Below are 72,089 nucleotides of genomic sequence, written 5' to 3'. Positions count from 1 at the left end.
GTGTGCCAATGAAACATTGTGAATATAATTCCATGTAAGAGTGCTGAAGCAATGGCAGTGTTTCTATAAGTGAATACATTGCTTTGCTTTAAGTGAGTATATCTCTGAACATTTGAAATTCAATGTGAATTTTCCTCTGTGTCAAAATCTTTTGTGTGACGTTTGTTTTGCAGCCTGTCCATATGTGAATTAGGTTTGTACCGCATTGTGACATTTTTGACTTTTTGTTTGTGCCAATATTCTTTACCTATAACCGATTTTGTCTCTTTGTTGGTGTTTTTTATACGTCAAGAGGTCTCTGCGCCAGTGTGGCTTTATGCGACAATATGGGTGTGCTGGTGTAATTATGCATATGAATGTACCTGTGGGGCAGTATTTCAGTTTGTGAATCTGTCTCTATAAGAATATGTCTCTAAAGCAGTGTGATTTAATGAAAAACCCTTCTCTGTCAGTGTGAAACTGTCTGTGTTGGTGTAAATATATGTGAAAGCCACAGTGTTGAAACACATGTCAGTTTCCTAGTCTGTCTTTATACGAATATGCATCAGTGCCAGTGTTCCTCCATGCCGATTTGCAGCTATGTGCCAATAATTCTCCATACAAATATGTTTCTCTGTTTTAGTGTTGTTCTGTGTGAATTTGTCTGCATTCCAGTGTTTTTCTATGTCAATATGCCTCCATGCCAGTATGCTTTTATGTGAATGTGACTGTGCCAGTGTGAATATTTGAGAGAATATCTGCACTGCCTCTGTGCCAGCATGGCTTATGTGGATTTTTTTTTCTTATGTAAACCTCTGTCTATCTATTTTGGTCAATTCATCTTCATGTTTATGAATCATGCCCTGTATTGATTTTGACAATGTGAATTCCTCTAATGTCCCTTAGTTTGAGTGCTTTAGATGTTCCTGATTACATAATTGCTGAGGTACTACATACAATTGATGTTGCTGTGGGATTCTGCGTATACACTAGATTACATAGTTATGTACTGTATATTGCACATTTGATTTTATATAAATGTACATGGCCTCACTACAATTTGCATGCATGTAAACATTATATTATAGGCCAAGTGAATTTATTTAGGCAAATTTAGGCATGTGTACATGTCAACATATACTCAAATATGTTAATGTAAGCTTATTTCCGTGTGTGAGCAAAGGGCAGCAGGAGGAGCAAGTTCACGTGCCTGCACGTGGCCTACCTTTAAACAAAGTGTCACTTTGCTGCAGGATATTACACTATATTTTCTTTGCCAACAGGAGCCAAATGATTGTAATTTCATCTGCACTCCTTCACACTATGCACAAATGAAATCTAAGCGCTTATATCTCAAAGATTATTAACATAATGCCATGCATCACAGATAAGAAATATATATTACAAGAACAGCAGGCAGAGCAAAACAAGGAACACTGCAAGGAAATCCTCAGTTAAATACAGTGTACTGGTTTCACGTCTGCAGCCTCCTGATTGGTGAAAGTTATAATTAGTCGTTGCCTGTGGTTGCTGGGAAATGAAGGTGCGGGATTTCTCATTACCTGACAAGTTGCAACCCGAAAGGCTACACTTAGCCCATTAAAGATTTTTCACTGTGACATTTTAGCGGAGCTGCTGAGACGTGCATCACCTTGGCATTTACCATTTGCAGGGCATCAATTTAAAAACGAGGGCTACTTGGAAGAGCCAAATACAAATGGATTTCATTCATGGAGGTGAACCTTACGGAGCCGATAAATGCACTTCCTTGAATGTCAGCAAATGTCACTTGAGAAGCCATTTGCAGCTGTTTTAATAGCTTCCCCAACGAACAAAAGAAATGTGGAAACTGGGCTCAAAAAAGAAAGAAGGGGAGGAGTAAAGAGACAGAGAGAGAGAGAGAGAGAGAGAGAGAGAGAGAGAGAGGCATAGGTGGGGCCGTTTTCATTTCCACGTGAATGGGCAATAAAACACCTAAGATACTTCAGCTAAAAAGTGGTTAAACTTGATAGGATGGATTTGTGCAAACTGTACGTGACAAATAGTGGGGTAAGGTTCAATACTCTCAACATGGTGGGTGAGGAATGGGTTAGAAGTAGGGGACAAAGAAACTGAAAGAAATAGAATGAGAGAAAAAGAACAGACAGGATGAGGAGAAAGGTAGACAGGCAGCATAAATAAGAATGAGGGACAAAAGACCAAAAAAAAAAAACCGACGAGACTGGGATTGAAAGCATGTTAGCACAGATGGGAATGCAAAAGAGAGAGAGACAGACAGACAGACAGACAGATGTGGAGATGCAATCTAGTCCAAGAGTTCACCTGACTGGTGAGGAGGTCTCATTTTAACTCCATTGCAGATCTCCTAACACTGTCCTTTCTTGATTCAGTGCACGTCTATCACTGTGGAACTGCTTGACTGCTGAGTATTACTTATATCCACTTTGTACAAAAGAAAGAAGAGAAAAACAGAGGAGAAAGCTTAACAAGATTCATTAGTTTCATGTACATCAATGTGAAGATGAAGAACTATTCCAAATGTAGATCAATAACAATCCTTTCTTCAATCTTCTGAAACAGCCTACACCAATTCAGGGTCTCAGAGAACCACCTGTAAATTTTGGGCAGAAAGCACGAACCAACAAACAATGTCTTCATCACAGGGAGCACTCACCCCCATTTATATGTTCATAACCTAAGCGACACATCTTTGGGGATGTTTAAGAAAACTGGACTACTCAGAGGAGATCTTACTTGGACACAGAAGAAACAAGCTAATTTCATATAGATGAGATTTGACCTGTGAGGTAGAAATACAGACTACTGTGTCACCTCACAATGACGAAAAGGCCCATAATAAAAATAATGCATTACTATACAAGGGATCAAAACCTTACAATGCCTCAGCTACTTACTCATTATTGTTTGTGTTAGGAATGAAATGGAGCACACTTGTATATACTTATTTTAAAGAAATTCTCACTTACATGTCTTGCTTAGACTAGTGACAATAGTACAATACCACCAACAAAAACGATAATACAGCATCATGCATTATTTGCAACATATACTCTGAAAATAAACTATATAACATGAATAACCATGCTATTTTCAGTTAGAGCGGTTGCTGAGTGACCATTTGATCAGTGGATAAAAGTGTTATGAGTGCTGGTTTTGTGTACTGTTTGCAAATATGGAGGAACCTGAAAAGTGATTCTTCAGGATGGCTGTGTTCTTTAATAATACTGTATTGATTTAGTTGAATCTTTAATCCAACTTAGTCCATATTAAAATTAGTTCCTGTTTCTGTAGTGTAGTGAGTCAGTGTTAAGGGGATGAGCTGGTAACCTCTGATCCAACATGGAAATGTCTCTAAAGCCAGCTTGAGGGACAGAGTTTCTAATCCTCCACCTCAATGCTGAACCAGGAAAGGTTTGTCTGAGATAATGATGATGATAATATTTGAGTCTAGCTTTGAATTGTTTTTAGTTTCACTAGAATGCTTTATTTCAACCTCATAGCTTGATCATTTCTTACGTATAAAGATATGATTCAAAAGTTGGCCCTTTTCAGTTACTTATATTACCATTTATCTCAAATTGCAATGAACTATCAGTATGCAAAGGGAAGAAATTCCAAATAAGGGCTTATGCCTTTCTGTTTAGTTGTTCAAGTCAAACTTATTTACCATATATACTCGCGTTTAAGTTCTATCGCGGATAAGTCGGGGCTTGATTTTACAGTATAATTTCTGGTATTTTATAATGCCAGACGTATAAGTCAAATGCGGAAAACTCACGCTATTGGTCCAAGAGATCACGATATGCTAATGCCCACCTGAGAGAGTAACCACAGAGTACTCTGCCTTTTTTTCTATGTATTGTGCCTACATGACCATACGGTAATACCTGAATTATTCCGAAGCGACGTTTGCACTGATCTGTGTTTTGTGTATCTCACACCTTCATACATCTTTATCGTGAAAGCATCCCTTATCTACGATGGACCATTCGATCAGAAGAAAATATGAAGCTGGTTTTAAATTAAAAGTCACTGAAGTGGCGAAAGAAATTGGTGACTGCACTGCTGCAACAAAATTCGATGTGTCTGAGAAACTGATGCAGATTGGAGGAAGGAGGAAGATGTAAAAAAAAAAAAATATTGAAGTGTTGTATTTTTGAACGGGCGTATAAGTAGGGGTCTGATTTTATGATCGATTTTTCGGGTTTCAAGACCCGACTTATACGCAAGTATACACGGTAATTACCCTAGATCTTATTAGAAGTCTGTATATTCACTCCTGAATGACAACATTTAAAAAAAGAAGGATTTACATATTTGTAAATGAGCAAATATGTCAAGAAGTCACCTTGGGAAGTTTAGCGAGTGTAAAAGGAAGGAGAAACTTCAGTGTCAGGTACATTACAGGACTGCATCTGGCTTCACCCACTTAAAGATGAAATGTACAGTTTTGAATTAGTTCTCTACATGAGTTTTAGTTAGTGCCGATTATAATTATTATATATACAAGCTTGTAAGTGTATTTTTATGTAGATTTTATAATTTTCTTAAGACACTGTAACAGACTCTGTCCAGCTGACAAAAGGATGCCAGAAGCAAAAGGGTCAGGGATGTAGCCTCTGACAGGTGATGGGCTCAAAGATCAACTCATGTTGGGGATTGGTAAGTCACTCCAAGTGTCAGCATGGAAGAACAAGCTGCCCTGTTTGTTTAATTGGTGCTCTGGAAGTAATTACTCTGAGACCACCAGAATGAAAGAGAGGTCATGGAGAACTATAGAAGAGGAGAGTGCCTCCTGAACAATAGGTGGCAGCAGGACAGGGTTCCTTTTTGGGACAGTTGGGGTCCTGCTGTCTACTGCCTGTTATATTAATTGATATTGCTAACTGCAAAAATTGTTGTATTTTTGGGTAGGCTTATGAGTTTTCCTAACCACAGAGAAAGCTAAATGGCTCTAGTGATAGTGGATTCTTTTTGGAATAATGTTGTAATGTCTGCTTTTGTAAAGGCAATGAGAAAAGATGGCAGAATTTTTCTTAAAGGAATCTTAAAGGAAAATTGTGGTGAGAATATGTGAAGGTTGTCCATTGCCAAGAGCATAGAAGGTCTGCTTTTGGCTTCTGCAGTGTGTGTTTCAATGCAACCTGTAAGACCGCAACTAAGGGGGAATTTCAGAAATGAACGGATGGATGGAAAACCTTTTTGTGCATTTAATAAAAAAGTAAATGGACATTTTTGCTGTTATTCATATGCAGCGGTTTACATTTGTGTGGGTGCACATAACAGAATAGCCCAGTTATGATTATGATTGTAAAAAAAGTTGTTTCAATGATTTTCAGAATGTTTATTAGGTTAAAAACTGAATCCAAAATGAGTTATCTATGGTGTTGAACAGAGTGAATTCGTAGGCCTCATCCTGCATTAATAAAGTCAAATTGTGAACCTGCCAAATGGCGATGATGAACTTCTACTTTTGCTTCAAACAGCGCCGGCTGCAGTACCGTTCGTTCCCTAATCGATACTTGAGTAATGTATCACCTACATTAACTGCATTAAACAGGCTGGGGTGGTAGAGGGAACTCTTTCAACATTTTACTGTAAAAATGGACATGCTGTTCTGGACCACTTGATGTAGATGTGCATCCCTATAGGAAAGACTCCTCCATATACTGATTGTAAGACAAGTTAACTGTCTTTTCCTTGAGAGACACAGGTGCAGAAAAGATACAGCAGGTCTGACGGATCTGGACTTTACCAGAAAGAGTTGAAAAATGTTGTAAACTTTCCTAAAATGCTGTATCTCTGGGAGGCCAAGGTGCTTCACCCATTGGCTGCAGTATAAAATTATTGGCCTTTTAATTGGAGCATCAAGAGCTTCGGTCTGCCAATGCCCACACAACTTGTTCTATAATACAGTATGTCAATCATAATCAGACTTATCTGCAAGCCACTGGCATCCAAAGTAAACCTGACTCCTGGCAGCACAGAGAAAAATAAAGCGACATTCAAAAAACAGAAAAAAAATTAAACAATAATTTCTCAAAGGCTCATATCCCAAAAATCTCTAATATACAAGAACAAGCATTTTTTTTTCAAAACTTATGTTAACTCATTTTTTTAGTATTTCTTAATCTATATGACTGGACATTTCATGTGGTGGGTGCAGCAACACGCTGTATCAGCACATCCTCCTAACCCCTCTCCCTCTCTCTCTCTAGTCCTCCATTTCCAGACACTTCTTAATGCAAATGTAGGATCTCAAGGAGCCTGGGCCCATACTGACACTACTGGGTACAAGGCAGGATACAACCGTAAATGGGGCACAAATCCATTGCAGAGCACACACACACACCCACACAACCATGCTCACACACTTACTCAGTCTAGCAGCACAAATTTGATTTCACTAACTGGCTGAAAATGCACATCTGTGGGTGAAAGAGTTCAACCAGAATACCCATTCAAATCTGGTCCCTGGAGTGGTGAGACTGCAATGGTAACCATTATGTGACTGATCCACAGTCTTAGGCTGGGAGTTGATCTCTAAATTTTAACAGTATCAAGTAAATATTTATTTCTAGATGGCAATGTTCCTTATAAATAACAGAGGAGGACGTTGGCACCATACAACGAACCACCTACATTGGGACCCAAGTGCAGTGGATGAACAGTACTTAATTTTTTAATTTCAGTAACTAATTTAAGCTGGACATTCAATCCTGAAGTAAGTGTGATTATTTTCAGTTAACTATGGAGCTATGTAAGGAGACCAAGTTTACTTTTCAGACAGGAATGTTCCAAAATCAAGTTTAAAGAGGTGTAACCGAATATTTTCCAGAGCTAAGTGTCCCTCAATTCTTAACTCCAAAAAGTGATAATATTATAATTATTTTCAGTATAACAGTTCAAATCTGAAATTACAGATACACTTTTTACCACCTTTCTTTGCATTTTTAAAAATAGGTGTCTGAATTTACAAAGTTTATCTAATGGTCAAATGTTTTGCCTCTGATCTGCAAATACATAATTAAAAAAAAGAAAACAAATGTTCTCCACAGTGAAACAGTAAATGCATTTCCCATACAGGTTCAAGTTCAGCTCTTTTAACTTGTTGAATGACTAAAATATTCATCACCTCTTGAACAAAACCAGATTTTTTTCACATATGGAAAAGGTCAAGCATGTCTATCTATAGTAGGAGAAGAGTGGCAAAATTACCCATATTAAAAAATGTTCCCTGTCTCACCTCCTTAAGTGTTACTCCTGCAGAAGTAAGAAATTATTTTCCTTACTGGAAGCCACAAACTCAGGCTCAAAGGGCTCTGCGATTGCAGGAGCACCAACAGTAATCAATGCTTGCATTTCAGATATCAGGGTTAGATCTTAATGGCATATACAAGGAAAAGGGAGATGAAGCCTGCCCTGCCTTTACTTATATACCAGTCTTCCATCAGTGAAACAAAAATAAAGAAAATAAAAATTATATATGGAAGAAATATTTGGACAGAAACAAACATCCGGTAACCAAAGCAGCAAAGCAGTAAAATTTTCAAAAAAAGAAATGGAAACCAGACATGTAACAAATTAATTATAAAAAAAACAGGGCAACCATTAAACGTATACACACCAAATAAATTTGAAGCTCATAGTCTAAAAACCTTCCGTATGCAAAATAAAATTATCAGGAATGCCGGATCTCTTTAGTATCTTATCTACATTATAGCCAGAAATTTTTAAATATTTAAACTTGTGCAAAAATTCCAAAAAATTGCCTGGAGAAGGGGCCCGAGTGGTCTCATAAGCTTTTGTATTGTAATCGTTTTAATTAGCCAATAAAAGGTGTCATTTTTCTTAACTTTTCACCACATCCATAATGGCTAACACGGCACAACACGCTAGTGCTACAAAAAATGTTAAGGAACTCATGTTTTATCAAGCAATTTGAAGGCTTCATTTTAAAATGTATTTTAATATTACATTTCAATTATTTTATGTCATTTGAACTTTTGATAGTAAACAACTCCTGTCAAAGTACATTAAAATAACCACGTACTGTATGTTCACAGTAAAGAAACTAATATAAATAATAGCTTAAAAAAAGGTTAATGTTATTTGAACCCTAAATTGTAAAAAACTGCCAATTGATTAAACCATATACTGTATGTCCACAGTAAATAAACTTTAATGCAATTAAGATTTTTTGAAATACAAATGCAGACATTTAAGCAGTCTTTTGCCTACCAGTACCAATTCATTTTTTGAATGAGCAAGAATATTTATAGATAATTTTTTTTTAGTGCCATAAATTTGATTTTTGATTTGATATACTTTATTAAACCCAGAGGGGAAATTCACAATGATGGTGAATTTAAAAAACTGAATTTTTGTAAGACTGCATTTATTTCATACGAAAATATTGCAGTACTGGTGTTTTCACTAAAGTTTATTTTTCATCTTGTATAGTTTTCCTCTCACATTTTATTCAAAAAACACAAACTTGTGACACTAAACACTTTGCTATATTTTTAATGACTGGGTCTATAAATAAATGAACAATATTATACATTGTTTATTGATATTTTACATTTAGTTGAATAATTTAAATTAGTACTAAGCCAAACTGAATGGCTTAGCAAATACTGAGATTTAGTTTTGCTACTGAATGGTCAGATATGTTATCTCCTAGTGATGTACTGCCAACCAGTTACTTTAGCGGCTTTTGTACCTAGGTGGGTTACTGTTGGCTTGATACATTTTATACACAAGGAAATACTTTAATGGTCGTAATAATAGAATGTTCATTTTTACTGCATTAATTTATTGATATAAACAGTACGATTGGCTATGCTTCTGACCTTTTCTTTGACAAATAATTGGCAGCTCAGCTGGATGCCACTTAAATGTTAAATAATTTTTTATTTCTTTTACAATGTAACAAATCTGGCAACCCTACCGCCAACTGAAGCAACACCAAATATTTGGATCTTGGGAGGAAAACTTCTTTAACGCACTGCAAGCTCACAATTTAATCTTAAAATGATACCAGGTGCTGTGGTGGGCTGGCGCCCTGCCCAGGGTTTGTTTCCTGCTCTGATCCTTGTGTTGGCTGGGATTGGCTCCAGCCTACCCCCGTGACCCTGTAGTTAGGATATGGCGGGTTGGATAATACCAGGTGGAAAGGGAATTACAGGATGCAACCCCCGACAAGTTCTAAGGCTCCTTTGGTGCCAACATGCTGCACTCCCTAACTCCTAAACAACAGGACAGTACGATCTGAATATCCTGTACTGTTAACTATTTAATGGAAGTATCAGCAATGATCAAATTAATAATAATTCCAAATGCAATAGTTCTCACACCAGTACAAACAGGGACTTCTAACCACAAAGGTTCTTACCACGTTAGGCTGCGGATTAATCAGAAGAGTTCAAATAGTAACTTAACAAACAGTCTGCATAAATATATAATTGTTACAAATACATACCGTATAGATTGGATACGTTTTCACATATATGTTGCAGACCAAGTATTCTTTCATTTATTTATATTGTACTTTTCTTAGCTGTTATAAGGAGACATGCAATGACGAATTTCATTGTACTACGGACTTATGACAAGAAATTTGGCTTGACTGGAATTAAATAATAAAGAGTAATAATTACCACCTGGCGCCGAGGATAGGCGGGCTGGAACACCTCGGATTTCTCTTTGCCCGCGCAAAACTGAGCTAAACCATTTAGCCATAATTATAAAGCAGTCGCACATCCACTTTCAAATACGAAAATATTCGATTCATCATATATTTACAGGGCATTTGTGGCTAATTATGAACCGCAAATTTTATAAACAAAACATTTCTTTTAGAACCATTATTCGTGTCTCCCACCTATTACAGCCGCAGTTGGGCTCGCCCTCGGAATTGCGCGGCTGTCTGCCTGGGCTTCCGGTCTTGCTTTTGCTTGGGTGTGAATGGCGGGTAAGAGAAGGTCGAACTTCCACGGCGCTCACACAAAAGTATGTGGTATTTTCTTTGTTTGAATTTGTACTTTCTCGTATACGTCCAAAAATTCGATGTCGAGATTTTGATGAATCCCGACGTTTTAGACCTCCCTGACTTTCTCGTATATGAAGTATTGGGAAAAGGATCGGAATTGTCCAAAAAGTCCATTTTGAGATTTTGATGAATCTCGACGTTTTAGACCTCCCTGAGTCCGAAAATAACCGTTTTTGGAATTATGTCTATGTGTTTGTGTATGTAAACACGATAACTTGAGTACGCTTTCAATTAGTGCAACCACATCTTGCATATAAGTATTAGGTACAAAACGTAGATTTTTTATCAACTTTCGAGCAATTTCCGTTAACCGGAAGTAGTACTTTACCTTTTATTCATGCAGCCGCAGATTCCGATTTATTCAGCTTTTATAATAATTGTTCAGTATAGTATTAATTTTGATTTGTTGTTGATGGTTCTTAAATGTACGTAGTATAAAAATATTATTATCGTCCTGCGGTTTACTCCTCAAATATCCATTCCCATATCTGAGTATACGAGAAAGTCGAGGAGACCTGTTTATATTCTTACCTGGTGGCTACGTTTGTATGCCCTGTTGATCATTTAAATGAACATGTTAGAGTGTTACCGGCAGGAAGGGTCCATGTAGTCATTCACTTGCTGTAGCGTTTAAATTTGTTTCTCAAATTCCGCCGAGTTTGTGGTTTGCGGAAAAATAAAGTAATCAGAAACTTCAAAACATTACGTTATTCCCACCTTCTGCCTTGTCGCGGTTTGTTTAACAAGCTTTTTACGTTCATACACTTTCGGCATCAGTTATCTTATGAATTGTTTCAAGTTCTTCATAAGCATAATAACACATACTGTACAGTTGTGCTTGAAAGTTTGTGAATCCTTTAGAATTTTCTATATTTCTGCCTAAATATGACCTAAAACATCATCAGATTTTCACTCAAGTCCTAAAAGTAGATAAAGAGAAACCAGTTAAACAAATGAGACCAAAATATTATACTTGGTCATTTATTTATTGTGGAAAATGATTGAATATTACATATTTGTGAGTGTAAAAAGTATGTGAACCTCTAGGATGATCAGTTAGTTTGAAGGTGAAATTCGAGTCAGGTGTTTTCAATCAATGGGATGCCAATCAGGTGTGAGTGGGCACCCTGTGTTATTTAAAGAACAGGATCTATCAAAGTCTGTTCTTCACAACACATGCTTGTGGAAGTGTATCATGGCACGAACAAAGGAGTTTTCTGAGGACCTCAGAAAAAGAGTTGGTGCTCATCAGGCTGGAAAAGGTTACAAAACCATCTCTAAAGAGTTTGGACTCCACCAATCCACAGTCAGACAGATTGTGTACAAATGGAGGAAATTCAAGACCATTGTTACCATCTCCAAGAGTGGTCGACCAACAAAGATCACTCCAAGAGCAAGGCGTGTAATAGTCGGTGAGGTCACAAAGGACCCCAGGGTAACTTCTAAGCAACTGAAGGCCTCTCTCACATTGGCTAATGTTCATGTTCATGAGTCCACCATCAGGAGAACACTGAACAACAATGGTGTGCATGGCAGGGTTGCAAGGAGAAAGCCACTGCTCTCCAAAAAAACATTTCTGCTCGTCTGCAGTTTGCTAAAGATCACATGGACAAACCAGAAGGCTATTGGAAAAATGTTTTGTGGATGGATGAGACCAAAATAGAACTTTTTGGTTTAAATGAAAAGTGTTCTGTTTAAAGAAAGGAAAACGCTGCATTCCAGCATAAGAACCTCATCCCATCTGTGAAACATGGTGGTGGTAGTATCATGGTTTGGGTCTGTTTTTCTGCATCTGGGCCAGGACGGCTTGCCTTCATTAATGGAACAATGAATTCTGAATTATATCAGAGAATTCTAAAGGAAAATGTCAGGACATCTGAACTGAATCTCAAGAGAGGTGGGTCATGCAGCAAGACAACGACCCTAAGTACACAAGTCGTTCTACCAAAGAATTGTTAAAGAAGAATAAAGTTAATGTTTTGGAATGGCCAAGTCCAAAGTCCTGACCTTAATCCAATCGAAATATTGTGGAAGAACCTGAAGCGAGCAGTTAATGTGAGGAAACCCACCAACATCCCAGAGTTGAAGCTGTTCCGTACGGAGGAATGGGCGAAAATTCCTCCAAGCCGGTGTGCAGAAATGATCACAAGTTACCGAAAACGTTTAGTTGTAGTTATTGCTGCAAAGGGGGGGTCACACCAGATACTGAAAGCAAAGGTTCACATACTTTTGTCACTCACAAATATGTAATATTTGATAATTTTCCTTAATAAATGACCAAGTATAATATTTTTGTCTCATTTGTTTAACTGGTTTCTCTTTATCTACTTTTAGGACTTGAGTGAAAATCTGATGGTGTTTTAGGTCATATTTATGCAGAAATATAGAAAATTCTAAAGGGTTCACAAACTTCCAAGCACAACTGTATATCAGAAGCAGGAAAACTGCCTGGCTCCACGTGTTTTCGAACTCGGACAGGCAGCTTGTACCTTGATTACATAAAAAGTAAGGGACATCTGTTTCAGGGCTCACTGGGTAAATGTAGTTCTAATGATACTTTTTTCAGCTTTTTATATTTAAAACAATTTCCCAGCATTTATTCAAATGGGGTCCATTTTTTTTAATCATTGTCTGTACTCTCTGCTTTATTTGCAAGTTGTGTTGAACAGTTTAAACTTATGGTAGTTCCTCTGTTTTGCAGCATTAAAACAAGTCCATACTTACAAAGTATTTTAAATTGGCACAAATGAATAAATGCTGGCATACTGTTACCTGCAGAAAGAAAAAACTTATGTAAGGAATGAAGCCAATCCATGACTAAAATGTCACCACTCTGAGAGATTCCAAGTTTGGCACAGATGAGGAGGAACCCAATGAGTAGCAAAATTGTTACATTTGGTTCTTGAAACCTGCAGAAAAAAATTATATATATATATCTCTAATGAAAAAATTTGTAGCCTGGTCATCTTTTTTAGATTATATAGTTAGACATTTTTTATTGCCAAGTGGAAATTTAAATGCACACAACAGCAGAAACATAATAGAACAAATAATACATTCAATCAATAAATAAATGTGTTTTGTGCAGAGACTGCAAAATTAACAAAAAGATAATTAGCATTTAGTTTGGGACATTGGGAGTAAGCGCTGAGTTGCCTGATATCAGCAAGCAGAAAAGATCCCCAGAGGCCATTTTTAGCACCATGTGATGGAATGAGACTGTGGCTAAAAGTGCTTCAAGAGAGCCCCTCTTAGAGGTGATTTTTCATGATGGCATTCCATTTTGTCACCATCCTCTTTTCCACAACAGCATCCAGAGTTCGCCCTGTGAAGAAGCAGGCTTTACTGATAGGGAGCTCAAAAGACACACAGTACCTGAACACCTGAGTCCCCTTAGGAAGTACAGTCTGCTCTGGCCCTTCTTGTACAATGGCACTGAGCTGATAGACTCTCTTTATGTGAACCCCAGATACTTGTAGCTCTGAACCACTTCCACATCATCCACACTGAATGGTTACTGGTCTCAGAAGATCTTTGGCACACTGGAAGTCCACCACCAGCTCTTTTGTCTTGGTGATGTTGAGTTGCAGGTGGTTCTCTCGCTGGACCACAAGACAGTCTTCCACAAGCCTTTCTGTACTCCAGCTCAGCTCTATTATTAATGCAGCCTATAATGCTGGAGTCATCTGAAAATTTCTGTAGGTGGCAAGCGCTGGTATTGTACTGCGTCTGGTATATAGAAGATGGCACTGTTCCCTGCTGTATTACACAACCACCATTTTTGACACGCAGTCCCTGAGCTTCACAAAGTGGGGTCTGTGTCTCAGGTAGTTCATGATCCATGAGACTGAGGGGGGCATTAAGCATTGAGCTTTTTCTCCAGTCAATGAAGCAGAATGTTGTTAAAAGCACTGGAAAAATCAAAAAACAGTATTTTGACTGTTTTGCAGGCTCTGTAGAGCATGTAGGAAACTTCATGTGTGACGCTATTGTAGGGGAAGGTTGTGCAGAGTAGAGAGCACTTGGGATTCTGGAACCATCTCAACTTTCTGACATAGTCTAGCAGTGTTGAGGTAGAGCTGGGCTGACAAGATTGAGTTAAACCTGTTGAAGAACTTGTTCGGTTTATTAGCTGTGATCGTGTTACCTTCTTCTGCATATGTTACAGCCTGCTTGAAGCCGTGATAGTCCCCTTCACATTTTTCTGCTCAAGCTTGTCTCTATATTGGACTTTCCCCTCATGGATCTGCTTCCTCAGTTCTGATTGTGCCCCTTTGATTTCCAACTTATCTCCAAACCTGAAAGGTCTCATCTTCTTATTCAGTAAGTCTTTCAGGTCTTTAATGATCTGTAGTTTGCTGTTGGGAAAACAGCACACAGTTGCCACAGAAATCTTGATTTAGTGTATGATAAAGTGGCTAAGTCCCTCAATGTGTTCACCGTGTAACTCAGAAAGTGTGTTCCACCTATTGTTTTCAAATGTATCATTCTGAGTCTCCTCAGCCTCCATTGTCCATTCCTGAATGGTCCTGTTGGTGACTGGTAGCCACTTGACAACGGTTTTATATGTGGGTGTGAGCTGCACCAAATTAAGGTTCGGAGCAACAAATCTGCCTCTTTAACATTAATTAGCATGTAACACGTTTATAGGGTCCAATTTTCCCTTGCTGTACGGTCCACAAACTGGGGAAAAAAGTGGTGATGTGGAAGAAAAGTAAAACATGGTTAAGGTCCCCAGAAGTTGTGATATAAGCGCTAGGATGGTCATTAATGAGTTTGCTTACCACAAACTACACTGTGTCTGTTATGATTGTCGCGTCTGCCTTACTGTATCATATATTACTGTAATACTTTTTCATATTAGGACTGATAAGCTGATAGACTAAACAGGAGTGCTGTCATTTTCTTCATCATTTGAAGGTGTTTTGTGTTTTTTTTTCCTCTCTCCAAAAAAAAGTTCATTTAGATAAATTACCCCTTCCAGGCACTATCAGTTTATTCCTTATCATCTTGAGACTGCAGCCATCCCTCCTTTTTTTTTTTTTTTTTACCTTACTGGGAACTGGGAGGCAGCTGGTGAGTTTGTATGTCTGCTGGCTGTAGAATCCATTCTCTTTAAAAACGTCATTGCACCTCTGTGGTTTGTCTTCAAGGAAAACGTCTGTTTCCATTAGCTGACACTGCTGACTATTTGGCATATTAATTTATAGTGTGGCACACAGCATTGCAAACAGTTTTGAATTGATTTTAAAATAGTTTTGCCTTCTGCACTTCTTTATTATTAATTTCAGTAGTTTTATTTTCTTTAGTATTTTTATGACGTGGGTGTATAACTTGAATTCATCAGCTGCTATTTCTTAGTTTTAAAACTTGTGACCATATTGACAGCGCCATCATAACTGGAAATGTTTATCTAAGCCCCTGACTGCAAAATGGCTAGGCCTTTTAAAACTTTTTCCAGGTACAGTAGTCTCTAATATAGCTATTCAATGATACAATCAGGGATCTTCCTTTTATGTCAATTTAATTCCTTATTTTACATCATTTATCAATTCCCACAAAGTGTTATTTTTATCCACACCAATTGTCAGCCTTGCAAGCAAGGCAGTTTTTAATATTTGATCCCAGTAATAAGTGTATTTTATTCCGAAATCATATATAATTTTGTTTAAAGGTGCATGATATAAGAGTCAATGTTACAGATAAAAACAGTTTTAAGAGCATAAACTCTTACTTGATAATACTTGAATTAACTTAGTTTTTCTGTATAAAGTTATGTAATTAAATTATTTGGAGACCGCTCCAGATCTTGTATAGTCTATTTGTTTAAGACAGATCAATTACTTACAGCACATCTCCATTATGAAGCCTTCAGGAATGTAGACATTTGCAAATATAGCTAATTAAAACACAGATTGTAAGAAAACGGCAACTTGCAGTATGTGCAAAAATACAAATGCACACGTATCTACACAGCCCTTTAACTGTCTGCCTGGAGTTGGGATATTGTCCTCATGTTCTAGTGTTTTTTTTTTTTTTTTTTTTTTTCTCCGGGAGTTCTGCATATCATTTCACCTTTCAAATGCTTGCGTGTTAGTTTAATTGGCAACGTTGTATGGAGTATGTACGAGTGTACTGTACACCATTTCAGACTGATTCCCGTCCTAAATATGTTGCTGTAAGGCTGCGTTGTGTGCTCTGCAGCCTTTAACTTCATAAAGTACTTCTGAAAATAGATATATTAATGGGTATATACTGTATTGGTAGAATGTTTAAAGAGTTACTTAATATGCCTACATAGTAATAATTAATTGATAATTGGAGTTGCGAAGAGGACCTGAAGGCTACCTTATGTCTACAACACCTAAAACAGTAAGAGACACTGAGAAAATGAAAGCGGGGTGTGTTAAATGCTCCCATAATTAGCTACTTGCACTGCGATTGCGAGTGCCTAAGCAGCTCAGTTGCACATTACTGTAGGAGCTGTCTGTTCACAAACGGAGAGGGTGACATGCCAGCATGAGAGTAAAAGCAAAACAAAAGGGTTTTAGAATTGGTCTACCATCTGTTGTAACGGGAAATGTTTGACTACTGTCAAATAAGATGGAGGAATTAACTGTCGGTGCTTATAGCTGGCCATGGAACATACAAGTACAGTGGCATTTTGTGCTTTAAAGAGAGCTGACTTAAACCTGATATACATGACACTGGTTTAATGCTGGCCATATTTAATGTTATTCGAGCAGCCAGAGACCCAGTGTGGTGTGAAATAAAGACAGGAAGGTTACTGGCCATTTATGTGAATGAGGAATGGTGTAAAAAGGAGCATATTACAATTAAATCTGCGGTTTTTAATTCAGATATTGAAATTCTGTCTGTTGAAATTCGTCCATGTTATTTGCCCAGGAAGGTAAAATGCATCATCCTTATTAATGTTTATATTCCTTCCTCCGCAAATTGGGACCTCGCAACGGAAATGATTCTTTTTGTCACTAACACTTTAATGATGAGTCACTGCGACCCTGCAGTTTTACTATGTGGTGATTTTGACCATGTGACTTTGGAGCAAGCAATGACAAATTTCTGTCATTTTGTAAGTGGTTCTGCTCAAGGAAATAAGAAGCTAGACCTGCTGTATTCAAATGTTAAATATGACTTTAAGTATAATCTACTTGCTCCTTTAGGCAAATATGACCCCAACCTGGTTCATCTTCTTCCCAGCTACAAGCCTCTTATTAGATGACAAATTTATACCACCAGAGTAGTGAGGAAATGAAGCATGGTGGCTGAAATGGCTCTGAATGACTGCTTCTAAATAACAGACTGGGAAATGATGTCTGATTCACGTAGTCCATATTGAGGGACTCTGTCACTGCATCACAGACAATATTAACTTCTGTGATGACACAGTGATACCCACAAAGACATTACAATGCTTTCTAAACAACATGTTGTAAAGAATCTCCTGAAGGAGAAAAAGAGATCATTCAAATCCAGTGATAGAGGCTCTGAAGGAAATTCAGCATGTGCTGAAGAAAAAGCTGAGTAAAGGAAGGAAGCTTATAAAGCTGAAACAGAAACCAAACTCACTCAGAATAACATGGTGGATGTCTGGAATGAACTGGGTATAATTACTAGCATCTAGCAATCTGGGGCTGAGGTGCTAGAAGGAGATGTGGACAAAGCTAATCCCCTGAACCAATTTTTTAATAGATTTTCCCTCCTACTGCAACTTTATTCCAATGACCTGTCTCCTCGCACCATCCCTGCTACACCAACAACATCAGCTGGAATGGCCAGTTGACAAGCCCACCTCTGACCATCAAGTAAGTGAGATGGCTGAGGAAGCTACACACAGGAAAGCTGTGGGACCAGATGGAGTCAGTCCTTGATTTCTTAAAGTCTGTGCTGACCAACTTTATGGTGTCCACTGTCACCTGTTCAGTCTGTCCGTAAGGCTTGAGAAAGTGCCAGTGCTGTAGAAAACATGCTGAATTGTTCATGTTCCAAAGAAGGTAGTGCTGCTAGCGTATCGGAAGCTGATTTCCCCAATTTGCACATGAACTTGATGTTAGCACGTTGTTCGAACTGCGACATTGTGCTGAATGACTATGCACATGTCTAACTTAAAAGAATACTACATGCCAAAACCAATCCAACCTGTTGTAACTGGTCTACAGATGTGCTGTGCTTCCCTCCACAACAATGTGTGTGTAATCTGATCTCTCACTCTCCCGCTATATTATAATTCTGGGAACTTTTTGACTGCCCCTTGTATGATTATTTTCTATTAAGAGCCAAAGAAAAAAAAAATCTGGTATGCAGGTAGCCTTTTACAACTAAATATTTTGACATGATAATTTACTTCTTTTCAGTTGTCTCCTCTAAAGTGGTGCTTTTATTTAAAGATATCAGTGTCTCGAGTATTTCATCCTCAGTGTTGTTTCTTTTTGTTTTGTATAATATGTCTAGCTTTTTAAGTACTAAAAAAGTTCTGCTGCTCTAATCATCCTCTAAAGGCATTGCTGTGATTTATGTGCGTTGTTCTGCTTATAGTTCTGGAAAGAGCAGCATTCCATGTGCTTTGATATAACTAGAAATCGCTATGCCTAATGCAGCTTGGACCTGAATTTCAACAAATAAAGATTTTGTTGCAAATAGTGGGAGAAGAAAGCACGAAATTATATGACATAGGTGTCTTTGGTTTCTGATGCATCAATGGTAATGTCTGTCTGGGTCAGATAAGATTCTCTGCAAGTTCTTAGTTTTTGTTGATTTGTTGCTTTGGGAGAAAGGCTCTCTCAGTAGATTACCATGACTGTGAATATGCACCAATCTTCCTCAAAAACAGCCTAAACTGCAGTACATGTTTGGCTATCCCTGCCTTTATTGCTTTACCTGTCATCTTGCTTTGGTGAATAGGGTATTTTATTTTATTATTTATTAAATTTTTCTTGACAAAAAAGTGGAATATTATAATAAGCATAAATATGCAAAACCCCATCCATCATGGAGTGATGAAAGAAAGATTGTTTCTCAGTCCAGAAGGCCACATAGAGGCTATCTCATGGTTTATGCTTCTGCTGTATGGCAATAAAAGAGGAGAATGAGAGAGGAAAAAAGAAAACAAAAAAGGTGTCAAGATAAGCCCCTTCCCAGCCCTTAACCAACTAGACTACATTGTTTTGTTACATTGTTGACCTAGATGAGCAATTGATACCCAAAGCAGAAAGTTCTAAAGATTATAGAAAAAGATTTCCAAGCAAAGAGAGAAAACCATTCAGGATTTTTTTATCCAGAGGAAGGTGTGATGGACAGCCGGGTCCCATACTGCATATGTTCCGGGGGAACCACCATGGGCAGCTCAATACCTCTCCCGGGATTCTTGGTGGCAGCCTCCCTGGCCGATGTTCGTTTCCCAGTCTCCCGCATGGCTCCATGGGACATGGAGTCCTCCACAACCTGGGAGGGAGCTGAGGTGGCCGCTAGGGGGTGCTGCAGAGACTCTAGAACCCGGCTGGACGAGTCATCAGCCCCACCCGGAGGTGCAATTGGGACCAGGTGGTCAAGCACCAGGATCACTTCCGGGTGGGCTATAAAACGGGCCAGCCTCCACCACTGAAGGGCCAGAATCGGGAGGAAGAGGACAAGGTTGCCTGAGAGGAGTGGTGGTACAAGGTGAAGAGTTGTTGTGTGGGACTAAAGTGATTTTGGGACTATGTATTGACTGTGGGTTACGGGGAAGGCGTGCGCCCACGGGTGAAGAAAAAATAAAAAGCCTGTATGTTTTGTACACGTGCCTCTGCGTAGTCTGTGCCGGGTTGGGCGCTATATAGCGTCTTTCACAAAGGTTAAAAGCAACTCTGCTGCAAGACACACCAACATATTAAGTCCCAACTGTAGAGAAAATAGAGGTTAAAACATTAAATGTCTTGTAATATCAATACTTAAGGGGACAGTGGGAAATGGAGATAAAGAATCAAGTAGATTAGCCAGCAACAAAGAACCAAAGAGATGCCCATGAGTCCCAGATCATGAACTACTCTTATATTATTAATGCCCAGAACTTAGTAAAGAGTAGATGCAACCCCTAGTATTGGACCCCTGCTTAGACAACCTCTGGTAGGAAAGCTGTTAAATTTGAACCTTGAATTGAAATTCAAGGAACCTTGAAATTGATATCATTTATGTTAGGTAGAATGCCTAGAGGAGGCTGGGTGGTCTCGTGGCCTGGAACCCCTTCAGATTTTGTTGTGTTTTTTTCTCCAGCCGTCTGGAGTTTTTTTCTTTGTTTGTTTGTTTTTTCTGTCCTCCCTGGCTATCAGACCTTACTTTTTACTCTGTGTTAATTAGTATGGCCTAATTTTATGTCTGTATTTTGCCTTTTTTCTCTTTCTTCAGCCTGTAAAGCACTTTGAGCTACATCTTTTGTGTGAAAAAGTGCATTATAAATAAATGTTGTTGAATGCAAGAACTTTCCTAACAGTAACATTAAAGTTGGTATTGAAAGATGGCAGTGGAAGTGTTTCATTTCTGTATTCATTTGTTCATTTTATGAAATGTATGTTTTGAAAGATATACATTAGATTTATTTACAGATAACTGCAAAAACGTGTTTTCTTTATAACATATTGTACAATAAAAAAACTACAATAATAAAGCGAGTCATAAAATCATAGGTGCAGATGATACTTTGGGAATTTAAAGTCCTTTATAATTTCCCCTTGTTCTGTTCTCTAGGTTGCACAGAATCATTTTCTCCTGCCTGCCCTTGGAAGTAAGCTTTTTGGTTACTTTCTTATATGTGTGTACATAGTGGTTCATAATGCACTTCACGTACCAGCTGAGTGTATCCTTCCTTCTAACCTTTGTTTATGATGTATAGACCTGCATGCCCTTCATCCTGTTAATGGTATCCCAGGTCCTTGACATAAAGGCAGGACTAGTACACCATCTCTGGCGAGAGCCTTCTCATTTGTGGTGGCTTCAGGTTCCAACTCTATGATTTTGTATTCTGCATGAATTTATGTAGTATATTTGCTTTTTTTTTGGCTTGTATACTACAGTGCCCAAATAAATATTTTAGCAGCAACATTTTTAGCTTTGCTACAGCTTCATGATTTGCATTAGCAATATTTGTCATCTGACATCCAGTATATCCCTCTGATTTATTTATATAAATAAGAACATTATATGACCTAACACTGAGACCCTAAGCAATGCCACTGTGGAGATCTCCATAGGACAAGATTTCCTTGCTCCATCTCGCATTAATAACTTGCTTTCTAGCTTTGAGGCACTTAGAGTTATGGATTATTTTGAGAGCTTAAGGATGTTATTCATAGTGAACGATGCTTTGTATTGTAAGCTAAAGAGTGACGACAATACATTCAGTAATATATAGTTTGTTAAAAGCTCACAGATATTGTATTAAGCGTATTTATTTTTCATGGCAACTGTATTATCTATATACCATTAGTATTCTTTTGATATGCTTCAATTCAAGCTGAAATATTTTTTTCATCTGGAGTATACTTACCTGTATATGGAAAATACTTCTAAATAGCACTAAAAATGTATTTGGATCCGCTTCAGTAATTTTATGTGTTATAATGGAGGGAAATTTGTAAGTGTGCCAGATGAATTGCTTGGTATACCAGTGGGAGCACTGCAACCAAGTATTTCATGAAAGAAGACCTAGAGTAGATGCTACCCTGAATAATGGATTTGAGAACAATAGGAGATATATTTCATGAAAGGCTGCCATCAAGATACTATTTAAAAACAAGATGACCAAATAAATGATAGCTGATGCTGCAACAGTTAAATGATATAAAGAGCCTGAAAGCTACTTACCAGGCAGAATAATGAGCCCAGCTACATGACAATTACACTGGAGAGTGTGTGCTATTCTAAAATTGGAGTCTAACTCTCAAAACAGAGATTATTGTAAATGTATTATATCAGTACACAAACAGCCATTGTTGAGCCTCCAAGGACAGGCTCAGTTTTTCCCTTGTTGCTGTCATGTAAAGAGTCACTTTTTACAATTGAACCAGAGAAGCTCTGATGAATTGGGATATGTAATATGTTGCACAATAAAATGGGTGTGCGTAAGGGTGATATTTGTGGAACAGACCACATCAGATAATCTCAAATGCACACAGAGAAGACATGTACAAATCTAAATGTACTGTAAATAAGTTTTAAAATGGCGAAATGATTGGAGTCATATTGCAACATACATGTTTCTGTTACAGATTAATAGAAATCACCCACAAATCCTTCCCATCTATGCAAAGCACAACTGTGCATTTCTTCATACCTTCTGGGCAGTATGGAGAAAACTGGGTTTGACACGCCACAAAACTCAGATGGCTTAAAATCGAAGCTTGTAGGATTGTGATTCTGTAGCTTCCTGTCGCAAGATTTTCTAATCATTTCCTTCACAGAATGAAGCATTCACGGTATTACATTTGTTGTGGATGATGCATTTATGCAAAGCAATGTAGAAACCTATGGAGGAAAATTTCGGACAAAATAAATAAATAAAAGTGTTGTGAAATGTGAGCATAAATAAATAAGTAAATATGTCATGAATGTGAGCGTAAATAAATAAGTTTGTCACAAAATTTTTTTGTTGCTTATTTATTAATATAATTTTATTCGTAATCTTCCTCCAAATGCATCATAAAGTACACCTTGAAATAAAACTGTCATTTTCACTCGTCCGAGTTGAGAGGGTGGGCTCTAGCACAGGTGTTTCGATTAGTGAGTCGCCCTCTGTAGATTGCTTCTGCATAATTCAATACGTATGTGGTGGGAGATAGAAGTTAACAAAATAGCACAAGAATTAGAAAAATGCTTACTTCTTCCGATGAAATGGATTCTGCTAAAGTTATTGCGTATTTCAGAGAGAAAATTGAGGATTTATCAGAAGAAATTACAATGTTGGCTTCCCTTTGATATTGAGTAAACTTTTTGAGAACATCATAGAACTGGTGCAACGGACAAGGCTTACACGCCAGTTCAGATGAAGAGGTTACCTGCCCTGGGTGTCCATTCTTTGACAGGCCAACTGATTCAACAGAACACTCTTTCTTTTATGCAGATTGCAGACCTATATGGTGTCTCGGAGAAGATGATCATAAGGCCAAATGAGTCACTGTGAGATACGGTGAGCTGCACCAGTATCCGTTCAGGCACTTTGACATTGATAGCCCAAAGCAACACCAACTAATATTTTGTCACCGATCATGTTTGCCACTGATCAAAGCTGTAAAGTTGTTTGAAAAAGTAACTGTGAACACGCAAATGACTTTAGATTCGTAAAACAGCGGTCAAAAATTCAGTTCAAAATATTAGTTGGTGCTGCTTTGGGCTTTCTGTGTCAAGTGTCTAAACTGATACAGGTGCAGCACCCTGTATCTCACCCTGACTTATTCAGCTTGTGATTGTCTTCTCTGATACATCATATAGGTCAGCAATCTGTTGTACTTTTAAACTGCATAAAAGTGTTCTGCTGACTCAGCTGGACAGTCGAAGAATGGGCGTCCAGGGCAGATAACTTCATCAAGTGAACTGGCGTGTAGCCTAGTCTGTTGAGTAGTTGTTTTAAAAAAATTTCATTGATAGCCTAGTCTTAAAGGGTGCCAACATTGTAATTTCTTCTGATACACTTTCAATCTTCTGTCTGAAATACGTAATAACGTTGGCAGAACCCATTTCATCGGCAGTAGTATGCATTTTTCTAATTCTTGTAAGCAGGAGATAGAGGTTAATAAAATAGCACATTTCATTACACATTTATTTATTCTCGCATTTCACAGTACTTTTATTTGCGTTTTTAATCTAATTTTTTCCAAAATATCCCTCCGTATAATCCATCATGATCAATATCAAAATGGTTGCACAAGACTGGAGCAATAACAGGTTAACTGACTTGTTCAGGGACTGTTTAAGATTTCAGCTGGCTAATTCCCAAATTTAGCATCATTTTGATTTTTATTTTCTTGACCTAGTCTGTATGTTTTTAGGGTTTATTAATCATGCCAAGCCCTCTTCAGTCTGATGATGGTCCAGTTGACCATGCCAGACTGATGGTGGGCATGATGTGTTAAACAGGATAAGCTGATATAGTGGATGAAGGGACCTCTTCCTTTACTGTGGGGAGGTCATTCTGATTTGCTTTCCCCCAGTGAGCTATGCTACTTGAAGAAAATAAACAGAATGATCTTTACAGAGTCACATATGAAGATGTAAAATCTCAGGGAGGCCTTGAGAATAATGGTCAGCATTAGGATTGAAGTTTGAAAGAGGTAAAGGGTAAAATAAATTGCCCAGAGGCAGGACCTCCTGACTTATTTTGCTGATCTCTCTAGACCACCAAGTACCACATGGCAGTTAATTTCACATTTTTCACAGTTTGGCATATCATTTTCCAGTTGCTCGATCCGCCTCTGACTAATTGAGGTAAAATTAAAAAGTTAGAGTCATTTCACAAAACTCGGCTGTGTGCTTTCCATACTACTTGTGAAGCCTGCAGCCAAATGAATGAGGACAGCTGACATCATTGTTCTAATCCTTATTTTCAATAGTTGCTAAGGTTACAAATTCCTGTTGGTGTTTGTAGCCGCCTCTTCTGTATTGCACTGTTAATCCTGTTACAGAATATATATTTCATTAAGGATTATTGTACCAGATACTGGATTCCAGATTGTTTTGAGCATGTTTGGATAAAGGTTAAGAGAACCTACTGATCAAATTGCAAAACTTACTTAACACAGAAACATACTTATTGTTTCTAGACAAGCAGAACAAGCTACAAAATTACACATAATTGTTTGGAAATGTTACACACCTTTCTGTGCTTTGAATTAAGTTTCAATAGATGAAAGGGAAAGACTAAAGCTATAATTGAAAAAGATCAGTTTGAAGGTTTAATAATTTATCTTTTTTAGCTTATGATATTGTTATGGCATGCATATTTATCCTTAAATGTATTCATAATCAACTATTTATTCTGGATAAAATTACCACTATGCTGTGCTTTGGTTCAAGGTTCAATTTGTTTTTTTTTGTTTTTTTGGGTGGAGTTTCTCTTTCCCCTAGTGACTCTGGTCTCTTCTTAAAACCCAAAGAGTTCAGTGCAGTGCTTTCTCTTTTCCTACCTCCCTCTATTTTTATTAATGCCATGCAACATTTCTGTGCTAACCTCTCAGACTCTCCAGTTAATTTGTGAGTGGAGAGCTGACCAGTTCGAAGGTTAAATGTGTTTGTTTTTAACAGAGTCTTGTTTGCTGTGCTGGAAGGTGCATTACATAACTCCTCTCGGTGGAATTTTGCTGTTTCTGTTTATTGCCTTTTTTATTTGTACTATCTGTTCCTTAAAGCACCATGTGCATCTTTTCTTTCTAATTCTTCATTCAGGTTTGTGAGTTTCCATGTCTTTCACAAAGTATTGTGTGAACTAACTTGTATTTTTCTTCTTAGTGTAATACTTTGTCCACCACATCTTAGACAATAAACCAGGATTGGCAAAATGGAATGTATTTGCCCTTGATATGCAGTGATGGACATTATGACTCACTGTACTGATTTGATTAGTTTTATCTACCTGTTTAAACTAGATGATTAATTTAATTTGCCACTAGAATCTAGGGCTAGAACCATTAAATCTTTCAGCCTTGTCCCCCTTGGTTGAATTGCAACAATATATACCCGCCTTAGCGAATGTTTAATTCCATATTACATACATGAGAGGCATAATTTGATCAAACTGAATGACATCCTCCTTTTTGCCCATCCTATGGCGACGTCCAAGGGCTACACTTTTGTCCCAGGAAAGAAGTTACATTTTTGTGAACATACAGTGCATCCGGAATGTATTCACAGCAAATCACTTTTTCCATATTTTGTTATGTTACAGCTTTGTTCCAAAATGGATTAAATTCACTTTTTTACTCAGAATTCTACACACCACACCCCATAACAACAACGTGAAAAAAGTCGTCTTGAGGTTTTTGCAAATTTATTAAAAATAAAAAAACTGAGAAATCACATGTACATAAGTATTCACAGCCTTTGCTCAATACTTTGTTGATGCACCTTTGGCAGCAATTACAGCCTTTTTGAATATGATGCCACAAGCTTGACACACCTATCCTTGGCCAGTTTCACCAATTCCTCTTTGCAGCACATCTCAAGCTCCATCAGGTTGAATGGGAAACGTCGGTGCACAGCCATTTTAAGATCTCTCCAGAGATGTTCAATCATCGGATTCAAGTCTGGGCTCTGGCTGGGCCACTCGGAGACATTCACAGAGTTGTCCTGAAGCCACTCCTTTGATATCTTGGCTGTGTGCTTAGGGTCGTTGTCCTGCTGAAAGATGAACCGTCGCCCCAGTCTGAGGTCAAGAGCGCTCCGGAGCAGGTTTTCATCCAGGATGTCTCTGTACATTGCTGCAGTCATCTTTCCCTTTTATCCTGACTAGTCTCCCAGTTCCTGCCGCTGAAAAACATCCCCACAGCATGATGCTGCCACCACCATGCTTCACTGTAGGGATGGTATTGGACTGGTGATGAGAGTTCAATCTTTGTCTCATCAGACCAGAGAATTTTATTTCTCATGGTCTGAGAGTCCTTCAGGTGCCTTTTGGCAAACTCCAGGCTGGCTGCCATGTGCCTTTTACTAAGGAGTGCCTTCCGTCTGGCCACTCTACCATACAGGCCTGATTGATGGATTGCTGCAGAGATGGTTGTCCTTCTAGAAGGTTCTCCTCTCTCCACAGAGGACCTCTGGAGCTCTGACAGAGTGACCATCGGGATCTTGGTCACCTCCCTCACTAAGGCCCTTCTCCCCCGATCGCTCAGTTTAGATGGCTGGCCAGCTCTAGGAAGAGTCCTGGTGGTTTCGAACTTCTTCCACTTACGGATGATGGAGGCCACTGTGCTCATTGGGACCTTCAAAGCAGCAGAAATGTTTCTGTAACCTTCCCCAGATTTGTGCCTCGAGACAATCCTGTCTCGATGGTCTACAGACAATTCCTTTGACTTCATGCTTAGTTTGTGCTCTGACATGAACTGTCAACTGTGTGACCTTCTATAGACAGGTGTGTGCCTTTCCAAATCATTTCCAATCAACTGAATTGACCACAGGTGGACTCCAATGAAGCTGCAGAAACATCTCAAGGATGATCAGGGGAAACAGGATGAACCTGAGCTCAATTTGAAGCTTCATGGCAAAGGCTGTGAATACTTATGTACACGTGCTTTCTCAGTTTTTAAATTTTTAATAAATTTGCAAAAACCTCAAGTAAACTTTTTTCACGTTGTCATTATGGGGTGTTGTGTGTAGAATTCTGAGGAAAAAAATGAATTTAATCCATTTTGGAATAAGGCTGTAACATAACAAAATGTGGAAAAAGTGATGTGCTGTGAATACTTTCCGGATGCCCTGTATTAAATTACATAGACTACAAATCACAATACCATTAAAAACTCGTCATGCATAATCACATTTTGATGGCACTCTATTCTAAGTATTAACTCTTTGAGGGCTGAATATCAGTCAGTCAGTGAGTCATTGTCCAACCCACTGTATCCTAACACAGGGTCACGGGGGGACTGATGGAGCTAATCCTAGCCAAAACGGGGTGCAAGGCAGGAACAAACTCCAGGCAGGGCAGGCGCACACACTCTCCCACACCAAGCACACACTAGGGACAGTTTAGGATTGGCAATGCACCTAACCTGCATGTCTTTGGACTCTGGGAGGAAACCCACGCAGACACGGAGAGAACATGCAAACTCCACGCAGGGAGGACCCGGGAAGCGAACCCAGGTCTCCTCACTGCGAGGCAGCAGCACTACCACTGCGCCACCATGCCGCCAGTGCTAAATATTTTTTCCAAAAAACTGTTTTCTGAAAAGCACATAACAATGGTTTTACACAGAAATCGAAACAAAACGTCTGTTGCTGTGTGCCGTGACCACCAGTTCGCAGTCTCGAGCAGCAAGTTAGCTGGCAGGAATGCATGGCAGGCTGGCTTCACGAGGTTGAGGGCAGCAGCAGAGGTCGCAGTCCAAGGGCATCACAATCTGGTTTATACCTCTTGTCATTGTAAGTGGAGGTCTTCCCAGGCGAATGTTGCTCCATCAGCTACACAACAGGGTTCAGCACCACGATCATCTGGGGACTGATCAGCTGATGTGGTACCTCATGTTTGTTTTCGATTACTTACATAAAAATCAAGAGTCTGAAAAATCAAGAGTCCAATTCATTGATAATATGCAAAACTTCGTACATGGAGTATTTAGCTTTATGCATTCGCTTCAATCTCTCAACAGATGTTGATGCCATTTTTGCAGTTTTTTGCCCTTCTCTACTCACGCGTGTGTAGGGCGACTCGGTCAAACCAATGAAGTTAACTTTCTTTCTAGCAAAGACAGTCCAACTATAACACAACGGTGGGTTTGGGCACCGTTTACAGTTGACTACCACCGTCAACCCCTCCTTTTGACAAAAGTCAACATCCACCCTGTAAGAGTTAATGGGACAACATAGGCAAAAATGCAAACTTAAAATATTGAGGCAGCTTTGCCAAACAGTTACAATTAATTTCATCGTGTTAAACAAATTGCTGTGTAATTTCTTTTTTGTTTTTAGTAAAACATTTGCAAAACACAGCTAAAAACACAATGATTTTTGAGATTTGCTTCTCTGTTTGATAACTACCCAAATGTCAAAGTTTTCATTCAGGTTGACAATAATAAGTGCACTCATACATGATCTGAACTCAAAAGAATGAGTGAACAATATGTACCAGGTGCAGCCAGTTAGCCATAAAAGTCAGTGCTACAGTACATATAAACTATGTAATGTTGTAATATAAACCTCAAATAATTGTTAGGAATTAGATTAATAATTTTTAAGATTCAGTTTTGTGTGACTGTCATTTAATCTGTTTGTTGTATTTCTGAAAATGTCCATCTGGAGATTGCAGTGTGTTTGAAATTGTGTTGCTACCAAACACACATGAACAATAATCCCACATTTGCATAGTTTATTTTCTTTGCGCTGGGTGCCATTTAATGAAAAAATTCAATTTAAGATTTTGCTACTTGTGTATAAATTTATTAAAGTGTTGTCCCAGTCTACCTCTGTGAACTGATGACTTTTCACTAGCACACTGATTCTCTCAGAACAGGATTTTCTGTACTTTTGGCTGTTTGCACTTGAGTTTGTGCATTGTGGGAGGATCTACAACATTGACTACTTTTAGGCGAAATTTAAAGACATTTCTTTTTAAATCTTCTTATGCTGCTGCATAGGGAGTTGTTCTTATTTTAGCTAATACTGTGCTATTTTGTATTTCTCTGAATTGTTTCTAATTATTGTTCTTGCATTGTGAAACACCTTGAGATTACTTTGTTTAGTATGCTATATACATGAAATGTATTATTATTAGTTCAATTCACAATGGCACGTTTTCAATTTTATTTGGATATTGAAGAATGGAATCATCAAGAATCTTGTGTCTTATTCATTTTAATGATTTAGGTCAAACTTTACATTTTTCAGAAGACCCATAAGTGACTCGGCCTCAGCCATGAATCAAGCTGGCAGTACTTAGACATGCTCTTTAAACCTCTACCTTCAACACAATAAATGTTGACAATAACAGGTATGCTCCCTACCACCAGGATTGTGCTCAGCTGAATTGATTAGTTCATGCTTGTGAATCAATTCATCACTGAAAAGAGTCATTCAAAAAGAGTGATTCATTTGCAAATTATCCATCATTGTTGGTGTGGTCAATAACAGTGCTGTCATGCCTGTCTCATCTTAGCAAAAATACCTTCATCAATTGCCACCTCTCTCATGTAACTATGCATTACTTATTTATATCACATACAAGAAGAAGGGGAACTGAGGTAGGATTTGCGAAAGAATTTTTGTATAATGTTTCTTTGCCCCAATGTTTTTTATATACAAAACAGCAAAGACCGCCACCTTAGCCAATGGTAAAATAAGACCTTTTCTCTTTGCTCACTAAATTAGGACCTTAATTTTGCTGCAAACTGTCATATGAAGTCATTGAGCACTGTGAATATATCCAGAGTCCTTAACATGTCAGTATTTCTCATTGTTTAGACAGATATGTGATGATGCTTCACACTGTGGCATCAGACCAGTATAAATAAAACTGGTGTTCATACATAATACTTCAGAAGCCGGATCAGGTTCCATTTGGCAAGAAAATCATTGAAAATGTGATTGTATATTTTAAAATGAAAAAGTTATAGGTTTATAGGGTCAACATTATCTGTGCAGTGTATAGTGAAATCATTACTGACCCCATACTTTATCCAAACCCCTACTGCATTTGGTACAACTGCAGTTCATAGGCAATATTAGAGTTAATGAACTGTAACTCTTGGCTTGTGCCAGGTACTGTATCTGTTAAAAAAAAAAACAGACATTTACTATTTATGTACAGTGTCCTTAAATGTCATGAAAGGCAAATAAAAATAAAATGTATTACTACTTTGCTGGTCATTCATAAAGATTGATTTGTATGACATATTTCTCAGATAGTTCGCTAAGTGCCTGATGGTAATTTTGAGCATGCATTTGAAATGCAAGTTTGCTGTGCCTTTGCACATTTGATGAGGATTAAGCTGTAAATGCTTATGTATGTATGAAGGCATGTACTGTATATATGTACAATTTGTGTGTGTTGAAATATACACAATTATGTAGATATACATAATATACTATTTATAAGCTTTGTGTACATACTGTGTATATATACAGGTGGTGCTCAGGTAATGGCAATCTTGACTTTACAGCAATTCCACATAAAACACACTTAAGACCCCAATTTTTTCTTTTTAACTGATTTTCTAGTGACTTCAGGTATTTTTATTTATGAATAAAGTCAACTAGTTTTGACATGGATCAATAGAAAGTGGCTTTCACTAACACTGGGGTAAAGTACTGCACAGTGCAGATTTAGTCTTCATTTTCAATCATTTTTGTGTGTTCATGCGCATGTGTCAGTGAATGTAACCAACACTACATACTGGATTGGCAGCTGTCATTTATCAGAGTGATTGAAACTGGTGCTTATAATTCCCAGCGTCCAGCATGCATGTCCCAGGAAGTACAGCTTCTGGGAAGGGGTAATAAAACTCATTCTGCTATCAGCATAGGTAGTGTTATGAAATGGACTTTTCCTTCAGGGCCAAAAGGGTCTGAAGTGTCCACAAGCTGCTACTCAAGCAGTCCTGATTCTTAACTGGTCTCTCCTGAAGAGCCTCACCTTAACCCAGCTATGCCCCTAAGGGTACTTGATGGCTGCAGCTGGAACTGGCCCAAAAATGGGGAGCTGGAAAAACAACTATAAAAATCACCAAAATATAACAATGCCCCAAAAGACAAGTGATAACCATAAATTCTTGGCTTGTAGTTTGCCCTTGACAAACAAAGAATCTTTATAGATGAAAGATTTATTAACAAATCTGGTAAAAGCAGAAAAGAGCAAAACCGCAAAAAGGAGTTGCCTAAAAGGCAATCCACAGCAAACAAGTTCTAAAATGATATCTAAAAATCAGAACCCTTAAAGTGAGATTTAATCAAAAATTCAGAAAATCCAATACAGAGAACACAAAACTCTACTTAAGCCCCAACAAATGTATGATTCTCAACTCCAGAGCCTTCTCAACCAATTTAAAAAACCTTGATGGAACGCTCAGGATTGTTGACATCAGGGTGGCCCTGCCTGCTGAAGCTTCACCCACAAAACAATAGGAACAAAACTACATTTAAAGTGGTAGTACACAATTGTAAAATAACGTTAAAATAAAGTTAACAAAAACAACACATATAAACGAAATCAAAATTAATAAATATTTAAAAACATAAAATTCACATCTTTTGTATAGATACATAACCACTAGTATGTTTGCTGAGGGATCAGCAGTTGGATAATAATAGATTTTCATGCTGTTGCTGTAGTTTTTCCAAATCTACGAGTTATGTGGTTATCAAAAAATGTACAGTTTAAAGCATAAGGTTGACCTATATAGTAGGTATGTGGTTATGGACAGTAAAAAGTATTTGTTTTTTGATTTAAAGTACAGTAATACTGCTTCACTGTCATCTTAAGTTTAAAACTTTTTCTGTAAAATAAGTAATAAAGTATTGAGTATTTTAACCAATTTTCCAGTAATACATACTTTAAGTGCAAGTTCTGACTTGCATACAAATATGGGTTAAGAATGTCTGCAGGAAAAGCACTTGTTCATAACTTGAGGCCAATGTGTGTGTGTGTATATTAAAAATATATATAAAATGCTATATACATCAATGTATATATTGTGACTGCATAGTGGCACTTAAATAACTAAGACACAGACTTATGTAATAAGGTTTCCATCCTTTAAGTCCCTGTTACACAACATGCAGTACTAGCAGTTTTTATTTGTACACTTTAACACGGTCATAATGAGCTTTAGACAGCTGCCCTGCTCCCTTGTGACAGCCACTTATGTACTGTAACATCCCCAGTCATAGTGCTCTGTTATTAGCCATGATCAAACTTTTATTAAAGTTCAACAATGAAGAAGTTAGTCATTTTAAAAGATTATAAACCCATCGGATATAAAACTAAGAGTAACAGCAATCCAACCCTGGTGCCCACTCCCATCCATTGTGCCAACACTACACTGTGCAAAATGAACCCTGAAGGATTTGAATAGATTTATACCTATAAGAGAGCTACAACTCATACAGGGGCCCCAAGGTAGAAAGGAAAATTGGAAACAGAAGGAATTAAGGATTATGATTAGGAGCATGACGCGAGGCACTCGCCAAACACACAGCAGCTTGCCATTTCTATTTATTGGAGCAAGATGATCTATTAATCCTTACCACTGGAAATTGAAGTAACGTAGAAAAGTTCCTTTCAAGAAGTATAATTATACATGAGTTAAGAACCAATGAGTGCTCATCTATAGTATTTACACTGCATACAGTGCCCATAAACTGAGAAAAGCCCCATCAAATCTACGAGAAAAAGAAGAGCAATGGCATCCTTAAGAAATTAAGGAAAGCAGGCGGTTTGAACCGCAAATATAAAGGAGAGAGGCTTGTAGGACTTTGAAATAAGCACAAATATCTATTCTCATGTCATTGCCTCATCTTTGTTGTACAATGACAGAGTGTTTTGCTGTGCAGTGCAATCCTCAAGGCAATAATATTAATCAGCTACTGTCATTAAGTAAGACATTCTCTGCAACTCCTAGTCCGTGTGATACTGGCCTTCACTAGCCGGATGCTTTTAATGAATGTGGTATCAGCTCAGACCAGTTTCCAAATATTGCGCCGTCCTTACAATATTCAACCTGCCTCCAATAAGGTGCCTCCCAATGCAGTCTCTCCAGTTTTCAGGGTAGGGACCCTATACTGCCTTCAGATGGTCAGTGGAGATTAACCTGTTGCAGCTGCCAGAACTGAACGGAAGGCAGCTGGAGGTTAAGATACGTTGTCACTAAGATCATCTTTACTTAGCTGAGGTAGGGCTCCCATTTTTTCCATGTTTCCTCTATGGGCATGTCCTTGTTTTTGTGGCTTTTAGATCTCTCCTGAACAAGAACATGCGGTGTGAAATCTGGAGCTCATTGTCTGGTTTGCTGGGGCTTTCCTCAAGTTCCAAGTGCATATACAGTAAGACAGTACATATATCTTTATATACAAATAAAGGTAAAGTGATATAAAAGTTGATATATACACCAAGGCTTGATTTTTTTTATAGTAAGGCTTGTTTTGAAAATTTGTAAATAGACAACTTGATTAGTCAGCTTTATAATTATAGTACTGTACAAACATGGACATTAATGCTGTGAAATGTATTCATATATTTTGAAGATGAGCCAATATTGTCCTTCGTTTAAATGATGGAAAATGAAAGAAAGCCAGTCCAAATATTTATTTAATGTAGTAATTCCATTTTGATTTGAAACTTTAGCAAAAGTTAGCTTCACCTTTTGCAGTATGGCAGTCCCAATAAATAGAGTATATCTTTGTCGGGGAGGATGTACTTTCAACATAATCAAAGCAGTAACTCCTGCACATTGAAATCTCACAGAGTTGCCACTTGTGTGTTAACATTTCCCTGTTGAATCCATTCCCTGCATCTAGGAATGATTTTGATTTCTACAGAATAAATAAAGCAGTCTGAAGAACAGAGGAATAAGCAGCAGCAGAAAAAAACTAAAAGGACAGGAAGGAACGAGAAAGACTTGGCATTCTTCACAATGCTGTACAATAGCTTAATATGCCAATCCATATCATGCATTCTGTTGACTTACTACTGTAAATGAGCTAGCAGATTGAAAGGGTGCACTGAAGTTTGATGATTAAGGAATATTTTAATGTTGCAATGGGGAGTGTTAGCTCAGAATCGGCTTCCTGTAATAATGTAATTTCAGCTGTGTGAGGCGAAAACATTCAGATAAGTTAGACTTCTGGATTTATAATACTCCCCTTTGCTGTTCACTTAATTACCCATACATAAGGTCAGATTGTGCAGCAAATATTTATTACTTTATACCTAGATTAGCACTGAAAAATATTAGCTTGTCATTATTTTTTGCTTAAATTAAAATAAACTCTTTCCTTTAGGAAAATGTTTCTTAGGTTATCTTGAGTATTTTTTATTTTTTTTTTTTGTTAACAGTATACTCTGATTCCAGTGGTGAGTTATGATTGAGACATGAGAAGTTCAAATGTCTCTGCTGGTGTTAGATGACACAAAGAGCAATCCTGCTGACAGCTTTAGCATATATAGTACGCAAGTTAGTGACCTCACCAGAAGCAAATTCAGTACTTCAAATTTGAAGACTTTTCACAACCAATATATCTTTGCTTCTCAGGGATTTCATATTTTTCTACCATATTTTTAATTACGTTCTGTACATAAACTATAGCAGGCTTAAGAAGCCTTGATGAAGATGATCAAAAAATCATAAAATAAAAACCACAGATAATTAGCCATATTTAATGCTCAAGAATTGGGAAAACTTCATTTACTCTGATGCAATAATTTTGGATGTTTTGAAATCAGTAGTAGTGTTATTGGATCTCCTAAATTTTAAATAATCAACATAGACTTCTGCATTAACATTTGAGGTGAACTGTGCAATGTGTTTGTTTCTGTTATGTGTCATTTAGTATGGGATTCATTAAAGGCTAGTGGTAATATTTATGATGTGCCATCATTGGAATGACAAATACAATGCATTTTATTTGCTAAAAATGTTTGTGATGTGGCATCTTTTGGAATGACAGAGACTTAGAAACCGGATGGACACACAGACACTTACACTTTTTTATTAAGGTGGACAGAACTTTCACTTCCTGTTTCATGATAATTTGAAAATGGGCACACTGACTTGACATGAGGGACAAGAATGCCCAGCCAAAAATAGTCCAAGAAAAGCATACAGTTACAGTTGCCTTTAAAATTGCCTAAACATTTAAACAGTGAATCATCCTTGGTGGTAATTTCTTCATTACATATACAGTATACATTTCAAAATAATTTAAATTATGATGTTTAATCCTTTTGTGAATTGTAATTTCACTACTGAAAATATAGATTTTTGTAGTTGAAAGATGTTATTTTTATAAAAATGAAAAAGTAAAAATGGCAAAACATGGCATGCTGTGTAATGTATTCCAGAAAACATGAACTGTAAATGCCTGGCAGAAAAGACAGGGTATGTCAATTTGTCATTATGCATATTTTTCCTGCATGCACTTATCACATTGTGCCACCGTAAAAAAAAAAAAAGAGGCAACACGTCAGAAACAATTTTGGCATTCATCATCTTGGAGAAAAGACCAAAGAAAACAAATCAAAAATGACAGAAGAGGATTTTTACATTTTGAGTAATGGAGTGAACAAAATTAGGTAAAAAGTTATAAAAAGAACTTAATCTTTAAAACTGTTGCTAACTTACCAGGAAGGTGATACAAGAGCAAGAGCTTTACTAATGGATTGCAAATATTTGTAACTTGATACAAAGGAAGTAACAGGTGAATGCACCTGCTTGGTTAGCTTTAGAAAGAAAATATCCTTTTCCATCTCTATCGCTTGATTTGGGCTGCAGTTATTAATAATATATATATAGATAATACTATTTAAAGGATTTAAGCAGATGCCAGTTCAGAGGGATAATATGTTTGACTGAAATTTTAAGAGTCTTTGAATGGGGCATATTAGCTGGCATATGACACACTGGCAGCTGTATCTGGAACAATAACCCTGCTGAGGTCTTGACACAAATGTTGGGCATAATGAGAATGGACTACCACCCAATAAATACCCAGCCAATGGTACTTCTAAGGTTGGAAACCAGACACCAATGAAGAGAATGAAAGGAATCTGACAGAACAACTTGTACGGCATAACTGAGTCTATAGGGAGTTGGGCTAACTGTAAGAGCATGTGGAAAAGTAGAATTTCAGAATGTACAACATACGGAATCGTAGGTTGGCATGCTTGGTCCAGTGGTACAATGGATGCAGTGTTTGGATATCCAAGAATATCTGAATATCATGAACAAGCAAATGCGTGACTTCTTGGTTGTAAAGTATTTATCCGCAAATGGAGTTTTTCAATTAGATCATGCCTCATGCAACAAATCTTGAAAAGTTCTGTAATGGTCCCAGAAAAAGTAATGAATTCCATTTAATGCTGCGACTTCATATTCACTACATCTCAAAGTCGTCAAACACATTTTTAACAAAACTGATTAACTTCCACCTAATTTAGAATAATTATGTGACCCAGTAGAGAAGAAATGCGCCAATAATCCTGATCCACAGTTTTGACATTTTAGTGAGTCCCTCGTGTACCAAATAAAGTGGCAACACAAGATATACCATGAGTGATATCTCATATAATAATGACCCTATAAACCTATTGGGCGTCAACACCCTGTGTTCCAGGATTTGTCCCAATCTATCTCCTCTGTTAAATACAAATTTTTGTTTAAAAGGGAAGAGGTTTCTACTTTGCAGAAGTATCATATTCATTGAGCAATCCCCCCATCAAGGTAATTTTGGCTCTAGTCTGTGTGTAGCAGCACCTGATGTTATGGACCTTTGTCTCTCTTAAGTGATTGAATTAGATGTATAATGTTGACAACTATTTCTTTTAATACTTTGAATTCAAGAAATGTCAAGATCAGGTGGCTAATGTATTTGGTGCTTTGATGGCTTTCCTTGGATATAGAATTTTAATGTGGTCAGTATTTACCCAATTATAGGTGGCAAAACCTGAGTAAAAGTTCAAGTTAAGTGTCATGTGTGCATAGTGTACATAATACAATAAAATTTATACTGGCATGTTTCCTCAGGACAGTTCACAATAATACAATACCAACACACGCACACCAAAATAAAAGTGTAAATAGCATGCAACATACAGTTTTTATAGACAATTACATACAATAGTAAAATAATAAGTAAATACTTGGAAGCATTTGTTTAAACAGTATTTCTTTAATTTACACTATTTATTACAGTACTTCTTGTTATGATGGGCTGTTCAGTAACTTCTGGTTCCAATGGCCTTTTGCTTTTTACAAGAAGGAAGGAGTGACAAAACAACTTTGCAGGATGACTGAGGTATTTTAATAGTAATAAAAATAACATGGTAAAGTAGATGTTCTTCCAAAGAGTGTGCAACTCTTAGAATATCATCAGTCTCACACTAGGAAACATTGACCTCCGTGTACCACCACTAGAATGTGGAACTCCGTCAACAGTAACTTTTGAGACTGAGTTGTTAGTCTTGGTTGTCGTGCATCATGGGTAGTTCATCTTTTGAATTTGTAAGATTATAAGTTTGTAGACAATCAGTCTTAGCTGTAGGGTATCCACTGTTACCAGGTAAGGGCAGAAACTTGACTGGGGTTCTGCACCCATCCACTGGGGACTTAATTTCAATGCTATTTTTGTAGTTAACCAAAGTAATATTTTGCTTTTAGAAGTATTCTTCACTTCCCTTCATCATTCAGTAAATAGCTGGTTGAAGCAATCACTTTTTCAGGTCAACTGTCACCCTGAGATAATCAATTTCTTCCACAATACTAAGAGTACACATTTTACTTCTGGATTATTACATTACCAACAATATAGAAAGGGTTTACAGGGTACAGCATATCTTGTAGCATTTTATTTTTATGAGAGCGTATTTTTCTATTTCACCCAAAAATCAATTGAATAGTAGATGATTTATGACAACATTCAAAGAGACTGAATCTCAAAACCTCAATAAATCAAGCTTGCACAAACAACTACAATATTTTTTTAGCTTCTAAGTATTTGCAGTATGACACTTCCCAACTATGTTTCATTGATAAATACCATATTTGTCCCCTCATTACCAATATAATCCTTCATAGTGAGAAATGTTTGAGTGGCAAAAACATTAAACAATTGTAATAGCTTTTTCTTGTTTGCTGCTCTATTATTCTTTGCGTAGGTGATTGTATTGTATTGACCCCCTTCTTTTTGACACCCACTGCACGCCCAACCTACCTGGAAAGGGGTCTCTCTTTGAACTGCCTTTCCCAAGGTTTCTTCCATTTTTTCTTGGGAGTGTTTCCCTCTTTTCTTAGAGGGTCACGGCTTGGGGCGTCAAGAGGCAGGGCCTGTTAAAGCCCATTGCGGCACTTCTTCTGTGATTTTGGGCTATACAAAAATAAATTATACTAGCCAACCCGCGGCGTACCATACGCCGCATAATCAGGCCGGTTTTTTAATGACTTTTAAGCATAGGGAGAAAATTAACATTTGAAAAATCGGTAATGTAATAAATCAGCAAGAAAAGCAACATTGTAACCATGCACGGAACGAACCAACACACAATCGTCCGTGACTGAAAACTGGCGGACCGCCATTGTTCATGAGCCTACCTCCAACTCGTCACTTGAGGAGTCGTCGTCTTTGCACAGTCCAGATGCACCTGTGACTCACGTAGACTTTCCGAGTTCCTGCAGGAGCATCTAAGAAGATGCATGTTTGTCGCGGATGCAAATTGCTGTATGTAGCGTGTGTAAAACAGTTTGCTATGGTGCATGCAGTCGTGCGTCGTAACCGAAAACTCACTTTTTAAAGACTCTTTACTTCATTGTGTTTTAACCTCGGTTGTAAAGGATTGTTTTAAGGATCCCATGGGATACCCCTCGCAAACCGTTTTGCACGCTGCATATGGCGATTCACCTCCGCGAGAAACATGCCTCTATGAACAGTCAACATGGCCTCTACGACAGACGAATATAAATGACGCCGTTTTTTCTGTGTCGTCGCGTTCGAGTTGGTGGCCGTGGCTCTGCGAGTTGTCGTCGTATCCAATGTTTCTTGGAGTTGGTGGGTGTGGCTCCTTCCTGCGTGCGCCATAGGTGTCTTACTTGTCGGCGGCTTAGTGAATCCATGCCCCTTCCGTGGTGCTTTCCATGGGTGTCTTGCCTTAGTGAATTATATATATAGACTGTTTATGAAAGTTTTTGAAAACGGGCTTAATTAAAACTAATAAAGTCCTGACCTAGATCACCACATACTACACCTTCTATTCTGAGAGCTTTATGGTATTGTGAATAGCTTGTAGAAATTGATCAGTTAAGAAAATAATCATTACAAAAAAGTAAAATATGCAGTCCTATATGATATACATTTTAATGATGCAGTATGAAAGGTAAAAAGTGATTACCAACTCAATTTAGCATTATTCAGAAAATAACTCTTCCATTTTCACAAAAAACAGCATTTTAATAGTCTCAAAGGAAGAATGACCTCATTCAGTAATTTAAAAGAATGATCACAGTCAGAGAATTACAGTTGAACTGTTGATTATTAAACACTACATATTAGTCCATTGGTTGTGAATAATATAACATGCAATAGAACATGAATGCAATGCAAATGCTTCATTGGTTGCCCTTTATTATAATGAAATATTCAAAAACAAATTTCCTTTATCCTTCTAAATCATGGGGCTAATTTCAATAGAATAGTATTTGTCTTGTACAATTAATGAAATTCACAGTACAATTTATTTCAGTATTCGTCATTTGTATGTTAAAAGATTGCATCCATCACCTCTGAGTAATGTTTTCATTACATGATACAAATTTTTATATAACACAGCAAAATGTTTCCCAATTTATTTATATAAAGTTACTTGCAGAAAACTGATTGCAATGTTTATAGCAGATTATAGTCACTATGAGTTACAGCTGACTGATATCCACTGCTAATTGTGTACAGGTCTCTTTTACAGTTGAAGACAACGTAAGTTTACAAGATCAACTTGTATCTTTGTACTAAATGTGTTCAGAAGATCTAGATTTGTCCCCTCATTACCAATATAATCCTTCATAGTGAGAAATGTTTATGAGTGGCAAAAACATAAAACAATTGCAATAGCTTTTTCTTTTTTGCTGCTCTATTATTCTTTGCATAGATGCATAGGTGATTGTGTTGAGGTTTTAACTGTTGCTGCATTTTGATTGTGGTTCCATCCTTTGTTTTTAAATTTTAATTTTTGAAAAATAATAAAAAAAAGAATAGTCCATAATTAGTAGTTCTGAATAGATAACTGCACAATACATGTGTTTAATAGAACTTGTAACCCACAACCCCAGTCCAATGAAAAGCTATGGTGACATCAAAACTTGAATGGCCAAAAGCTTCCTGTCCGGAAATATTGACAAAAGGTAATCGGTGGCAGGTTTTAACCCCTGCAGCTCTCGAGCTGTGGCCTTCTCAGACAGAACCCATACAAAACCTATTCAGAGCCTGCTGACAAAGCTCTGCTCTCCTCCTTTTGTCTACCTCTGGAAGGTTTTGTTTATTCTGCCTTGTAAACATCTTTTGTGATCTCCTCTTCCCAGTGAATCATTGAAACAATAAGCCTTAGTCCACTTGGCAGCACTGCTTGTTATTTGTAATGTGAAAGTTTGCTCTCTCCTTGTGGAACGTAAAGGTGATTAGCGATGGACACCATGGGAGGCTGAGTGACTGGCGGCTGTTTGCCTTCAGTATTGTGTTTCACTGCGTGCAGCAAGCAAGTCATTTGTGCTTTTATATAGATGTTTGCTGTTTAATTCCGTGAGTCTCCATGGATGCCTTTTTTGTTAGATTTTTATTTTAAGCATTATATTGACTTACCTGCTGATATCTTACTTTGTACAGATATGTGTCCAGTGGACATTTTTGAGCAATGTCCTTTGCTGACCTCTTTTGCATGTACAACTCTCAGATCTTCTTTCGACTCCAGTTTGTTTCTGTTTCTCTTTGTGAACAACTTCAGGATGAATCTGTTCCAGTCATCGTCATTCTGAACTGCACATCTTTATTAAGAATTAGTTAAATATCCCCTGGAAGTAAGACACTTTTTACTTTCTTTCTTAAAAATGTAATCATTCAGTTTCTACAATACCCTTTGATTTTTGTTTACATTCCTCATTATTAAACTTTTGGAGACATGTTCTCATCACTGACATTTTCAGAGATTCACTCCTTAATAAACTTTACCTTCCTCCTTCATGCAGTCTTTTTGGTACATTATTACTTCAAACTCTTCCTTTTTATTTCTGACATATCTTTTTAGTCATCTTTCTTCTTTGTTCATTGATGGAAGAAATCTTAGCAAATGACACAGATCTTATAGAAGAGAATGGAGATGCCCAATGGGTTTCTTAATATGTAGATAGAAAGGACCAATGTTTGTCTAAAATAAAAATGAAACACTAATGTAAGGAAGAAATAGATGACAACATGCATTGGAGGAAGACCGGACAATGAAAGGAATCTGGAAAAGTTGCTTGCAAGAAAACTGTTGTTTGCTAACAGGAGAAGAAAACACTTTAGAAGAACGAGGAACATGCAAACAAACTAGGTAAAGACATATATATTAGGAGAGGTGGTCCTGTTTAATGAGTTCCTGCTATTTTTTTTTCTTTTTTAGTTTATTATTGCAGGAAATGTGGTGTAGTGGTTAAGGCTTTGGACTTCAAATCTTGAGACTGTAGGTTCATATCTCTGAACTCTGACACTGTATGACCATGAGCAAGCTACTTGACCTGCCTGTGCTCCAATTGGAAAACCAAAAGAAATTAAACCAATTGTATCATAAATGTTGCAAGTCTCCTTGGATAAAGGTGTCAGCCACATAAGTAAATGTAAGTCATATGGATTTACCAGCACAGTTGACCCTAGACTTGTTCATTGTATAATACAGTATATCTTGGCATTATTATTATTTTTTTTTTGTCTTAAGGTGATGTGTTGTGTAAAATGTACTACTACATATAAAATAAAGATTTATCTGAAGTTTTACTTGTTAGTGTTCAGTTGCATCAGTGGATTAACTTTGTAAAATTAAAATATCCCTGTTCTTGTGAGTAATGGTTTTGCTGAGATTACCTTTATACAGCAGAACAAACGTGTTATTGATGAAGAAAAAGTCCAAACTATTTTGAGGAATAGAGAAAGGAGTTGTTTTATATTCAATTTACACTGAAGTAGTCAAATTAATCCATAATAATCTATTATTTTGTGTTATAGCCTTGAAAAATTAGAGCCATGTGAAGACTAGTAAAAATGTTTTTCAGTTGAAATGTTCAACCATAGTAGACATTCTTCACCTTGGTTAATTAGCTGAACACATGTTGTGCTATTTTTGGATATGAACAGAAAGATTCCACCATGCCTAATGTGTGCTGACAGAAACTACTACTACAACATTCTAGAAGTCATCACGACCATTTTGGCTGTATTCATCATAGTTTGAGTTATCGATAGATATGTCTGTGCATCAGAAGCCAAATGGAGTAAAGTAGGTTTTGAGCATTGGTATACAAGTTGGCATTTCATAAGAAAATATTTCTCTTTGAAATGCTCTTTTTGTATAACTACCTCCAGCTTTTAGGAGTAATAGTTTTTCAGCCCTTGAGTATCAGGTTATGTAAAATTATATTTTTATGTTTCAAAAACAATTTTACAAAAGAACAACTGATAACTTTAAAGTCATTGCATCCAATTAAATTCTAAACATCTATGTGTATACCAACAAACACTTTTAACTTAAAAAAAAAAAAAAAAAAAATGCACATGTGTAAAAACTTTAAATATTACAACCTAGATGGGGTTTTTCATACTTCCGCAACATGGCTTGTTGTCCCACCTAGGACTAAATCTTGGCCCTTATACTTTCAACCTCCCTTCACACCAAAAAATACACCACCAGCCAGCTACCCGTAGACCACGTAAGAAAATGTTCAGCTTCTTTAGGTCATAGTAGACCACGGCAAACACAAACCAGTGTGTGTATTTATTTATTTGTGTAAGAAATTACACTGTGCATATTTGTAGTGTTCTCAGTTATTCTTGTTAGTAGTTAGGTATGCAACAGCTGTAATGTTTTAATACACAACCCTTTTCAACTAATGGTATGTGCCTTTTTTTATATAAATGGCTCACGTGTTTTTATAGGGCTATACATTCACTGCTGTTTGCTTTAAACATCATCTGTGATGATTTAAAGATGTCAAAAAATGATAGTTTTAGTTGGAGTTTGCTCAAACTGCCCTCATCAGGCACTTTTAATTTGGACCCCAATTCACTTTTCTTGCAATATGTAAAGTGTGTGTTATTTAGCATTTTTGTTGCTAGGAAAAATTTTGCCTTTCTGTATATGCTGTTTATTAGGTGCTGCGCAACAGCATATATTCATTTTTTATTATAAGTACATTGAAAACAGAATTTTACTAATTTTACGCATTTTCTCAGTCTTTAGTCAGATAATGCTTTTTGAAATTTGTTTTTATTTCCCCATTTTTTCCAAATTTAAATAATTTTTGGAAAAATTTAATTTGTCTGCCTTTAATCAGCAAAGTCTTATATACTAGAATTTTTTTTTTTTTTTGTCATAACTTTATACAAGACAGTATAAGAAGTAATAGAGAGGATAATCAGTATTATGTGTAAGGTGCCATTAAAGAAGTAAATCTAATCATTAATATACTGTATTTGACACTGAAAGATTTATAATTCTTATTTCTAAGAATAATTTCTGCCAAAATGTCATTGCATGTTCTTTTCATATATTATTCATTTTAAAAATGAATTTCCCCAACCCTTAATTAATATACATATTAAAGTTTACCAGTGTTGCCATCATATTTCACTTATTTGTGCATTTAAGGTGTCATTACAAATAAGAGAGCGTTTCTAGTTTAACTTGAGACTTGCATTAGTATTTACTCAAATCAAGCATTTTTGAATGTATTTATTTAGTAAGTGCTCTTATATTGGTTGAAAACACAGGTCAATAATTTATTTTGTAATTCTCACATTAAGTGTTAAATGCAAATGACACTTGAAACCCAATCACTTCTTTCTTCTGACAACCCATAATGTTCTTGCATCCTGGAGCCCTGGTTGACCATGAAAAGGTCATGTCTCTATGACAGTTTCTGGACTGCCAACTCATTTAAATGGGGAACACGTTTGCTGCCTCCTAGTGGCCTAGAGTAGTTGCTTTACCCATCTTCCACATCTCCATGGCTGATCACCCTTTTTTAGAGGTTCATACTCTTTGGGTTTTGGCTTCGGTTGTCTATTGGTAACATCCTGGTGGAATACAGCGGACATCCTCTGACAACACCTCACTATATCTCCTTGGTATCTTCCTTGGTGTGCTCCACTGATGCTGACAGAGTCTACCGTCCCTTAGCAGCCCCATCTGTCCACACTAGTTTTTGTCTTGCTCTCTGGTGGAGAATCAAATAAAGGCTATAATCTGGTATTTGCTATATTCTGGGTATCCTTTCCCCAAGATGGTATTTTCTGTAAAATATCTTTCTCAATGGGTGGGAGTTGAATTGAATTTAGTTTTGTTAAGTTTGACTTGATTGTATGGAACGTTGCATGCTATTTATTAAATTCAATAAAAAATATATAAAGTGGATTTATCATGCTTTTTCAAAGTGAGATACTCACCAGTCATGCTAGGTTTTGCCTATGTAGTTTTATGTTATCTTTAGAAATGCATCCTGACTAATACTCAAAGTGGAAAACATAGTGCAGAAGAACAGAGTTTTTTGACCTTCAGAACCATTTATATTTATTATAATGGAAAATCCCGTAATTTTAAATGGAACAAACTTAAAAAATTTGATTAATCACAGCAAACCCTAGAAGTAACTAGTTAATGTATTTAACCTTCACAATTTCTTCAAATGTTGAGTCAACTGCTGTGATTTATGGATCTTTTTTGCCAGAATTCTGATACTCCTTTGTAGGTGTTCTGGATGTCAGATTTTTCATCCCAAGCCAATTTTACATTACTTGATCATCTTCACCAGTAGTATCAATGATCCTAAGTTTTACAAAGTGTTGTTTTTGCCCCTTTCCTGGTATTCTTTACCTTTGTATATTTACCAAAATGAATAACTTCAGCTCTCTAGAAAAAAATGTATCATTTGATAAAGAGAACCAGATGTATATATAACCCCATTTCTGCATTGCTACTTAACATATACAATGAGTAATCAGTTATCCAATACTTGTATTGTCCATCTGTAATTGTAATTGTTCCCTTTGTTTTTCACTCAAACAGCTGGTCAAAGTTAATTCATAATTAGACTCGGCTAATTGTACACGGCCAGACTTGATTGTAGTCAACCCAGTTGAATTAAAACCTTACCATATATTGACGTTACTAGGAAAGTGAATTAGTCACCACGAGGTTTCTAGAAGAACACAAAGTCTAGATCAAACGAAATTCTAGAAAAGATGAGGAAAAATGTTGTTGAAACTTACCAATGCCATTTCTAAGACCCTGGGACTCCACTGTTCCAGAGTGAGATCCATGATCTCTAAATGCAAAACATGAGGAACAGTGGTGAATCTTCCCAGGAAAGGCTGGCCTACACAGATAACCCCAAGTACACATCGATGACTCATTCAAGAAGGTATAGAGCAGGGGTACCCACACTTTTTCAGCTTGCAAGCTACTTTTAAAATGACCAGGTCGAAATGATCTACCTACATTAAAAATGATATATATACACTGAGTATACTTTATACATAAAATATATGTTGTCGTACCTTGCATAACTGAATAACCTTTATGGCAAAATAACAATTCAATACATTTATGGTCACTACAATATTTCGATTTAATGATCTTCATGTGGGAAAAGGCTGACTCGCATAAATAAGTAGAGCCGAATAATGCAGTCAAGGAGCTTCTGAATTCAGCCGAGTGAAAAATGACGGCTGTCCGATTAACTGCGATTTTAGTTCCTTCTCCTTTCTCAGATCGCTTTTCGGAAGGAAGTCCGTTTCGTAGTTTTTATGAGCAGTTCGAAAGTGCCTTTCCACATTTTCCTTCTTTGGAGTAGCAATGATAGATTGACAGATCAGACAAACGCACTTCGATTTTGACATTTTGAGAAAAGAAATCCTCTTCCAATTCCACATTCAGCCCATACCCTCCCCAAACAATTTTTTTTAAAATCCCTTCTTTAGTTGATATAAATTGGAAGGCTAACTCGATCACAGCCAGAGTTTTGCAGTAGCTTGTGCATTTGATCGTGCGTGCGGGATGACCAGTGTTTTAGCAGAAAAGAGATCTCAGACTGACTGCCCTGTATGTCAATCAAGCGGTAAATACCATAGGGAGGATATATGATAGACTAACGTTTAAAAAAAATTTGTTTTGAATGCAACGCGATCTACCCACACTACCACTGCGATCTACTGGTTGATCGCGATCGGCGCATTGGGCAACCCTGGTATAGAGAATTCCCACAAGAATATTAATTGAACTACAGGCCTCTCTAGCCTTGTCTACAGTCAGTGTTCATGACTCCACAATACCATTCATTGTAACTTAGGTACAAATGTGACTCATGGGCGAATAGAAAGGCAAGTAACCTCAGCTCTCCAAAAGTAATGCCAGTGCTCATCCCTCATTTTCAAAGAAATATCTTAATAATACCTTATGAAATAATGTTCTGTGGACAAACAGGTCAAAAGCAAAACTCTTTGGATGACACAGCTCTCACAGTGTCTGGTGTAAAAGTAATGGAGCATTTAAAATTAGGAACATCATGCCTACAATAAAACATGTGACTGTGTGGGGATACTTTGTTGCCTCAGCACCTGGAAAATATGGCATTATTGAAGGGACCATGAATTCTACACTTTTACTGGAATACTGTATTCTTAAGGAGAATTCCGAGCCATTTCTTAAACAGGACCAGAATTGAGCTGTTCACACTTCCAAGCCTTCTAATTTGTCCAGATATGAGTAGGCTAAAATTTCTCAACCACGCCATGAAAGACTGATATCGAATTATAGGAAGTGTATAGTCGGGATTACTGTTGCTAAAGGAGCTGCAACCAAATATTGAATCTGTGGGGGCAATTTCCTTTTCATGTGGGTAATAGGCAAAAATAACTGGATTGTTTTTCCTTGAATAAAGAAAGTCTTGATTTAATAACTGATTTAATAAATGATTGTATTGTGTATTCACTCAGTTTTCCTTTCTCTATAATTGCATTTTGTTTGAAGGTCTGAGGCCATTCATTATGTGAAATATAAAGAAAGAGAGGATATTAGGAAAGGGGGCAAATACATTTTATAGCACTGAAGAACAAATGACATTTAGGTGTTTTTTTAAGAGTGGTTAAAAAAGAAAGTATCCTAAATACAGGGTAAAATCCACAAGTATATGGTGGGTTAAAACTGACTCATTGACATGGCAGTGTTCAAAATGTGTAGCAGCACTGCAAAAAAAAAAACGTTACTACTGTACTTATTGTAAGGTTAGTGCACTTTACAGCATGGTAAGGTAAACATTTTTTAGAAGCTATATAAATTATGGGATGTTTACATTTTTTATGGTTTGGAAGTAGGAAAAGCCACAAAGTTTCATCCTGAACAAATTAATCGTATGGAGCTTTTATTGATTTCAGGCACAAAACTAGGTCACATTTGACCCAAGGATGTTGTAAGGGTTAAATCAGAGTCTGCTGATGATTAATTCTTTAATGTAAAAATATATTTTTTTATTTCAAATATCTGTCTTCTTTAAGCTGCACAATTTCTGTTCAAGATAGGTTTTGACTTTCTGATTTTATTCTGTTTGTAGAAAAACAAGCTTTGCATTGAAAAGAACAAAAGTATAAAGCATGTTATATGGCACCATGCAGTTCTAAACACTGAAAGTGTTAAAGGGCAAAGAACTTTGTGCATAAAATAAACACAATTAAAAAAAAAGTACAATTGCTGTTACAAACTGGAAACTTAAGAAAAGATGCATTTTTAAATGTAGCATGTAGGAAAGGTACAAATATTTCCAGTTTGCAGAATTTAAAAATCAAAGAGCTGATGGTGTGGTGCCTTAGAATAGTTAGGTAATGGTCTTCTGAGCCTAAATTTGGCACGGTGCACTGCTTTGATAGGAAGCAGAGTAGTATAGTCAGGCATAAAATGTTGTGAGGTATTTACCGGGACCATTACAGTCTCTTAATTAATATCTTGTTATGATGAAGAGTCTTTGGGGGGACAGAGACATAAGTTGGAAAAGAACAATGAAAATTTACAACAGATTCAACAATGGATATATTGGTCAATTTCTATCTAAAAATATATGAATAATGTTTATGCTCATTCACTGAAAGATGCTACAGTGAAAAAGCAGTGCGTATTCAGTTACAGCATTTCAGTATGCCTATGTTGGTTATTTAATGTATTTTATATACTGTACATAATAGGAAATTTAGTGTAATAATTTTAGGTTGACTTGTTGTCTATGCAATTTTTGCCTTGAATGTACAATAAGAACACTTTAAATGACTTGTTGAAAAGTGTAAAATAAAGTCTGTTTCATCAACAGACAGTCACTGATTACCAGAATTTCAACTGAGGCCGTTTAAGTAAGGCTAGTTTTGCAGTAGGCTTAAAGAAGCAGTAGTGAATAACAACTCCTTTAGAATTCTGATTGATGACGTTTGTACCAAATGAGTTCAATATGAAAGCTTGTATTTTAATTAAAATTTCCTAGCAACTACATGCACAGCTCTAGTTGGGACAGATTTGCCCATTCACTTTTATGGACTAGTCTAAACTGGGGAGAGAGAGGATGTAGGCTTGTATTGGTTTTTTGCTTAGAAATAGGTGTTACTAAATTTGTTGTGAATAAAGGCTTTGGAAACTAGAGTAAATGTTGAATACTAGGACTTTTCTAACTTGCAACATCATATGTGATTCTATACAGGACACTTAATTCAGTTCAGGATTATTTGATGCAAAATCTTGTCCTGGCAACATAGAGAACAGAGCAAGAACCAACACTGGAAAAGCCACCAGTTTGTAGGGTTAATTCCTATACACAGATTTACTCCTAATGAGCCAATTTTAGTGTTACAAATGTCTACCAGAACATAATTATATTTGAGAAGAATAAAAGCTTGCTGAGACTGTTGTATTGTAGCATTGAAACATTACAAATTTATATACAGTAGTGCAAGAGTACAAAAAGTACAAATTTGAACTAGTTTATACATAAGCAAACATTTTTTCTAGAGGTAATCGCCGCATTCTCTGATTGTGAAATAAATAATGAAGTTTTGAGGTATTGGTGGATAGCATCACTTGATGAAATCCTGGGTTTTTTGGCAAACCATTCTTAAAAAGTGATTTAAAGTAAGAGCATTCCTATAAAATTTGGAGAGCAGCAAGTCCCAGGGGAAATTAGAAATGATAGAGGCCTCTGAGAAAATAGAAATGTAACACTAAGTGCTACCTTGGGGGATGCCCAGTGGCAGTTTTGGCAAGCTTTGACAAACTGAAGTCAAATAGCAAGTATTGAAAGCACTGCATGTAGAAAATTAACACTGCACGTTTGGGATGTGTATTCTGACTAATTCTCATATTTGAGTGTTAACAATGATTAATTTAAAAAAACAAACAAAAAAAATACCCTTTAACCAATATCTGAGGCAACCACCACACACACAATGATTTTTTTTTTTCTGCCCAACATGTTTTGGCTATTTTAACAGAAAGTTAATCTGTGCTTATTTCAACATTTTGATACTTTCCACTGCAGTGGTATAGACTTTTCATAGCACAGGCTCTTTAATAGAATCAACAATAACTGTAGTCTTTTATTTCAATTTTTGTCTTTAGAAAGCAACAGAATTTACCTTCTATATTAACGGGGACTGTGCAGAGTCTGTAAATAAAATGTGTAACTCTTCTAATCCCATGCTAAAGGTAAAGCAGATAAAGGGTCTTGCATGTTCGGTAGAATTTTCATGTTTAGGTAAGCCTTTTTAGTACATTCAAAGTGAAATAGTAAAATTCAATGTAGTTGTCCTGTTCACTGGTGTCATTTGGAGCTTCATTTTTGCGACTGTAACTATTTCTTCGTACTACTTTCTTAGTGATGGCTTTTCAGAAGGTGATTTCATAACTCTTGTGAAGCATGGTTCAGTTTTTCTCTAAAGCCATTACCTTCCAAGCTGAGGGGACAGATAGCTCCTGCTGACCTTTTTGTGATCAGTTTTCATATTATTTCAGCTCTGACCTAATTCCACTTTTGAGCTGGAGTAGTGAGAATGGTTACTGAAGTTTGCTTGTGTTCTGTTATTGGGTTAAAGTGTTTTATTATTTTTTTTATTTTTTTGCAGTTTCAAGTGATCAGTATTCAGCTGGGTGAACTGTTATACGAGTCTTCTCGTTTGATGCCATATTTTCTCCTGTACTTCCTGCAACGCAGTATGCATATTGAATACCCAAATACTGATTTCAGTATTTAAGTAATGGTCCCCTAAGTGGTTTTCTGGGTATTCATTTACTTCTATACATCCCTACTACACAAATGAAGGATGCTGGCTTGGATCACCAAGTAATGTCTAAAATACATGATTCCTGTTATTTATTTATTTTTTGCCTCCCAAAACTTTTTTTTTTTATATATAATTCCATGAGGTAGGAAATTGTTTATAAAAAAAAAAAAAAAATTAGCTGTGAAAATGAGAAACTATCCAAACAATGACACCCAATTTCCTCTAAACTTGATTGAGCTACCTTATACATGTGCTTTGTTTTGTCAGAAAAGACCTTAGTAAAAATAAGTACATAAGATAATATTTAGACAGTATTATATATTTTTCTTATTCACAATTCATGACTTTAGATTATCTTTTTGTTAACTTGGCTATGTTGAGATCATTATTTTTTAATTAGATTTCTGTTGTAATAACTCTTTTGTAAGGCTATGGCAGAGGCCTCTTTGGCAACAGGATTAAGTGAGTAAAGGGACTGTGTGTGTACATTAAGAAGGAGATAACTATGCCAAACAATAGATTACAGTAAACAGAACTTTTTTTCTTTATTTAACACATAAAATACTCTGTCACAGTGCAGCAGGTAAAATGCAACATTCAGGATAGCCCCTTATTCAGATGGTCCCTTCTTATCGGAATGTTAAGTACAACTTTGTTATCAAAACTCTATTGTAGTCATCTACCATATAATAAAACACTAAGGTCTGTGTTGCCAGTCCTTCGGAGCAGTCTGATTGGTCCATTTAGCTTTGGTGGCATGACGAAAGAGAAGGTGAACAATGTGAGAAACACGAGGAGGACATTGAGAAAGTTGCCTTCAAAGAAAGAAAGTATAAAACCAGACAGGAGGTGATAAAGGCACCCCGAAAATAGAGATTCTGAGAAGCGGGCTTCAGAGGAACATGCTTGCGAAAGACTGGTTCAGACACGCATATATAGAGGAAAGGTGCTAAAAGTACACGTGGAGCAAGAGAAATGATTAAAAAATGTTTGCCATTACCTGTTTGACAGGTATTGTGGCTAGTGTATGTTAAGATGCTTATTGATGCAGATTAAGGTGCTTATTGTGTTCATCGTGGTAATGAAGCATCATTGCCAGTTTGGGGGGAAAAATAAATCACCACAAGTGTTGAATTGTTGACTAGAGTGGTTTAGAATTCAGTCCATCAAAGAGTGTGTTCACCAATACTGCTTTACTTGGAGTTGCCAGATAACAAACCTCATTCATCTTTGGGGATAAGTGGAACATTAGAAGAATTTTTTTTTCCCCCCAACAACCAAACTGATTTTTAGTCGTAATATTTTGCATTCCTTAACCAATGTTGGTAAAAGACAGTTTAAATCAAAATATCTTACTAATTATATACTAATTCTTGTAATTTTTATACTCATTTTATAGCATTTTATACTTTGGAGATTCTTCCACCACAATTGCTAAAAACCATAAGTGATGGAGTTTTAATGGAGAATGGTTTTGCATCCTTTTCATATAGTCCAAGATGCTATGTCAAAGTACATTGAAGACCTTTTTATGGCTTGCTTTGACCTAATGTTTCAATATTCCCTTTGGGCAGTTTATGTAGGCAGTTACATTGATGAATTAACATGAAGTGGAGTAAATACCGATTGGATTTAATCAGTAGTCCATGTTGAAGTGCCATGTCATTTTCTAACCTACTTAATCCAGACAAGGATGATGGGTGTGAGGTTTGTACTTGGACCTACTGCAGCCTGCACAAGGCAGGAACAAACTCCAGACAGGGTGCCAGTCCCTTTTAGAATGATGAAGTGTATAATATCAAATACTATGTTCTGTATTAAATGGAAACTGTATGGAATAAGGAATATGTCACACTGGAGAGAAACAGAAAAGATACATGTAAGTAAGAGGAGGGAAGTTGTATTGTTACTTCAGGTTTTTGGAATAGAATAAATATTTCATCTTTAGAGTTTCTTGAAAATCGATGTGGTTTGAGGTTCTAAACTTACCTTTTAGAAGTAGTAAACCTAGACACCCATATTTGATGAAAAAAATTAAAGTGGGAATGCTGTATGTGCCATTAGATCAGTTAAATCTTTCTGTATTTCAAATTCATAAGAAAAATGCTGCTTTATGGATTGATAGCTTGTTGGAATTCAGCTAAAGACAAAGAGGAGGCAACACAATCTGTGTCACTGAGGAATTTGAAAATGCTGCATCTTTGCAAGAATCTTCTATGGATTGTCATATTCCTTACCACGTTCCAAAGTGTACATGATGGATTCATTTGCAACTATAAATCAACCCAGTATGAGCAAATGGGGTTAGGTGTACTGGTACAACTAGGTTGATTTTCACTTTTACAGAATGAAGTACTAGTAACCTGTGGCATCCTCTGACCCACTAATTAAAGATGTTGTATCTAGAAATGGATAGAAAGAAATTAAAGTATAATGTTTTGGAGGCTATTGTAGCATTTATTAAAGATTAAGAAGCTGGACTATAATGTTCTGTCATTGCAGTGCCAAATGTCTGCAGTTGAAAAGAGTCATGAACACTAAAAATGTATCCTTGTGTTTGTTACGTAGAACAAGCAATAGGCCAGTTCATGAGACCAATGAAATAGATGACCCCCTTTGTGCTTCTCCTTGACTCCCAGCCGAATGCAGGTCAGTGCCACCAGGCCTGGAGTTCTGGCTGTGTATTTCTGCACCCTTTTCATTGTTTTCAAATAAAATTTTGCCATCAGTCTTCTGAAAGTTCATAGTCCAGCTTATCCTGGCAGGACATGATGTACGTGCAAGTCCATCACTGGGCACCCCATACACCCAGGAAACTTTTAGGGTCACAAGTTGATTAAAAGTCATCTTTGGCTTGGTGGGTAACCTATATAAACTTTGGGCACATGAGTAAATTGCATTGAGACAGTGATCAGGCTGGGGAATTAAATGTCTCTTTTAAAATACAGGAAATTTACAATAAAGTATACAGTATGTATAAGTGACAATTAGCTGTTCCTCAGCAAGACACACTAGGACTTCAGCTGTTTTTCTGTAGAATTTAGTTATTCTTTTATAAGTTATTTAGAAAGAAAGAATGTATCAAGTCAAATCATTCCAGAAAAGTGATTTTCACTTTGGCCCACAAAATCACAGTGCTTTAATAAAATACAGGAATTCAATCTTAAGTTTAGTTTCAGTTGTAATCTGCGGCCACTAAAGAGTTCCAATGACCAACTCGTACTTTGCTGCAAGATATTTGTGTCTATTTGCATGTGCTGTATATACTACTAACACATTAAAATGAAAGCACATTTAACATATTGTGACCCCATTAATCGAGCAAATGTCATTATTTTTCCTGTAATTTGACCTATACTGCCATTGACAGTTGTAGGATTGAGCATTACGTACTAGCATGCCCCATCTTGAAAAGTTGATAACACTTGAACAAAGAGAGCCTAATTTGACTGTAGCAAGCTATTTCTTGCTGGCAGTTCCCCAAAAGAAAACAAAAAAACCCTGTTGGCATTTCTATCCTAGTAACATCAGGTACAAGGCAGGAAAATCCCCAAATATGGCATTAGTCCATCACAGGGCGCTATGGCATTACCCCCCCTGGAGAATGCATTTCAATGGAGGATTCAGAAAGGTTATTTATATAAAAAAAAAAATTGCTCATCTTACTTGTCTATGACTCCATCCTTATTTTAACCTTGCTGTTCAAGAATCCCTAGTCTTTGATCGTGACCTATTCTGCTTTCACTTATTAAAAAGGAGTTGTAGGACTGCTGCTTCACACCTCAAGAAGACTGGATTTACATCCTGACCCTCTCACGGTCTGTAGATTTTGCACATTTCTTCACCTCATAATCCAAAGATGTCATCGTATGTGCATGGGTTAAATTAGTGACACCTAACTGGACCAGTGTTTGTAAGGATACCCAGCAGCTGATTGACAGTTAGTTTTCCTCTTGTGTCTGCTGTTTTAGGAGTAACCTGTGGATTCTTCTGACCTCAAATTGGAATTTGTATGTTTGAAAAGATGACTGGGTATTTAGGGAAACGTTGCAAAGTTAGGCACTGTTAGAGCATTTTGTTTTTTTCTTTGTGCGGGTATTTTTCATAAAATACAGTTCAGATGCTTCTCTTTATTAATCTAGAGATTCTTCTCCCAACTGTACTCCTATTTTGCACCATGACATTTTCAAAGTTAGTAAACTTTCTTCTTCAGTGGAGACCAAGGCCAAAGGCAGGGGTACACTGTCCAGAATGCCGGTTTCCGATTCGTCTTTTCATGTTGGAAACAAAAGAATTTGAATTGAAGCGTTGACTTCTCGAATTTATTAAACAACCAACACCCCTCAATGCCAATTAAATGCCGGCTGCATACTTTGTGTTGTCCCAAAAAAAAAAAAAAACGGTTTCGAATACTGCATGAAGGAACAACGTTATTCGTTTTCCTGTTTAGGGAGACTGCTGTTCAGTGGGGTGGTGCTGCAGGGCGGCCCGACACATCCTCCCATAGGAAGGAAAGAGAATACAAAAAAAAAAATAGACATTTCAGCCCCGACGTGAACCGTGTATCGTCGAGCAAAGTGACTTGAGAGACCCGAACTACTTCCCATTACCTCTAAGTGACACTTCACCGGGTCGCCCAAAATCCAAAGCATGTTCAGAGTGTTATTCAGGAAACCACCCAAACAATTCAATGTGCTGCCGGCATTGTCTACCGCACAGCTATTTCTGACAGACTTAAAACAATATTGGTGTCCTATCTGCTTAAAAAAAAGAATCAAAATCCCTTGGGGTTTAAGGTGCTCGGAGTTTATGAAGAATTATCGTCATAATATATTGGGGTAACGTAAAAACATGTTTGGAAAAATCAAGGCTTAAAAATAAAAAACGCGTTTTAAATGCTTGATTTGCTTAATTTAACTTGATGAGCATTAAAGATGATTCGTTTTTCCTGAATTCCTCTAATTACAAATGAATCATTTTTATAAACCCCTTGGGTCTCTAAATTTATTTGTATGTTTTATTCACATTCATGGACTAAAATAACTGTATTAACGCGCTCTCTTCTTAAATGGATGTTGTAGTTATGCAAGTATGGACAAAATGCCGTAATTGTAATGAACCTTTACATTGCGGTATCAAGACACAGTACGTCTAGCGCCAGGCTCCGCGAGTCGTAAGAAAAAAAGGCAACTGAATGCATTTCAGAGCTGCACGTTTTCCTAATGTTTTTAAGAATTTACTATTCAATCAGTTATGCAAGGGTGTTAATACTGTGAAAACTAAGATTTACTTTTAGATCCGTGGAGAAAAAACTTTTTTCCCTTCCCCTTTTTATCCAGTAAAAAATGGATCACAGTGTTACCTACTCTAAAAAGAGAGAAAACTGATTTGAAAAGGAGTGTGAAATACTCCACCTTTGAGCGTTTATCACAGTCAGGGCGCAACCGCGAAGCTGCAGTGGCGTTAGTCCTTCCATTTCTAGAGGTTAATAATGATAATAAGTGAGAGAAAGTGAAGTCTAGTAAAGAGTCCGATTTCATTAAAGTAAATCTTTAAATTAGCAGTGTTGCCTAATGAAACACCGGGAGGTGGCTGTTTCGAGCAGCTGTCTCTCATACATCTTTAATTTCACAATCAGATAATGCGTCTTACCACCTTCTCAATTATTCACAGATAAACATTTTTAAGACGTTTTGACATCTGCGTGAGTGTCTGCTATTAATTTAGCGACCGTGTTAGTTAAATATGTATGAATTGTATTTATACAACACTACAGTATGGACTACCGCCACTTGAGTCGATTGTAAAGAGCTCCAGCTTAGTGTATTCTGAACTGCTGAAAATAATAAAACCGCGGCATTATATCTCTGTCTACACCAATTTTCCCTGTGAGAAATATTTGCATAATTAAAGATGCCTTTATCTTGCATTATTTACCAACTGAAAGATCTGTAATTGTGAATTTTTTTTCTCCCATTCCTTGAATTCTGATCAAAAAAGATGAAATAACTTCCTAAACTATCCAATTCTCAATATATATATTACATGAAGGGTGGGTCTGCTAGTGAAAAGCTTCATTGAAACATCTTCTGGGTTACTTAACATTTTTAATTTGGGTTGTTTCTTCTTTAATTTCTTTCCAAAACATAGTTCAGTAAAGAGAAGTAGGATGCGATTTAGTTTCTTGACATAGTGTTTGCGGATTCACATGCATAATGTAAATTGGTAAGTAAAGATTTGGTTCGTTTCAAAATGTGAATTGCGGTATTTTTGCACCCGCTTCATCTATAGTATGGATTTAAAGACTTAATTGTTTTTCGGTTACATCGTTAAATGTCTTCGTTTATTTGTATTAATTTTATTAACCTTTAGCCTCGTGGTAGTTTAAATCAAGCTATTACATAACAAAAGAAAATTTGAATGGAATCACATTGGCTTTAAGTTATGTTTACCTTTAACTAAACAATTTTAATCTCTTGGACTTCATTGTTGCCCTTTTGGTTCTTTTTTTTTTTTTGCTAATAAAGGTAAAATCGAGAGTTTCATTCTCCGCATAAGCTTCGTTTAGCTTTCTGCACATTCCTAATTGAGTTATCAGGGTTGCCAGTGATAAATGTTTTGAACAACTTAATTTGGATAAAGGAAACTCAAACCACCAGTTTTTGATGCTTTGAATATATAAATTCGCAACCGTAAGTGTTAAATTATATTTAAAAACTGAGGGGTATATTAAGCGAGCGTCCTGCCCTTGCAAAATGTGAATTTTTCTTGTGCTGGACAAGTGTACAGCGTTTCAGCGACCCATATACATGTCCAAGAAACGGGTTTATCTTTTGTTGTAAATGCAGGTCAAGAAAAAATATAAATAATATGAACTGCGTCAAAAAAGGTAAAAACATTTCCGGTTCTCGTGAGTCGGAGACCAAAACTTGACAATCCTATTCTTTTGTTCTACGATTTCCTGTCCATGACCACGACCAGCTTCTAAAAATGCATTGCATTGTACAGTCCGTCTAAGAAATAAAATATAATAAACTTAGAACTCATGGTGGGAACTCAATTCGCATCCCTTCGTTTACTGTGTACATGGCATCCCCCAGGAGAGGGAAGCGGATAGAAATCGTCTATCGAGTTCAACACCACCATATGACAAGACCTGGGGAAAAAAAGATCAAAAACGAAAATAAAACAAAGAGCACACGTTAATGTCTTAGAATGTGATATGTATTAGCATGCTGTGATTACATTGCCGTAGACCCAACAGATTGTTAATCTACCTTTGTTGATGGAGGCTCTGCATTTAGGTAGCAACGAATTTTTTCCTTTTAAATGTTAAGTGTTAACTACGAACAACCTCACGGACTGTTTAGTTTGGTGAGAAAACATGCGAAAACAAACACTAAAACATACATAATGCGTTATAGGGAATTATTCATGACATAGTTAACAAATCCAATGATTTTACGACTTGTAAGATCTGGGTGACTTTTAAGCAGTTTTCACGAAATGCATATCTTAGTTATTATGCAGTTATCATTGGCTAATTAAATAGCACCGTGCATCGATTTCTCCTTTCGTTTGTGTGTGTATATTTTAAGTTACGTTCGCCACAAATAAAGAGGATACACAGAATAAGGACTTGTGTGATGGCGTAACATTCCACCATGCCCATATTCTGTACGTTTTGTATGTATATATCAATCAGCCAATAACACCACGCCCCCCAAAAAAGGAGGAAAAAAGACCCTCAACGTACCTGTTGAAACACAAGTTGTCCTTTTATCTTTATGGAGACAGCCATTTACTTATTACTCGAAACTATTAAACAGGAAAAGACGAAAAAATACGCAAGATAAATAACGCTTATTTGTAAATAAGTTAAGTGCGTGCTAAAAGTTTTTTTTTTTTTTTAACTTTTATAAATTAGTAACGTGCAATAACTGTTGGAATACCAAACAAGGAAGTTTTAACGTGACCATTAAGCATGATCTAAATACCGAGTGTATGAAATTTTAGATAGTTTATTTGGAAACAAAGTCAGACCTGTCAGAAAAAAAATGTGGAAAGTTCGCAATTTAAATAAATGTAATCTGTCGATGATTAGCTACAGATCGATTTCCCAGTTATTGTTGTGAAGCTGATTTTCATCAATAAAGAGGCGACTTTGTGTCTTTTCTCTACTAATACTTCTGAAATTGTTCGCGATGAGTATATTTTAATAAATACACAAACCATCTTGCATTGTTTTATTCTAAGAGCCGATGTGGTTTTGAATGTGCTCTAGTTCCTCAGATTTGAAAAAATGATCATTGTTTTCTCTAACAAACAGTACGTATGTCTACGAAAGCATTTCTAAATATTAGAAACACCTTTTCAAATAATATGGATAATTCGTCTTTATAAAAGGAATAAATTACGTTTATTACGAAAATTGTGTGAGCTATAAATACAACTTCCGTTGTGATCAATCTACTAACTATTACATGTATAACGGGCATACAGTATTCATTACACCTGTAGTTATGAACGTGTCATTGCCCCGAACAGTAGAAATTTAGTTTTTTTTCAATGAATCTCATTTCATTATCTTTGAAAAGTTCTGTTAAACTCTGGTTGTACAAAATGTTTTTCGAAATAGTGCTTTTTGGCATTAAATAAGTAGACCTGGTGCATTAACAAATATTTCACTTTAATGCCGTTTCCCTATGTATGAGCTAGAGATTTTATAGAGGTATACAAATTAGGTTGTAATGCACCTGTAGTGCGGTTTCCTAGCGAGTAGAAAGAAAAAAAGGTGCAAAAACCTCAGGCACAAATTATCCCAATATTGCTATGCAGTGCAACCCAGTCCTGTATCTGTTGAAATGGAATAGTGTTGACTAAAATATGTAAAATTTTCTACTCGTGTTACAGAAAAAGGAACACTTGAGGCACTAAACGGTATGAGTAGATCTGTTAAAGTAATTAATTACTTACCAGTCAAACAGTGGAGAGAAAGGTAAATGAAAAATAGAAGGTAATCGCCATTTTAATAGATCGTATACATACAGTACAACGTCTAGAAATAAGACCTGTTTGTATATCATCCTCCTAATGGCTTTAACGGCATATGATGTTAATATTTCAGCTTTTCAGTTTATGAATGTCACTTGTGGATGAAGAATGGTAGATTATTTAAAAACGAACAAAGTGTACCGCCGAATAGTCGTGAGGGGAAAAGATACTGGAAAGATTTTCAGGTGCTTGTTCAATTCTTATTGAACTTCAACAAAATAAATACTGCAACTAGTATTCATGTATTGTTAGTCTTTATATTAGGTCATAGTACGCTGTTGCCTGCTTGATGCTGTTTACTATTGTTCAAATTATTCTAATGCAATTTATGTATACATGTATTTTTTGTATTGTGCTTTCTAGTGTAACATAGGAAAGGAAGAATCGTGTTTATCCAAGGCATTTACTTTGACCAGTGGATGACAAAATGACCAAGACGAGTGTTGGTCTGCTACTCTTGTCGCTCACACAGATCGACATGTTCATTTTTAGGACAGACGTCCAATGATAAATTAGCAGTGGGTATGGCCTTCTAGAGATTATCCAGACAAGGGTAATTGGGAGAGCATGTTAAACAACACATTGTGAGGCTCAGCAAACACACTGCGGAGTGTTCAGAAGACAAAATGTTACCGATCCCTTCATGTGTGGTGTTACATATACGTTAGGGCGTAACGTGTGCACAAAATTAGTTAGTGGAACATAGAAGCTCAATTTGAAAACCGTAGCCCGGTAATGCACGCACTGCATTGTCCGGCAGTATTGGGAAACTATCAAGCATTAAGTTGAAGGACAGTTGCTCACACTGACCCAGGTCTATATTTTATTGGTCGAAACGTGACAATTCCGGCGGCATTTTCGCTGTTAACACACTAACTATATTGGCCAAGGTAATCCTGGATAAATTATTTTCCATTTAGTGTTTTTCAAATTATTTGTCTCTTAGACTACTGAAAAACAAATGTGCATACACTGAAACAGAAGTGCATAAATATACATACAACGAACAACGAGTAGCTGTAATTCAAAGCATCTAAATGATTTTGAGCGATTTTGTAAACTGCCGGTGGAAATGGCTCCGATTTTTACTGACATTGTAACTTTTTTGATTAAAATACGGAGTTATGAAAATAACTATAATATCTTGCAAATAGCTGCTTTCATGTAGGTAAGCGTTAAAGTGAACCAATCACTAAAATTATAAATTCCTGTTAAAGGGGAAAAATGAATTCATCGAAAAAAAAAAAAAACATCTCATTTTACAATGAGAACCAATTGTGGATCTAGCCCTTAAAATTTGTATTTATTTTAACTAAAATACACGGAGTATCTAAAATATTTTACTACTATTTGAAACTGAAGGCCACGAAAATGAAACATACGCCATTCTTTTAAACCATGTGTAACATTCCCTTCGCACTGGTGATAAACATGAATTTTTCTCCGGCGCAGCTCAGCGCACACGAGTCCGACATAAAGGCTGCTAATATCCAATAAACATTCTTGCAGTTTGCGATCTGCCTTCGGGGTCCTGTTCTGTTGATCCGATGCAAGTGTGCCCCCTCCCTTTCACATACACAATTACGTTACACATTATCCTAATAACGCGTGGTCACTGTGTAAAGTTTCTATACATTTCAGAGAAAGGTAGTGATCTGCATATACCCATAAATTGACACTTTTTTTCTGAATAAGACACGAATTAGTTCAACAGCTTCCTTCATTTATTGTCGGCACTACAAAATGCATGGAAAAAAAAAAATAAAACAAACCTTTTATGCTTGTCTTGGTCTCCTCGGGGAGTCCCATACATTTGTTTCGAATAATTTACTTGAAGAACTGAAAAGACTAATTGATTTTTAAGTGCTAGCCCAGTGGGAGAAAGAGTAGCTCGTACAATGCTTAGCGACCGTTTACCTGGATTGGTCAGCGCAAACTGCACCTGGCAGCGCCCGTCTAAGGGCACTGAAGTGAACTTTATGTGACTGCAACAGACTGGCGTGTCAAATAAACTGACCAAACAACCTGTGATAGATAGTACCTGATGATTCTGTGTTTAGTGAAACGTCCTTCAGTTATTGTTCTTCGATACTCCCTCTCCCTCTCTCTCGCTCTATTCTAGCAGTAGCTAAACGACACTGACGCCCTTTCCCTGACTGCCCGCTAGCCTCTTTCAATTCTTCTATGTAGAGCTTTCGGGGAGTTACACATTTTTTTACCTCCCCGTCAATACTGTGGTTTTAAAGGAAGTTTAGAAAAAAAAGTCTTAGAGTTTCAGTACCTCGTTTCCTTTCAATGAAGAAGCTCCGAATGAATTCATTAGGAGTAACGAGTTGACATAAGGTAAATGTGGCATGGAGGCGCCATTCTCCGTGTCTTTGGAGCGCCCTCATTAACTGGCGCTAACAAGGCGTGTAGATGCACTGATTGGACAGCTCCGATATAACTCTGTGGCCTTAGCAGGGTCCCCACTTAATGAGGGAGGGGAAGAAAAGAAAAAGGAAAAAAAAAAAACTTAAAATTTTATTTTATAAATAACATTTATTAAAACTTTGCGCACTCTGTATGTGCATATGCTGTTTCTACAAAGTGTATCTATTATTCGTCTAAAAAGTGATTCTATACCACCATCTCGACATACCAATAATTTAAAAAACGGTTATTGCAGGTTTATACACCATTCTATACATTTTCAAAACAAGTGTGGCAACTTTGAATGTGCATAGTTTGTAATTATGCTTTTTGAAATAAAATGTATTTTTACTTATGAAGTGGTCATAGTATTCAAAGAATTACTACTGACCCATAAGAATAATGCTTAATGTGTTACGTTACTGAATAGCACACCACAGAATTGCATCAAAATAGCAAATGAAACTGTGGAATAATGTTGACAGCTTACCTATATGTAGGACTGTGGATCTATATATATATATATATATATATATACATATACACACACACAGTGTGTGTGTATATATATGGTATATAATTAATGCGCGCTGGTTTGACTAAACGGCATTAGACTATACAGTATTTGTATCCTATAAGTGGCACAAATATATACAATGCAGGTCACTTAAATATCTTTAGGCGTCGTTCCCAGAAACCTAATGTAAGCGTTGCAGGTTTAGTTTTGCATTTGACAAAGTCGTTTATATGTATATATTATATATATATTTTTTTATTTTATAGTGTGTAAGCGTTGAAATGTAACCTACATATTAGAACTTTCGCAGTTTCTCATCGAAAATAGAGAAGGGACCCTCGGCATAGCGCATGACATTTGCTCCTTGTTTTGGCAGGGCAGTCATTGGCACGGCGAAGAAAACGTTAATACTAAAGTGTGACCATACATAAATTGCTAAAACATTGTTTCATAGATTAAATTAGTTGCTTATTATCCGTTGATCTGCGGGATGCAATTAATTGAAGTATATTCGCCCAATAGAATTAACTACATTTATTTAGGCCGGTGAACGTACCGAAACTTAGACAAAAATGACAACACGTATAGTCTTGAGACGGCATTGGTGAATAACTTTGACCTTTTTAAGTGCGTCTAGATTTACTTGTTAAACTTACAGGATCCGGAAAGGATTTGAGACATCAGTGTTCCGTGTAAACGCGCCCTCCTTCTACGGACGGATTTTCTGTTTTTATGCCGGCTCTTCTGTTTTGTGGTACGTTGTAATCCCGGTAGTAAAAGATTCTGTTGTAGCTCAGAATGAAGCCAGAAAACAAATTCAATCAATGCACCATTCGCTTATAGCCGCTTACATCCATTTAGAGCGAGCCCAGCTCTCAGCGTGATTGAGTTTCAATAATTATCTGCTTGTACCTTTAAGAATATGGGAATGTGTCTGTAACAGGCATCGTGAGGATCTTAAATAACTGACTACTCTGAACGCACAGTTTAATTTATAATGTATGCATTCGCCTCATAATTCCATAAATATTCCAGAGGATAACATATTGCCGAATATCGTTATTGAAATATGTATAAACGTGAATCTTCCTATTTTAAGTGTATATTTGGTATTATTCCCTAACAAGTCTACATTTATTTTAAAATATATTGCACAGTATAGTAAAAATGTTAACCATAAATTACTTTACAATATATTTAGACAAATTGCAGATAAATAACCTTTCCATACATCCAAAATAAACTGAGAAGGCGGCTAGTTGCCGGACAAAGAGTTTTAATTGTTTTTTCATGCTGCTATTTAATGGGCTAAACTGACAGCTAGGCTAATAAACAACCCAATCAGCCTAATGATTTATCTCTATTGACTACCGTATCCCCTGCTGATTAAAGTTAACAAAAAGGGCATTACGAGTTGAGAAAAACAACCCATCACGCCAGGTGAGTAAACTTGTTAAAGAGTGTTAATTACACACTTAACTCAAACAAAAGACTGTGTACAAGAATGTAATTTGCCACCTTCCTTCCGACACCTACAATTCCTAATTTAGCAGGGCTGCACCTCAAGTAATTATCTATAATGCTGTTTATCGGTCTTAATCATTTTGAATTGACTGTGTTATTTTTAAAGTTACACGAGGGATCCGTAACTCAATGATTTTTTTTTTTCTTGGAACAAAAAACAAAATAGTAACTTTTTTTTCGGATTGATTAACGTGTCACCCATTAATATAGACAGCAAGCTAAGATTATAAACTAAGCGTCTACCGCTTTCTACTCGAGGATGAATGTTTGATATGACAGTAGTGTGTGTAGGATGTAATCTACGTAGGGACGCTGTGCCACCGGGCCTTATTGATACGGAAATATCTAAACCTGCGTAACGTGCTATTCTTACTTGCAGCTTTCTCCAAACTGTAGAGAATGGTTTTCTTGCATTAGTGTAGTTTGGAGATAGGAATGTTACACGACAGGAAAACAACTACAAAAGTTTTAAATTCCAGAATGATTTTTGTGGAAATGCGGCTTAGGATAATTATTTCAGCTTTACAGAGAACAGATTAAAGTCTATTTCAATGCACTCTGTGCACGCTTTTACAATGTCTTTATTGTTCACTACCATATGTGAAACTATTCAAAATACGGATTTTTTTTAAAAAGCAAGCAATGTCCTGTTTAAAGATGCCCAGCTAGGAAAGGAAACAGTCGTAACCTATATAAATCCTATACATTACCTGTATTTAAGATAACTGACCACCAAACTCCGAGTTATCACTTGGGTATTGAAACGATATGTACTTTTTAAATACGCCATTGATTGAGACAATTTACTTGAAAATCTCGGGAAGACGAACCTTCAAGTGTAATTCCCGCACAAAAAAAAAAATTCATTTTTTAAATATTTCAAAATTAATAACCCTAGCGTTTGTTCATAAGATGCAAAAAAAAAAGAAAAACCAGAACATAATAAGCAAATACCCATGTCCCCATGAAGTTGGCAAACCGACACGTTTTAATTAACAAGTATACAATGATTAACAATTCCAATAAAAAGTTGTGAAAATGCTAGATTCTAGCTGACGGTTGTTATAGTTATGATGCGGTTTAACGTCTCCCTCAGAGATGGTCTACAGAATCCAGCGAAAGTACAAACACGCTATCTGGTTGTGTCTTATTTTTGCCCACCTGGTCTGAAAGAGACAGGAGCGGTTGCGCCTCGTGTTGATGGCATGCAGGCTCCAGTTTGTATCGTTGTTAAAACTGACACTAAGAATGCACAAGGAGCTAAATCCAGATTTGTTATATCCTTACATGTTGCTGTTTCATTGGTATGGTCATTGGTAAGGGGATCGATCTAATGATCTCAGCTTCCTTTTCTTTTCCCTGGAATTAATAGTGTTCAGATAGGCAGAATGAAGCGAAACTCCGTGCAAATCATGTGTAAATTGACTCGGTTAGAAGTCCTTTATTCAAGTGTATTCCAGCCTGGACCATTTATCCCAACCCCCTGCAACCACCCCCCACCCTTTAAAAAAATCTCATATCTTCCTTAGCTTTAACGAGCCTCGTTAAGATCGCAATAATATTCCACCCTCTAATTGCTCATCCCATTCAACAAATACGAGCACATTGGCTTTTTCCCGAGGATGGGAGAGAGAGTCAGAGATGGGGGGTTGTGATAACAACACCCCCGCCCCCCTTTCCTTACGCGAGGGACCAGTGGTGGGAGTCTCTACGTACCGGCTGGTGATTGGCAGGCGTGACAGTGATTGGCAGTGGTACCGTGGCAACGCTACAACGACACCCAGTAGACCAATAGAAAAGCGAAACAAAATGTTTCAGTGCTGCACTCACGCTGGATTTTGGGGAGATATGATGAGGCTGTGGAGTCATTAAGCGATCTTCGCTATTGACTCCCTACATCTTGATTCGTCTCTTTATTTTTTGGCTAAATTTTCTCTCCCTCTCAGGTTATTCCATGGTGTTCAGGTCTCCTTTAGAGCTCTATCCCTCCCATTTCTTCCTGCCAAACTTCGCGGACCGCTCTGCGCTCCTCGCTAGCAGCGCAGCCGGCAGCAGAGCTCCAGAAGAGTTGTCCATGTTCCAGCTTCCTACTCTCAACTTCTCACCGGAGCAGGTGGCGAGCGTCTGCGAGACGCTGGAGGAGACGGGCGACATTGAAAGACTTGGACGCTTCTTGTGGTCCCTGCCTGTGGCTCCTGGAGCGTGCGAGGCTATCAACAAACATGAGTCCATCCTGCGCGCCCGGGCCGTGGTGGCTTTTCACACTGGCAACTTCAGGGACCTCTACCACATCTTGGAAAATCATAAATTCACCAAGGACTCTCACGGAAAGCTGCAAGCCATGTGGCTGGAGGCGCACTACCAGGAGGCCGAAAAACTAAGGGGTCGCCCTTTAGGACCTGTCGATAAGTACCGTGTACGAAAGAAGTTCCCACTACCTCGAACGATCTGGGACGGAGAACAGAAGACTCACTGCTTCAAAGAGCGGACACGTAGTCTATTGAGGGAATGGTACCTGCAGGACCCCTACCCTAATCCCAGTAAGAAAAGGGAACTGGCCCAGGCCACTGGACTGACCCCCACACAAGTGGGCAACTGGTTTAAAAATCGCAGGCAAAGAGACAGGGCAGCAGCGGCCAAGAACAGGTCAGTTCCGCGCTAAAAATAAAAAAGGAAATAGAACTTAAAAGAATAAAATTGGGGGCTCTAAATTTAATTATGTGGGTGAAAGTCCGTGCATCATAATCATTTTTGATGATGCAATTAATGTTATTCAAGGATTTGGGTGTTAGTTATTAATGGAGCATATTTTAACTTCCATACATTTTTTTCATATTTTTTCTTTAAGTTTCAACAATAAATCTGTCACATCCCCAGGTGTGATACAGGAAGAAGAGCTATAAACACGACAGTGCCCATATCTTTCGCATTATTATTTATAATTATGTGCTAGAAAACATAAGTATGCCTTTGATAAATATTTAAATCAATAAACGATTGCTGGGAAGAAAGTAAGCAAGTAAGTGTCAATGAAACAAAATAAGTAATGCATTAGTATGCGTATACATACAAAAGATTATCAAATATAATAAAGTATTACAAAAAAGAGTAATCCCGCACATTCATATAGCTCGTTAGTAGTCGTATAAATTTTAAATAAATCGAATGCAAAAGAATATTTGATAGTGTGTATCTCGTGATTTGTTGCTCTTTGCCTAACAAATGAATGTTATTTTCAAAACGAACTGAAATACAGTTCCTGATGGCTTTTAAGCATCAGTTTCCTTTAACTAGTCAAATAGCTGTTTACATTTCGCTACACAGTGTGTAAGGTAAACTGCTATGTGGTGGCATTGAATAGGTGGAAACATCTAGAAGTTTAAGTTGTTATAGCATAATGTTAGCATCTTTAAAATGTTTTGTTCAAAAATCATGTCAAGTACAGATTTTTTTTTTTTTAACTTTAAACCCTACGTTTGTAATTTTCTAGCTCTAAAATTAGACTAGAATAATAAACGATTAAGATTAAATTGCATATTCTTGTAAACGCGATTGTATAGTTAAATAATAGTACAATTCGTGTTATGCGCGATTATTTAGTGTATATTTTAAATGGAATTTTATCGCCTTCCTAGATTACAAAATTATAAGAAGTCCACACGTATTGCATTGTATAGGTCTTTAATACTTAATGTGTGAAACATTCCGTGCGGTTAGTGATGATTTGTGTAGAAATAAGTATACTATGTACTTCTGCAAGGAAAAGTGTGGAATTGGTGTTCGATAGTTCAGTTCTGGATCTGTAACTCTTTAAGCAAATAAGGAAGCGATTTATGCGTATTGAAGAGGTTGCTTTATCGTGCTGGAAATTCAATGTTTTTCAAACGTGGCTGACTGACTTTTTTGTGAAAAGAATACTTTAATTTTTGTGAGTTAATTTCATAGTTTCAGGAAGCATCGCATACATGTCATCACTGTCTTTCGAAGACATTTTGAAGGTTTAGTTATATTGAAATTAAGTCAGGCATTTGTTCATTTAACCAAAACAAGTCTGACTTTATAATTTCTTGTGAGACTACTGTTGTATTGCTGTGGTCAGAGAATCTTAAAACTGTTACGTCGACTCCAAAAGCGTGAAATGGTACACGGTTCATATTTTAAAGTGTAATTTGTGTGAGCATGAAACCCTTTCGAATTGTGTATTGTTTGCTGTTACCTATTTATTTTGAACGTATAGAAAAGAATGCCAGATCAAACAAACGTGTAATTGTGTCTTTTCTACTTGTTTTTGTCCCACTCAGGCTACAGCACCAGGCGATAGGGCAGAATGGTATGAGGTCGCTTTCAGAATCCGGCTGCACCCCTCACAGTTCGGCAGAATCTCCGTCCACAGCAGCCAGTCCGACCACTAGCGTGTCCAGTATGACAGAGCGGGTAGAGACTGGCGCATCCATCCTTTCTGTAACCTCCAGCGACTCGGAATGTGATGTATGATAAAAAAAAGGAATATGGACAATGAAAACACAAAGAAACTCTGAGACTTTTAAATATATTTCGGGAAAAAAAGACAAGCATTCATTGTTAAGAAAAAAAAGGACAAGCACGTCTTACCCGGGCGCATTCAAATGGACGCACATCCCTCTTCCTTCACTATACCTGCATGATATATATATATATATATATTTTTTTTTTTGTATCTGGGGAAAATATTCTACGTTCAATATTTTTACAAAGAGCTCCAAGAAGAGGGAATAACGAGACGTTTTTCGCCCTTTTGATCTCTCTTGTTTTAGTCCAAGTGATGATGATGATGACGGTCAGTCGCGATACAGCCTCCCTTGTTGGTTTGTTTTTCTGTTCAGCAGACAATCATTTGATTCGTAAGCACCTTTTCTAACACGTCTGTCACTGCCTGTGTGGGTACTGGTTAAATGTGGAACCGAATAGTTCTGACTGTAACAAATTTTTATTTTTATTTTAAGATTTTATATGAATTATGTATATCTTAAATGATCCGATCTTTTCCCAATTTGTAATATATGTGTAGAGCTCCGCTTGTATATGATAATGCTCTGGCTCTTTCTCTCTTTCTTCGTTTAGTTCTGCTTTTCTCTTTGTTTTTCAGCTTTGTCACTTTTCTGGCCCCGATGTTCATGCATAAAATAGTTGTCAAAAAGTCTGACCAAGTGCTATAGGCTTTCTCTTTTCTTTCTTTTTAAGGGGTAAAATGGCTGTAGAATAAGATCGAGTGCTGTTGTACACTTTTTATGCAAATAATGTCCCAGTTAATCATCTGCAAAGTGAAAGAAGCCTCTCACTCGTTTTCCAACTTCGCCTAGGCGCTTATTCAGTGTTTCTTTAACTGCGTGTTACGTAAATGTATAAATTTCTAAATCAAATACAGTATTCCATTTTCTTATCTCCTTGATTTTGTGTTTTTTTCCTGACTCTGGCGTATACGTTGAGAAAAAAATTGTAATGAGTAAAATTTAAATTGTGTACAAATGTTTAATCAAGTTATTTTATTTATTTATTTATTTTTTTATATAAAAAAAGTGTTAAAACAAACCTGGACTAAATTAAGTGAAAGTAACATGCCAGTTTCATGTATTGCTACATTTCTTGTTCTGCGCACTATTAGTGTTTATATATATATATATATATATATATATATATATATATATATATATATATATATATATATATATATATATATATATATATATATATATATAAATTTGCAATTAAAAACTGTGTATAGCTATTTTATATGTATAAACACACACACCACACACTGAAACTTGAAACTTTAAAATGAGTGCGTGTGTATATAATGTATGTGTGTGTGTATATGTGTGTGTATGTGTGTGTGTGTGTATATATATATATATATATATATATAATACATTGCAGACTAATTTTAAATTTCCAAATCTTTACAAAACATTAAAAACGCCAACGTTTATCAATCCATAAACTCACTCTTGGTTGTCTAGAAAAGGCTCGTACTCCTTTTTGTTATGATCTGACTAGATCTTGTAACACGTTATCAAGCATTATTTTAATTATAAGTGAAAAACAAAGTCTTTTCAAAATCAAAGCTTTTAAAAAAATATTGTAACACCTGAAGTACAATAATATATAAACTAATGTTTTCCTTAAAGTGCAAATGCTTTCTAAAAATGTATATTTGTTTCCTAATAATACGCAATAATATTTTTAATTTTCCAAGTAACATTTGACTCACAGATATGTGACTTGCATTCTCCTGAGGTCTGCATGTTAAAAACTGCAAAACAAATGACATACTCTATAAAGAAGGCCACGTAATTTGGACACAAAGACATGCGTCGATAACTGCATGTAATATGAGACTGAACATTTTAAAATGACAACTCATATGGGTAGTCACGTAACGTGGAAGTAACCGCTTAAAAGCCTTTTCTTGCATAATACTGTACTACCAATAACTTTACACTTTTGAACTCCGAAATACAAAGTACAGATTATGTATAGGAAAAATAGAGTGCTTTATTTTTGGTTGATAGTTAAGCATCGAAATACAAAATTGTTATATCATAAATGCCCAAGTTATCCAGGTCACATCTGTAAATTACATTATTTTCAATCGGACTATGTCTCGTTTTAGAATAAGAACTTAATCAAAATATCTTAATACAGAATATTATAAAATTAAAATATGCTGTAAATCTCGGAAATTGGAAAGTAAGTCAATCAGTATGGAATGTTTACATAATAAAAAAAGTTAGGTTTTTGCTTGTTTTGTGCTTTCTTTCTTTTTTTTTTCTTTCAATAAAAAGACTTCAGTATAGTGAGGAACTGCTATCTAACGTGTTCTTAATCCCAGTAAAGCGCACCATACATGCTTTCGCCGTTCAGGGAATGTTGTACAGAAAGATTAGAATGTCTTTAGTCTGACTTTGTTTTGAAAATCTGTAGTAATAACATTGTGATCATATTGTTAACAATTGCTTGTTCCATATCTGGAGCCATACAAACATTCCTGCACCTGCAATAATATTTAACTGGCCGTTAATGTTTTTTTTTGGCTATTATTATTATTATTAAATACATAAACCCTTTGAATAAGTTTTATAACAAAAGAAATCGTTTTAAATTGTGCATGGTGAAATGCATTTTTTCTTACTGTGGATTTTTATAATAAACTACACATGTAAAATATAACGGTGCAATTGAAACGATCTGTGCACAAGCGATTGAACGTGTATAATAGAAGACTGTTGTAGACCTTGGTTCGTCATTTCAATTACTGCATCTGAGGATTTAATTTTTATTCTTTGCTTGACCCCTGAGATTTAGCAAACTTACTTTGCGTTTCGGTTCGGCTCTATCATCCAATTTTAAGAACACGAGGCAAGGTCAATAAGAAAGGTGAATTCGAATATTATGAAGGAGATCAAAACCTCGCTTTAATTACCGTCTCAGCCACTAAGAAATGGAGACGTCTCATGTACTGAAGGATAGACACGAAAATAAAGGAAGCTGAACCTAGCGACTGTAAACAATGTACTGGGTTCTGCGCATGCGCCTTTCTTAAAGTGC

At 36.7% G+C, this 72,089-nt stretch overlaps 1 protein-coding gene across 1 annotated transcript; it reads left to right on the top strand.

The window, feature by feature from the left end:
• The first annotated feature begins 63,566 nt into the window (after positions 1-63,566).
• six3a (SIX homeobox 3a) lies at positions 63,567-69,924 on the top strand. The gene is made up of 3 exons (XM_039738016.1): positions 63,567-63,735; positions 66,452-67,151; positions 68,807-69,924. Exons 1-3 carry the CDS (start codon positions 63,714-63,716, stop codon positions 68,997-68,999), a joined length of 915 nt encoding a protein of 304 aa, XP_039593950.1. The 5' UTR covers positions 63,567-63,713; the 3' UTR covers positions 69,000-69,924.
• The last annotated feature ends 2,165 nt before the right edge of the window (positions 69,925-72,089 follow it).

This window comes from Polypterus senegalus, chromosome 16, assembly GCF_016835505.1.
Source record: "Polypterus senegalus isolate Bchr_013 chromosome 16, ASM1683550v1, whole genome shotgun sequence".
Taxonomy (NCBI): domain Eukaryota; kingdom Metazoa; phylum Chordata; class Cladistia; order Polypteriformes; family Polypteridae; genus Polypterus; species Polypterus senegalus.
Note: the sequence above shows the minus strand (reverse complement) of the source record. Positions and strands in the feature narration are given on the sequence as shown.

Excerpts from the sequence above, each read along its gene's own strand:
- six3a (XM_039738016.1), top strand. The coding sequence starts at position 63,714 with ATGCCGGCTCTTCTGTTTTGTG. Across the intron at positions 63,736-66,451 it reads GCCGGCTCTTCTGTTTTGTG|GTTATTCCATGGTGTTCAGG; the intron begins GTACGTTGTAAT and ends TCTCCCTCTCAG. Across the intron at positions 67,152-68,806 it reads GCAGCAGCGGCCAAGAACAG|GCTACAGCACCAGGCGATAG; the intron begins GTCAGTTCCGCG and ends TGTCCCACTCAG.